This window comes from Plecotus auritus (genome assembly GCF_963455305.1).
Source record: "Plecotus auritus genome assembly, chromosome: 2".
NCBI classification, from domain to species: domain Eukaryota; kingdom Metazoa; phylum Chordata; class Mammalia; order Chiroptera; family Vespertilionidae; genus Plecotus; species Plecotus auritus.
The window spans coordinates 110,997,925-111,070,013 of record NC_137771.1 but is presented as its reverse complement, the minus strand read 5'-3'; the positions used below and the strand labels follow the sequence as shown (position 1 = coordinate 111,070,013).

General features: G+C 45.0%; 1 protein-coding gene and 3 pseudogenes across 4 annotated transcripts; 3 read left to right on the top strand and 1 right to left on the bottom strand.

Moving 5' to 3' along the window:
• Window positions 1-13,824: 13,824 nt before the first annotated feature.
• On the top strand, window positions 13,825-14,505 carry LOC308240831 (ubiquitin-conjugating enzyme E2 R1-like; annotated as a pseudogene). Its single transcript has one exon. The product of its transcript is annotated as a ubiquitin-conjugating enzyme E2 R1-like (transcript).
• Window positions 14,506-41,834: 27,329 nt separating this feature from the next.
• LOC308242914 (lanC-like protein 2) lies at window positions 41,835-44,122 on the top strand (annotated as a pseudogene). Its single transcript has one exon. The product of its transcript is annotated as a lanC-like protein 2 (transcript).
• A 3,198-nt stretch (window positions 44,123-47,320) lies between these two features.
• On the bottom strand, window positions 47,321-57,015 carry CHST2 (carbohydrate sulfotransferase 2). The gene is made up of 2 exons (XM_080655435.1): window positions 54,907-57,015; window positions 47,321-54,800 (listed from the first exon to the last, which is right to left on the bottom strand). Exon 2 carries the CDS (start codon window positions 54,613-54,615, stop codon window positions 53,023-53,025), a length of 1,593 nt encoding a protein of 530 aa, XP_080511561.1. The 5' UTR covers window positions 54,616-54,800; window positions 54,907-57,015; the 3' UTR covers window positions 47,321-53,022.
• LOC308241175 (nuclear prelamin A recognition factor-like) lies at window positions 55,594-61,950 on the top strand (annotated as a pseudogene). The gene is made up of 3 exons: window positions 55,594-55,958; window positions 59,147-60,468; window positions 61,876-61,950. The product of its transcript is annotated as a nuclear prelamin A recognition factor-like (transcript).
• The last annotated feature ends 10,139 nt before the right edge of the window (window positions 61,951-72,089 follow it).

Genomic DNA, 72,089 nt, shown 5'->3' with positions numbered 1-72,089 from the left:
TTGGTCAGGACGCCCTCACACAATGAATGAACAGCAGGCTGAGTGGGGCAACCAGTCTGGCAGGGGGGCAGTGAGGGGCAACCAAATGACTGAACAGCAGGCTGCGTGGGGCGACCAGGGTGGGGGGGACAGTGAGGCATGACAAACAACCAAACAGCAGGCTGCGTGGGGTGACCAGGCTGGCAGGGAGACAGTAAGGGGCAACCAGGCTGGCAGAGGGGGCGGTTGGGGGTGACCAGGCTGGCAGGGGGGGCAGTTGGGGCCCACCAGGCCGGCAGAGGGGGGCAGTTGGGGGAAACCAGACTGGCAGGAGGGGCAGTTAGGGGCAATCAGGCAGGCAGGCAGAGGCTGTTAGGGGTTATTAGGCAGGCAGGCAAGTGAGTGGTTAGGAGCCAGCTGTCCTGGATTGTGAGAGGGATGTCCGGTGGCCTAAACTGGCAGTCGGACATCCCCTGAGAGTTCCCAGATTGGAGAGGGTGCAGGCCGGGCTGAGGGGACCCCCCTCCCATGCACAAATTTCATGCACCAAGCCTCTAGTGTAAGTATATAACTGGGCACTTTTGAAAAAGTTTAAATGTTTGGTAAATGTTTCAATTCATAACTTGGAAACCTGAACCCTACAGGAGCAGAATTATCATAAACTCAAGCCTCCATTGAATACAGACAGCCTGGCATAGTGGTTTAACCCTTAGGCTGTCCAACCAAACTCCTGGATTGAATCCCAGCTCCCCCAATTTGGTAACTGTTTGGTCTGGTGTTATTTAATCTCCCTGTGCCACACTTCTCACCCTTCCCATATTTTAATGAAGATGATAATAATATTATATACTTCACAAAGTTGCTTGAGATTTGATGAGCTAAAAATTTATAAAATAGTAAATACTAGCTAAACTTTTGAAATGTAATATCTGACATAAATTATTTCAAACTCTCAGAAACAAAATGCTCTGAACCAGTATGATTGGTTGCCCTTATTCATCTAAGAACTGTCCTATTTTCAATGTGAAAAAAAGTAATTTAAGTTACAAATTAACAACAACAACATATTGACAGAAAAGTTATACACTATTCAGATGTAGAATAAGAGGTTGTTTCATTTTGGATATTTACAGAAAAATATCATACATGAACTACATACAATTTAGCCTAAATCCACCAAGTCTCCAGGCCTGGGAACATCAACATTTTGTGTAGACAAGTATATATGGATGTTTTTGTACATGCAAGGCAATAAAAATTTAATATTTTTCTATTTTTAATTGATGAATGGAAAAGATAGCTATTTATGTGTCATAAAGCAATAGTCAAATCAATGTTATGACCCTCTGTTAGCAAATAGATTTTCAGCATATGACTGTATTTAAAGTAGTTTGGGAAGTATGAATGATTATACATCAAACAACCCATGCTCTACTGCAGGACCCTTCTTCCTAGACCTCTCTCTGACCTGCATCTCTGTCCCCACTCTGCCCTGGTCTGCCTTTTCCTCCCACCAGCACACATGCCAGACTCTGCCTTAAAGTAATTCTTCCAGATGCCACAATCTCCTAAGCTAATTTAAACTTTCTTCACAATAATTTTCTGTCCTTAAAGACAAAATGAGTGACTGAAAACCATTTGAGTTCTCTCTACTTGGTTTGGGAAAAACTCTTTAAATCCCACAATTCCCAGCGAGGCTCAAGCTCTAAATGTTTGGTAAATGTTTCAATTTATAACATGGCCCATTATTGCTTGCTATTTCCAAAGTGAGCATGTGAGTTGTCCTTAGTTTGCTCCCTTTTCCTGGGTCCATCCTTGGCCCTGTCTGTACAGCTCTGAGCCCTGGGGGGCTGGCTCCATGGACTACACCAGCCAGTCTATACTGCCAGCTGGCTCTTGGGCAAGTTTGGCCAAGGGAGGCACTGCAAAGGGTGACAGGAGGAATGAGAAAAAAGGGCATTTCTTTTCTGCTCCCTCCCTGCTCCAGGCCATGTTTCTAGCAGCAGCTGTATCCCTCCCTGACTTCAGCTTGAACTGGACTAAAGTGCCCATGTAATGCCCATGTCTATTCAAGCCTAGGGCAGCACTGGCTCCTGCTGTGCAAGTCTCCAGGCACCTCACCATCTCTGCTTGCTCCCTCACCTGCTCACGCACTTGTAAGAAGAATCTTCTTTGCAGTTTCTTTTTTTTTTTTTTTTTTTATTGATTTTTTTTACAGAGAGGAAGGGAGAGGAATAGAGAGTTAGAAACATCGATGAGAGAGAAACATCGATCAGCTGCCTCCTGCACACCCCCTACTGGGGACGTGCCCGCAACCAAGGTACATGCCCTTGACCGGAATCGAACCTGGGACCTTTCAGTCCACAGGCCGCCGCTCTATCCACTGAGCCAAACCGGTTTCGGCCTTTGCAGTTTCTTGAACTGTGTGCATTGAATTCTAGTTTTTGCTAAGATCCAGACTGATTCAGAACCCTAGTAAAAAGCTAGTATGTTATGTAAATTATAATTATTAATGTGATTACTAAACAAAAATAGTATATTTACATATACCTCAGAAGTAAGAAAAAACAGTTCTTGTTTCTACTCAGTTCTACCATCCTGGTGAATGAGGGGTCCTCCTGCAGGGAGCTATGTCTACTGCAGGTATCATAATTCTTCCATGAGCTATAGGTAATATTCATGATTTCTAAATGAGTTAAAGTACTTTATACATAGTATACACTTACAATTAGAGAAAATATTAATAGCAAAAATTAAAATATTTTAAAATATATAATGTTCTCTCTCAAATATAGCTTATGTTGACATTTTTCATTTAGAATCTCACAAACTTAATTCATTTTAGTGAGCACCTTGGGTCCCTCAGCCTTGCTCCTTCCTCTACCTGGAATTCTCCGAAACTCTCCCTGGTCGACCTTTTCTTTCCATTTAAATCTCAGCTTAAAGGTGACCCACTCAGAAAGGCCTGTACGTAGCCACTCACCCTACCCTAGTATTCTAATTTAATCCTGTACATTTGATATTTTACTATTTAATATTTTTTCTGTTTATTTGTGGGCCTTCTTCTGCATTAGAACATAAGGTCCATAACAGCTGAGACCTTCAATATTTTATTCATTGATATATCCTCATCATTTAGCTCATAAGCTCAAAAAATATTGTTGAATAAATTAATAAATGAATTGGCATTTTACAAGAGAAAAAATGGAATAAAACACTGTTTTTGCTCTCAAGGGAGAAAGAATTGGGTTAAAGAACACACTTGGAAATTTATAGTAGAAGAAATTACTATAATAGAAAAATACGGAGTCCCACTTCCAGCAGTCTGTCTTATAACAGATCAATCACCCCACTGAACAAACTACAAATGTGTAATAAAATTAAATAAACACATCTCTTTGAATACATTGGAAACTTTCAAGCAAGTCAGACTTTGCAGGACTAGGAGCTCAATGAGAAGGAAACTCACTGCAGTAAGCCCAACATTTCATACCACTTAGCTCCTTCATTTGCTGATTCATACACAGCCTGTGTGGAAAGACCAGGATGCCAAGCAGAAAGCAACTGCTAAGACCAAAAAGCTGAGTAGAACTTTCATTTCACAGAGATATGGAGACAAAATTTGAAGTTCAAGGCCAGCAAAGCACCAGGAGTTGAAGTGCCAAGATTGAGGATAGGAGAGAAACAGAGAAAGGTGAACCCAAAAATCTGAGCAGGATTTCCCCTTGAGGCAGTTATAAGAAGCACCTATAGAGAGGCATATACCATGTTTCCCTGAAAATAAAATATCCTCCGAAAATAAGACCTACTTACAGGTTTCCTTCTGGGTGAAATATAATGCATCCCCCGAAAATAAGGCCCCCAGGCTCTGTCTCAGAATGAAAATTAATTTACCGTAAACTGGTCACTAGGGCTGCCCCGACTGGCGTCTAGCAACCAGTGACATTACATGGAGTCCTGACGTCACTGCTGTGTGGAGGCGGAGCGGAGGTCGGAGTGAGCAGTGAGCGCGGGGTGGGAGAGAGGAGGAGACTTTCACAGATGCATGTAGAAGAACAGGAGGATTAGAGTGGACGGGACGCGGCGAAGGTGGTGAGTGCTGGTCTGTCTCTGGTGACACTACCTGATGCTCGTGGCCGCCTTCATGATGACTGAAGGTTCTCAGTCAGTGGCAGACCCTGCTCCAGCCCAGATCCAGGCCCCAGCAAGCCCAGTGACAATCACCAGGCAGGCCCCAGGGGGTAAATGTCTGATAAAGGGGTAGGGGGGATGTCTGGTGAAGGTGTTCAGTGGCACAGGGGTGGGGGTAGGGGGATCACTTAAAATGACACAGGAGGATCAGAGGGGGCAATCAAAATGACACAGGAGGATCAAAAGGGGTTACTAAAATGGTAATCCCCCCTCTGATTCTCCTGTGCATTTTGATTCCCCCCTCTGATCCCCCCTGTGTCATTTTGAGTGATCCCCCTCCCCCCACCTTGATACCCCAATTCCTTTTTTTTACCCCTAGAAATGAGCGCAAAAAGAAAAGGCTACTCTGTGGAGTACAAGAAAGGAATCGTGGAAGACTCTTGGGGCCAAAATCTTACTGCTTTCCGCAAAGAGAAGATGTTGAGTATCCGATTGGTCCAAAAATGGCAAGCAGAGTATGGTAACCTCATTGAACAAGTGGACAAGGGAAATGCTAAAAAGCGCAAGTGTGGATCAAGTCGGCAACCATTATTTTCCGAGCTGGAAGACCTGATCTGTGAATGGGTTGTTGACAGGAGAGCAAAGGCTTTGGTTGTGAATAGGGCTCAGATTCAAGAATTTGCCCTTGCAATGGCACCACAGTTTGACATAGCCCCCGAAGACTTCAAAGCATCACAACACTGGCTGGATAATTTCCTTCAGCGAAGTGAACTGTCTTTAAGAAGATCTACAACATTGTTTAGGTTGGAACATACTCAAGTTATTAAGCGAGCACTTGCATTCAAGTCCTTTATTGATGATGCTGACTTCTCTAAATACAATCTTTCCAACATGATTGCTATGGATGAAACTGCAGTGTTTATGGGCCAATCATCTCAAACAACAATTGAACAGCAGGGTGCCTCCTTAGCGTACATTCCCTCCACTGCTTACGAAAGTGCACGTGTTTCCTGTATTTTGGCAATTCGAATGGATGGCACTAAAATCCCACCTTTAATCATTTCTAAGGGCAAGAAGGAAAAGATTGAACGTGTTTTGGGTGTTTTTATTCTTGAAACTGAAAAAGCCTGGGCCACACAAGCAGTTATAAGGAAGTGGGTCGATTGAATGCTGCCGCTTGTTATGCGAGGGAGCCAAAGAGGTCTGCTAGTCTGGGATGCAGCCAGCACTCACCGCGCTAAAGACATGAAGACATTTCTTCACGAAAGAAAAATAGATCAGATAATGATTCCCGCAGGAATGACAGCCTATCTCCAGACTCTTGATATTGCAATAAACAAGCCATTCAAAGACAATTTGCGCATGGAAATTAATGACTACATTGAAAATAGAATGGAGAGAAATCAGCGTGGAAACTTTGTGAAACCTAAACTGCAAGAAGTTGTGACTTGGGTGAAGAATTCATGGGAGAAAATCACTGACAGTTGCATTGCAAATGCACTGCGAGCAGGCTACCGTGACAAGAAGTACTCATTTAAAGACAGTGCTATTGCTAAACATGAGAGATTTGGTCCACTGATTCTGAAAGAAATGGAGTCACAAGAAATTCACCAGGAAATTCAGGAATTGGATTGTTATGATGATGTTCCGGAAGATGATGACATGATTGTCAATGAATAAATGAGTAAATTCTTGATACTGTAGGATTCACAGTTTGTCTGGTTTGTGTTGACAACTACCGTACTACCATACCGTATACAGGTAATAAATTTCCTTTATTTTCATTTAACAATAAATGTGTACCGTATTCTTCTTCATGGAAAAATAAGACATCCCCTAAAAATAAGACCTAGCATGTCTTTGGAGGCAAAAATTAATATAAGACACTGTCTTATTTTCGGGAAAACATGGTAGTGGCTTCTAAGACTATAAGAAGTTGGGCAGCAGTACCATCAATATCAAAGTACTGAAAGATTTTTAAAGTTCTCTCTGGAGCAAGAAAGTATCAACTATAATCACTGCAATTCAATAAAATGTTATGAGACATTCAAGAGGGAAAAAGAAAATAGAAACAAACCCTCCAGAGATGCAAGAAGTTATTTTTTTATTTTTTTTTTTTTGAGCTCTGCAAGTCTTTACTTTTTTTAATAAATCTTTATTGTTCAGATTATTACAGGTGTTCCTCTTTTTTTCCCCCATAGCTCCGCTCCACCTGATTCCCCACCCCACCCCACCCCATGCCCTTACCCCCCGCCACTGTCTTCATCCATAGGTGTAAGATTTTTTTCCAATCTCTTCCCACACCCCTCACACCCCCTTCCCCCTGAGAATTGTGAGTCCACTCCCTTTCTATGTCCCTGATTCTATTATATTCACCAGTCCATTCTGTTCATCAGATTTTTTACTCACCTGATTTTTAGATTCACTTGTTGGTAGGTATGTATTTGATGTCATTTTGTTGTTCATAATTTTTATCTTTATCTTTTTCTTCTTCTTCCTCTTCTTAAAGAATACCTTTCAGCATTTTATGTAATCCTGTTTGGTGGTGATGAACTCCTTTAGCTTTTTCTTGTCTGTGAAGTTCTTTATCTGACCTTCAACTCTGAATGATAGCTTTGCTGGGTAGAGTAATCTTGGTTGTAGGTTCTTGCTGTTCATCATTTGAATATTTCTTGCCACTCCCTTCTGGCCTGCATAGTTTCTGCCGAGAAATCATCTGACAGTCGTATGGGTGCTCCCTTGTAGGTAACTAACCATTTTTTCTCTTGCTGCTTTCAAGATTCTCTCTTTGTCTTTTGCCCTTGGCATTTTAATTGTGATGTGTCTTGGTGTGGTCCTCTTTGGATTCCTCTTGTATGGGGTTCTGTGCACTTCCTGAACTTGTAAGTGTATTTCTTTCACCAGGTAGGGAAAGTTTTCTGTCATTATTTCTTCTAATAGGTTTTCAATATTTTGCTCTCTGTCTTCTTCTGGCACCCCAAAAATTCGGATGTTGGTACGCTTGAAGTTGTCCCAGAGGCTCCTTACACTATCTTCATATTTTTGGATTCTTTTTTCTTTTTGTTTTTCTGGTTGGGTGTGTTTTGTTTTCTCAGATTTCAGATCTTTGGTTTGATTCTTGGGGTACGTTGATCTACAGTTGAATTTCTGTATATTCTTTACTTCAGACAGTGTATGCTTAATTTCTGACTGGTCCTTTCCCATTTTTTTGGCATTCTCATTAAGGTCCTTGAAGGTCTCACTAAGCTCCTTGGAGGTCTCATCGAGTTTCTCGGAGGTTTTTAGAAGATTCTTGAGTAACCTTATAAATGTGGTTCTGAACTCTATGTCGACGAGTAGTTTGCTTTCCTCCATTTCTTTCATTCGTGACATGTTTCTTTGTCTCCACATTTTGCTGCTTCCCTGTGTTGATGGAGTGGCTTTGTGTGGTAGGTGACCTATAGGCTCAGCCTCCCCAATCACCTGAGGTGGACGCCTTTGGTACACCCCTTTGTGGGCTGAGTGCAAAGTCTTGGTGTAGTTAAGCCTTGATTGCTGTTGGTACACTGGGAGGAATTGACCTCCAGGCCAAATGGCTGTGAGGACCCCGCTGTGTCTATAATGGAAGAACTGCTGCGCTGGAGACACGCTTATGGTGCAGGACTTGTTTCAGTGGGGCTTTGGTGCTCACTGAGTCTGCCTCTTGAATGTGTCACTTATGGATGTGAGGAGTTGAAATTTGGTGTCTCACACTGACCACTAGGTACACTGGCTTCTGGATCTCCAATGGGGTGCAGGTCAGCTACTGTCTGAGGCCACCCAGCAGGCGCTATAGCGAGAACTACAGTTTTCTCCTCTTTGCTTGGGGTTTGGAGGTTTTGGAGCTGTCTGACCCGGGCTGCAAGTTTGCTATGTTAAGCTGTGATAGGGCAGGCCATTCATATGCTAAAGCCGCTGCTTGGAGCTTGGGTGGGTTAAAGATGGCGGCGTAGGTAAACACCTAAACTGCTGCCTCGCACAACTATTTCAAAACTACAACTAAAAAACAAAACGTCTATCACCCAGGACCATGGGAAAGCTGGCTGAGTGGAAGTTCTACAACTAGAAGGAAAGAGAAAAGAGCATTGAGACATGCACAAGCGCTGAAAAGCTGAGGTATGGAGGCACGCATATCAGGCTGGCGATGGGCAACTGGGAGCGCTGCTTTTTTCAACCCAAAGGGAGACAAGCTCCTGATTACTCCAAACTCCAGTTTCTGGGGAGATGTGGGGGACCCAAACTCCTACGGGGACAAGCTGGACTGTCTGCCATCAGGTCGGAAAGTGAGAGTGGCTTGCTTGCAGGGCTGCTCGCAGGAATAATTGTTTACTGCACTGGGGCGGGAGACGCGGGGACGCGGTCAGAGACACAGAGCCGGCTTACTGGCAGCCATCGCTGTTTGCCACACCCTAGCCTAGTGACGCCCTGAGACCCCGCCCCACACAACCTACAAACCAAGAAATTATTTAAATACTTGAAGTCCCCTCTGATTTATACATTAATAAAAATAGATAAAAAGAGTGAGAATTTTACCAAAGATTTGGAATGTATAAAAAATAATCAAATAAAAATTCTAAAACTGATATCACAAATTGAGAACTCAATAAATAGACTTTTGCACTACTTTCCATCCTTTTTCTCTGTATTTCGCTCTGGATAATTTTCACTGTCTTATCCTTCCAACTGTGTCTAATCTTCTATTAGGTCTATTTTTTGAATTCTCAACATATGGAATTAGAGTCTCAAAGAGAAGAAGGGCACGAAAGGGGCTGAGTAAGATTTGAAGAAATAATTACCATGAATTTTACAAAGACATCAAGCCACACATTCAAGAAGATCTTCAAGCTTTAAATAAGATAAATACAAAGAAAAACATGTCAACCTACATCATAGAACTCTGTTAAAAAACCATATGCAAAGAGAAAAAACTTGGATAAATATACAATATGTTGTGGTTGCATAATAGAGAGAAGAATTTTGCTTCATAGGATCAGGTAAAGATTCACAAGGGAGGCAATAATTCATTTATTCATTCAACAAGAAGAATTCATTTAGCACTTAATATATATCCATCAATAAGTTGAATCTTTTTTAAAAAAAAAAAAAGATAAAAATGACACAGTCTCTGTTCACTAAGAGAGTATGATGTGCAAGACAGACAGAAATGTAGAAAACATCTCCATAAAGCCTTCTAAGAGGAATTATCTTTTTAAACCTTAAAGGAGAGTCATGCTTGGGACAGGGAGAGGAGACAGGCTAAAGGAAGTTGTAGGACATTAACATTTTGTCTTACTGAAGGCTCTAGTGGTGAAAACAATCCAAGCGAACACACACAGGGTGAAAGTGGGTATCTCATTGAGCAACAGTGAGCTGTCTCAGTGGGTTCAGTGTGGGGAGATGGGAGGGAGTTGAAAAAAAAATGAGGCTGAAGAGTTAAATTGGAAACAGATTCAATAAACAATGGGGGACCCACCACAAGGTTTTTCAAAGAAAAAGAAAGTGTCCTTCTTCAGGAAGAGCACCCCGAGGCAACATGAAGTATATATTTGAGAGGGAACCAATGGCAGCCCATGAGACCAATTAGACAATTATTATTTCCATGACTCAGGCAAGCAAAAAAGGGTGTTAAACTAAGACAGTGAAAATATAAATGGAAACCTGAGAGAGTATTCTTTAGACATTTCAAAGTCAGAATCAACAGGATTTGGCCACCATTGATTGTAGGAGACAGATTGTAGAAGTCAAAGTTGACTCAGGTATGTGGAGAATGCCAATGTTGTTAATGCAAATATTGCTTAGGAATAATACCATGAGGTCTCTTTTAGCTTGTTGAGTTAGAAATATCAATAGGACTTTTCTAAAATATTTATCAGGGAGCTAGAAAGTCCAATCTGGAGATCAGAAGCAAGATGAGGAGCTGACACCAAGCTGTGAGGGCCCAGAGGGGAGCCTAGCAGAAAAAAAAACTGAGTAAAGACCAATGAATGGCTCCAAAGTTCACATCTCAGTAAACATAGGTGACGCTAACAAAATACTCTTGTGTATCTCATTCTCAAATATGTGAAAACATATAAATTGAGAAAAATCATTAGGATGTTCATTGCATGGAAAAATGTTTAAGAAACAGATCTATTACCCTTCACATTTTATGTTTTCCTCAGCCTTTTACTAAGCTACCTCCCTTTTTTTTTTTTTTTTTTTTTTTTTTTTTTGGACAGCAGAAACACTAATTCTATGAGCTCTAGTAAAAAGTGCTTTCCAAGTCGCTGGCTGAAAGCTTCTATATGAATAATGCCAGAGGCGTTGTGAAGTGGGGTGGGGGGGGGTGCGGGGAGTTTTAAGGCTATGTGTGTGCTGTGTTTTTAAAATAATGCACATCAAATTAAGAAAAACACCACTTAAAACTGAGGTGACCTTTTCATAATATTAACCAACTAGGGGCCCAGTGCACAGTTCATCTTGAAAGGAACTGTGGGCTGCGAGGCTGCAGTGGGCACAGGGGTGAGTCTCGGCCCATCATCCGTGCCCCTGCCTGGCCCCTCCCACTGTGGCCCCTGGTCCCCTGTCTGCCGACAGGCAGCCCCTGTTCCCGCTGCCACCCACGTGCTGATGGCACTGGCCCCACTCACACCCACTGATGGCTCAGAGTGATTGGGGCCAGCACCAGCAACAGGTGTAAGCTGCAGCTGCTGCTCCGATTGCCCCTCAGGAGTAGGGGGAGGTGGAGAAGCCCTCAGGAGTGATCAGGACTGGAGCGGGGTGCTGGCAGTGGGTGCAAGTGGTGGGCAATGACAGCGACCGGTGCTCTTCCATGATCTGGTGCCCCTATTCACCTGCTCCACCATCTCACTGTGGCCAACACCCGCTATGTTCCACACTCTGCCACCTGCTGCCAATGCCCACCATTTTCTACATGCACCCCCTGGTGGTCAGCACACATCATAGCTACTGGTTGTTCGGTTGTTCAGTTGTTCAGTTGTTCCGTCATTCATTCTATTTGCATATTAGGGTTTTATATATATATTACTTTTATCTAAATATATATACATATACTGTCACTGGGAAATTTTTCACTATCAGTCAGTTGGTTCCTCTAATTTCAACTATGATTTATGGATAAGAATGCAACTCTGTCAGTGTGATTAAAAGCATCTCTGAAGCCCCCACATTATCACAAAAAATTAAAGTTGAGGTCAAGTATAAAAGACTTCCTTCTGCTACAGAAATTCTCTCACAGGGTCACACTGGATGTGATTTGAACTTGTGTGTTTTTCAGCTACTTGTGGTTTATTTCTTGAAAATTTTTGTTGGTCTGCTTCAAGTCCCCTGAGGACTAGCGAGAGGCAAACTCAGTTAATATTTGCACATTTGATCTTTAGAGATGACTCTGCCAAATTACTTTCCCACACCCCTAAAAACTATAGTATCTACTCCATAGTGGGTCTAATTAGAGAATAAAATAATTAATAATTACTCAGTTCTTCCTATGTATTCAACAAAGCTTCATGTGACAAGAAGCAAGGATGCAATGAAAGATATGAGCTTTGAAGCAAATGAAAGACAGAAGCTGTTAAAGAAACTAACTAAAAATAGCAAGATATTATAATCAAGAGCTTTTGCCGAATCAACTATTAAGTGCTGTAGGATCTTTCATAAAGGAGTGATGTATGTACACTATATGAATCTGAAAGACTCCATGGAGGAGGGATAATTTAATCCTGAAAACACTAGTGTGTCTCTGGCACTTTCTTTGATCTGGGTGTAACATTTGTGTTAAATTTTGCCAACCAACAAATGAAGGGTATAGTTATCACCAACCTGATATTTAGACCCTACTGAATCCATTAAAAATTCAAACCCTCTTCCTCACACATTGCAGTGGTCAAAACTACAACTTTTCCTACTCCCAAGCCCACGTTTGTGCTACCTACCCCCATCTTACATACACACACACACACATCTGAGCATGCATGCAGAGGTAAAGTAAGGAAAAGGACGTGAAGTTCCTCATAGGTTTATAGCCCTACTAGAGCCCCGGTGCATAAAATTCGTGCATGGGGGAGAGGGGACTGTCCCTCAGCCCAGCCTGCACCCTCTCCAATCTGGGACCCCTCAAGGGATATCCGACTGCCCGTTTAGGCCTGATCCTAGGATCAGGCCTAAACGGGCAGTCGGACATCCCTCTCACAATCCAGGACTGCTGGCTCCCAACTGCTCGCCTGCCTGCTTCCTGATTGCCCCTAACCGCTTCTGCCTGCCAGCCTGATCACCCCCTAACCACTCCCCTGCCAGCTTGATTGATGCCTAACTGCTCCCCTGCCAGCCTGATTGCCCCTAACTGCCCTCCTCTGCAGGCCTGGTTCCCCCCAACTGACCTTCCCTGCAGGTCTGGTCACCCCCAACTTCCTTCCTCTGCCGGCCTGGTCACCCCTAACTGCCCTCCCCTGCAGGCTTGATTGCCCCCAACTGCCCTCCCTTGCAGGCCTGGTCCCTCCCAACTGCCCTCCCCTGCTGGTCTGATCGCCCACAACTGCCCCCCCTTGCAGGCCTGGTCCCTCCCAACTGCCTCCCCTGCTGGCCATCTTGTGGCAGCCATCTTGTGTCCACATGGGGGCAACCATCTTTGACCACAGGGGGCAGCCATCTTGTGTGTTGGAATGATGGTCAATTTGCATATTACTCTTTTATTAGATAGGATAGAGGCCTGGTGCACAGGTGGGAGCCGGCTGGTTTGCCCTGAAGGGTATCCCGGATCAGGGTGGGGGTTCCCTTGGGGCATGGGGCGGCCTGGGTGAGGGGCCTGTGGTGGTTTTCAGGCTGGCCATGCCCCCCAGTGACCCAAGCGGAGGCCCTGGTATCTGGGATTTATTTATCTTCCAGAATTGAAACTTTGTAGCCTTGAGCAGAGGCCAGGGCAGGTCAGGGCGGGCAGAAAGCTTGATTTCCTCCATCGCCGGGAGCAACCCAAGCCTCCTGCTCTCTCCAGTTCTGTTGCCACCACCATATTTGTTGGGTTAATTTGCATACTCACTCCTGATTGGTTGGTGGGCATGGCTTGTAGGCGTAGTGGAGGTACAGTCAATTTTCATGTTTCTCTTTTATTAGATAGGATGGAGCAGGTATGTTGCAGCCTGATTCCAGGCCAATCCCAGGCAAAATGTCAGCTGGTCCACAGAGCCCCTCATTCCACACCTCTTCCAACAGCTCTCTTTTCACTCTCATTTAGCTTCTCTCTGCAGGTTTTATCCTACAGATTGAGGTCTCATGGGTTGTCATTCACCAAACATTTATTAAGCACCTACAAAGTACAAAGTACTCTACATAGAGTCATAGAATGTGTGTACCAATGAAGGGACTGCCAAGAAGTATATAGTCTATCAGGGTAGCAAGTAGAAAATTCAAGGCTGACAGGCAGTACTGTGTGCTAGAATTATACAGAAGCAAAGCTATAAGATGATGTAGATATTATAGACACGGGAATTTTTATAAAAATTTCTTGTTTACTAAGATCTGCGGAGGATGGGGGGGTGGGGGGAGGGAGGGAGAGGGAAGCCCAGGCAGGCTGTGCCACAGCAAGTGGAGCGCTGCGGGGGGGGGGGGGCGCCAAGGAGGAAGGCAGCTGCGGTCCCCATGGCACCCCCCCCCCCTGCACACCACCCAGCCCGCCCCGGCTCCTGGGCTCCTTCACGCCCCCCCATGGCCCAGCCACTAATACCCAGTTCACAAAAAGTGCTGTTGTTCCAGCTTAAGGGGCTGCAGGAGGAGCCGGTGGGGGGTTTCCGGGTGACCCTGCTGGACGAGGGCAATCTACACAACTGGGAGGTGGCCATTTTCGCACCCTCCCCAACACCTATTACGAGGGCGGCTACTTAGGGCACGCCTCAAGTTTCCCATCGACTTCCCTTACTCCCCACCAGCCTTTCGGTTCCTGACCAAGATGTGGCACCCCAATATCTATGAGACAGGGGCAAGTGTACATCTCCATTCTCCACGCCCCAGTCAATGACCCCCAGAGCGGCGAGCTGCCCTCGGAGCAGTGGAACCCCACCCACAATGTCATGACCGTCCCGAGCGTCATCTCCCTCCTTAAGGAACCCAACACCTTCTCCCAGGCTAACGTGGACGCCTCTGTGATGCACCGGAAGTGGGAAGAGAGCAAAGACAAGGACCGGGAGACAACATCCGCAAGCAGGTCTTGGGGACCATGGTAGACGCGGAGCGGGATGATGTAAGGTGATGAGTACTGCGTGAGACCAAGGACCTGCGCCCGATGAGGGCGAGGCTCTCTTCTGCGATGACTATGACGAGGATACAGAGGCCGAAGCTGATAGGGGCTTTGGGAACGATGAGGATGACTCTGGCAACGAGGAGTCCTGACACCATGTCCTGCGCCAAATAAACTCAGATTTTACCTCACCAGGCCCAGACTCTGTGGGCTCTCGGGCACCTCCTGATGCCGAGACTACCTCAGGGAGGTGGCTCTGCTCTTGCCTTGTCTCCTTAGTCTCGCTTTCCTTTCCCCATGATTGCTCTGGGTTTTCCTCTGCTTCAGAGAGGAGGGGCCCCATTAGTGTTGGGCACCTGGTGGGCCTCAGGGCAAAGGTGGCCTGAGGGCCGGGACTCCAGCACTGTCTACTGCCCCACTGGCTGGAGCCAGAGACTTGGGGCTCCCAGCCCATGAGTGGACAGGTTAACTTGTCGTCACCTCTTCTCTCCACTTTGGTTTGTTTGGAATCTAACTAAAACAACTTTACAAGAAGCCCGGAGACCAACTTTTCCTTGGTCTCCCCAAGGACTACAGGGTACAGTGGCGGGGCCTGATACCTGCAGCACCTAAGTGCGTGAAGGCCAGGGGCAGGCCTAGCACCTGGGGTGCATTCCTGAAGCTGAGGATGGGGGCCCAAGGTCCTGAGCCTTAGGCTGAAACAACCTGCAATCTCCAGTCCTCAGGTGACTCCACCCTGCTGCCTGCAGATACTACACCCAGTGTCACCCAAGCCTCTGATTTTATTTCTGTGTAACTGAAAAGCCTGGAGCAAGTTGGAGTCAGGGTCTGATGGTGGAGTCAGAACAAAGGCCCGAGTGAGCCCTGGCCTGACTGGTTACTGTGGCTAGAGCTTGTCTGACCCCCATGCAGGTGGTGGACAAGTGTACCCTAGAGCCCTGGCAGACCCCTAGAGCTTACACACCTGATCTGCTTCCTGCTCCACAAATGCACCACAGCCCCAGTGCCACAAGCACAGCTTTTATAGTTTTCCTCACAATTTTGTTTGTTTGTTAACATGAATGATTTTCCTACATTAAAATGTGCAAAGTTTAAAAAAAAAAAAAAAAAGATCTGCAGGGAAAGGAGGAGGGGAGTGTTCATCAGCCAGTTTTTTAGCATGTGAAGTTTATGAGGGAACCCCTCTGAGAATTGCCTTGTGGTCTGCAGAGGAAGGGGACCCAGATGACACTCGGGGGAAGGAGACCTCATTATACTCATTATGAGAGCGTAAACCTTAGAACTATTAAAATGGGGGAAGGGCAGTGCTGATGACATACTCTCATCCCAGTGTTTGTCCAATAAAATATTCATGAGCTGTCATTTTGCTAAAAACTTTTTACCTCTCTGTCTCTAACTCCTGATGTATAATGTCATCTTATCTAAGTAGGACTGGTTTCTGCATTAAGGATTATTAAGGGAGAGAGAAATCAAGTAGGAGGCTCAAAGAAGATTTTATGTATGAGGTGGCATCTGAACCCAGTCCAATAGATAGACTTTTTAAGGCAGTGATGGGGAGGAAAGCATGATGGGAATACATGGGAAAGTGAGCAGCGCATTCAAGAGGGTCTGTGAAATCCAGAAGAGCTGTAAGAGTGATATGTGCGATAGGATGGGAGAATTCAGAAGAGTCTAGACTAGAAGACTAATCTTGGAGCAGTTCATATGTGCCAGTCTAAACTGTTCAGACTTAATCACAGATTCCATCAGATAATCCCCCAAAGTCACTGACTAATATTACCTTAGGTGTTGTCTCCTGGAAATACTTATGTTTCAATTTAAAAAAAAAAAAAAAAAACTTCCTGAAGGCAATAAAAAAGTGTTTGCTAATCCAAAGAAATAGGTTTCAAATGAGAAAATATCTACAAGGGACGCATCTTGGGACAGGGCCTTCAACTACTCCTCAGACCAGTCCTTCAGCACCAGGATAGTATTTTTTGAGGATTAAAAAAAGATGTAGTCCAAAAGCTCCTTACCCTTTTTCCCCTGAGACACCCAGGACCGATAACAATCACTAATAGAACATACTTCCATGGGTGTACTCAGGCTTGCTTGAATGATCTGAATCAAACAGGGTTCGAACAGGAGACACCTTTGTTTTCCTACAGCCATTGCCTTCAGACCTGCCCTATCATATCTCCCTCTCTACTTCTCGACCACATTTGACAGATCCCAAACTTTCTAGTCACTGCCAGTTCTAAGAACAAACCTCATTGTGGTAATCAAGACTCATTCCCAGACCTGGTCCATTCTCAGTCAAAATATCAATACCATATAATTCCATGCTCAGTCTCTATAAACAACCTGATCCCCTTGCCTCTAGCTTAGCCCAGACCTGCATGGGAGCGGTCAGTGGTCCGTACTCCCACTGCCCTTTCACACCTCCTCCACCTCCACCCAACTCTCTTCCAGGGTTGGTTCAAGGAAAAGGGGGACCTGATTTGTACTTTTATGATCCGTGTTGGTGCCCTGAGGAAGCTCCACCCCAGGCTTGGAAGGAGGAGCCAAAGCCTTCTCCCCAGGCATGTGATCCATTTCCTTAATGCTCCCCCTTGAATTTCTAGACTTCTCTTTATCCAGGCTTGTTTGGCCATGCCACCACTTGGTAGGTGCTATAGGGTCATGATGTCTAACAGCAACTTCCTAGGAAATTATCATCCAGTGCCGGGAGCCATAAAAGAAGAATTTGGTCTTACTTCCTGGTCAGCCCTACTTCCTGATTGAGCAAGGACAAAGAGCAAGGACAAAGAAAGCCCGCGCGCCCAAGGGCCAGAAGAACCCCCCATATCAGAATAACCGATCAGCTAGGACAGATACCCAGTCCCCAACCAATCATCCCATGGCAACTCCTTAGCCTACCCCTCTCCTCTTGAGTGCTTATATACCGCAACACTCGAATAAAAAAACGAGGCTTGATCAGAACCTTGTCTTGCCTCCGTTCTTCGCGTTCCTTGTTTGTTTCATTCTCTTAGGTGGTTCCTGCGTGCCCTCGTTGCTGCCCCGCGGGCCGGGGCAATCCAGTCATTGTTGACTTTGGAGCTTCAGCTGAATTTTGTAAGACTGCAGGAATATCATCCAACATCTGATGTATATGTAACTTACCACTCATTAATTGTAACAAAACCTTTCTCTCCCATTCCTGACATTATATCAAATGCAAATCAATGAGCGTGAAATCATTATGTAGAAACTCCTGAATATACTCATTCATTTTTTTTTAAATACTAACAAATTTGGATGCTTGAAGCATGACCAATAACAAGTTTGTTTTGACACAGCTAATGTCTGATGTTTTGTAACTTAAATGAAACCCATCCTTTCCTAGGGCAACTATAATCTTATTCCAAGGTGAACAACTCAACAGGGAGAGGTCCACTTTGCAGGTTCATGTTAAGCATTACTTTGTATTACTAAATCACATATCATGTGGGCAAGTAAGAAATGCAACTTGCATCCCTGATTGAGGCAGGAAGGAAAGTAATGGAGGTGAAGAGAGTGAACAAGAGCCACAGCAGCAAGCGAGTGGCATGGAGCAGGTGCTGATGGCTTTGCACATACAGCCTCCACAGCATAATCTGTAGCATTTCCCAGCCACTAGGCTATGTATAACTGTGGTCTCTGTGGCCTAATATATGGTAAACCAGCACTAGAGGAACTGCTGAAAGCCTGACCTGAATGCACCAGTGCTTGAACACCAATACCTAGCCCCAGCCCTTGGTCTCTTGCAAATAAGGGCCTCAGTCTTCACATCAGTTTATTAAATCAGTGCAGTATGCATTGTTAACCTCTGCTTCTATGAGCAGGGATAGGTTGATAAAGGCAGCCAATTCTTGGCAATTTCCTAGTCTCTTCTCAGTTAGCAAAAATATTTAGAATCATAGGCCAATCAATAATTAACAAATATCTAAGAAGCACCCACTGGTGCAAGGCCCTGCAAGACCCCTGTTCTATGGAAAGTACAAGCCAGTTTGCCTCCAAGGCTAGAAAGACTGGACTCATCCAAAAACACTACAGCTCACAACATGTTCTCTCTAGGAATATGTGATGTGGGTCAGGATGGGAGGAAGAGAAGAAAAAGATCATCAACAGGTGGTAGAAAGACATTTCTAGCCCATGATCCTCAGCTGACAGAAAGTAGGGACTGTGAAGAGCTAGGATTTTTAAGAGAAGAGGGGTATAGTGATACAATCAGTTCTCAAATTAGGAACTATGCCTCTTGACCAAGTCACAATCATGTATTCCACAGATTGGGCTGAATGATTTCAAAGTCCTTGCTACTCAAAACACAGTTCATAGACCATCACCACTAGCAGCATCACCTTGGAATTTCTTAGAAATGCAGACTCTCAGGCTTCATCCTATAAATATAATGAATCAAAATCTGCATTTTAACAAGATCCCCAGGTGATTCGTAAGCATGTTAAAGTTTAAGAAGTATTGGTTTGGTTTCCAAGCATTGATTATACATACATCTACAAATGGAGACAGGAAATCTGCTTAAACAGACCATTCTGAGCTGCTGAAAATGACCCAGCCCAAAGCTTGTCCTCTGCACTTCAAAAGAATTCACCAGCAGCTGGTGCCTATCACCTGGCACTCCTTTTGTCAGTGGGAGCCACTGACTGCCACAGCTGCTTCAGAGTTCAAACCACTGAGACAGGAGCAGAGAAGCTGAATGAGAACTCAAAATGCATTTTCCCCATAGGACAGTGTTAATTATGTGTTGTTATGTGTTGGTATTATTTTCACTTCCAAATTACTTGATATAAATGATTCTACTTCCAAAAGAAGACCTGCAACAATGTGCATCAAAAGAAACATGTTCAATAAGGCTTCTCAAATGCAAAAGAAAAATTACATGGTATATCAGGTAGAAAAAAGAAGAAGCTAAAGAAAGTGCTTCAACCATCGGGTATCATGGTTATTTAGACTAAGCTACCGTGGAGCTGTAGGGTTACTGCAGGCAAACAAAAAGAGAGCCTGATGAGCCACAGAACTCTCAATTATCTGAATCATCCACTCAACAAAAATAGGGTCTAGATATCATTGTTAAGAGGAGAAAGTTAAGTATTTAGAGAAGGAAAAATTAAAAAAACAAGTCTGGCCTTAAAATCTTCAGAAATGAAAAAAACTTCAGATGGGTTTCAATAATAAATGTTTTGCATTTTACATACATCCTTCAAACTCTGTCTAAAACTCTCCAGGACAGGAAATATGTGTCCTAGTTCCTTTGTCCCCCTACCAGGGTACTGAATACAACCTGAAAGTTCAATACCAGGAAAAATATTTTTTCTTCTTTTCTTCTCCCTTACAAACTTCGAGTTTAAGACACTCAGGTTTTCAAAGCATTTTCAAGTGTTATACAGTAGCCTCTAATCTTCGGGATATGTTCCAAGGCCCCCAGTGAACCCTGCATAGACTGTTTTTCCTATACATCCACCTTTTTCCCTTACTGGAAGCACGTTAGGGCTTCTCTCTAGAATATCCAAATTGCCAGCTTGTTCTTTGGAGCCACTGTTAAGTAAAATAAGGGTGACTTAAACACAAGCACCATGATGAAACTACAGTTGATCTGATAACCCAGATGTCTACTAAGTGACTAATAGGAGTGACTAACAAGTGGGGAGTGTATCCAACATGGATATCCTGAACAAAGAATGATTCACATCCAGGACAGGATGGAATGGGATGTCAAAAGATTTCATCATGTTACTTAGAACGGTGCCCAATTAAAATCCTATAGATTGTTTATTTCTGGAATTTCCATTTAATATTTTCTGACCAAGGTTGATCATGGATAACAGAAATCTTGGAAAGTGAAACCATGGGTAAGGGGCATTCTATATCTTGCTAGACCTTCACAACCTTTCTAAGATTATTTCCTCCATTGCACTATGAGGAAAGCAGGCCCAGGAAAGTTACATTTCTTGTCTAACATCTGGATCCATTCCAGAAGTTAACCTGGAATCTACATACTCCAACACCCAGTCTGATGGGTTTGACACACAACAAGCTCCCATTTTTTCTTTTCTAATTTTTTCTTTTTTGAGAGAGAGGAAGGGAAAGAGGGAGAGAGAGAAAGAGAGAGACAGGGACAGGGACAGGGACAGGGAGAAATTGATCAGTTGTCTCTGGTACGCACCCGAGCAGGACTAAACCTGCAACCTGGGCCTGTGCGCTTGACCCGGTGTTGAACTGGCAACCTTTTGGTATGGGACAATGCTCAACCAACTGAGCCACATGCCAGGGCTGGAAGTCAAAATTTAATTCCAGTGATCAGTCTGAAAATCTCACTTCCAGCTACCAAATGACAGATTCTTAGGAAAAGTAACTCTTTAAGACAAGAGAAAGGAGGATGTGTAATATATTGCAAGACTAGTGACTGCCTGTACTTAGGAAACTCATTCTTAAAAGGGTCAATAGGAGAGGGCTTTCTGCCTAAAAAATGCCTGCATTTGATAGTTCCAGGTGAAAACCTAAGAGGAGATTTTAAAACTAAAAATAACTCAAGAAGGGGAAGGAAAAAAGTAAGCCTATCATGAGCAAAGAAAAACAGCCAAGACAAATGAAAGAGATGTCTGCTGGAGCGAGCCATTCAGCGACAAACTTGTCTTGCCAGAATACAACTCAAGGGAAGGTGTCAACATCAAAATTGAGAATGCAGAAAAACAGCGTGAGGATGAACTATGCAGTGGGCCAGCTGATCACACAAAGGATGACAGCAGAGACCAAATACTATCTCTGCTGCAGGGCCCAGCACCACTCACTTCCACAAGGAAACTCTCAGTGTCTCCCTGCCAGGAAAACTGAGCCAAAAGCAAAAACATCTCCAGTCCCTTCTCCCCTCATCACTAATCTGCCACTCAGGCAAACAAATTGGAAACCTGGAGCTCTGAATAACAGATAGCAGCCCAGGAAACTGCTTTGTAATAAAGTGAATCACTCTGTGGGCTTTTTAGTAACTGATTGTGTTTCCCTTTTTCTTGCTGAGGCTAAAAAGCTCAGAGCTGAACCTCTAGCCTCAAGGGTTCAAGACCAGCGATGTCTATTTCTTTGTGACTTTGGATTTACATTTATTTCCTACATCAGTGGCTGACATGTATTTTTAAAAGCCACATTAAATTAGCTTTGGAATGAGCTGGAATGAAGATGATAAATAAAGACAATGAAGGAAAAAAAGGAAGAACCATGAGTGTGTGTGTGTGTGTGTGTGTGTGTGTGTGTGTGTGTGTGTGTGTAAGAGAGAGAGAGAGAGGAAAGAGAGGCGTGAGGGCAGAGGGAGAATATCTGTGAGTTAAGGATTCAGGTGCACCACTGTGGGTAACAACAGGAATATCACATCATCTGTCAAGAGTGGCCAGCGAGTTCCACAGGACCCTGCAACGCAATGAAGAAGCCAACAGAGCAGGATCAAAATGAAAACCCCTGGTGGTGGTGTCCATGCTGGTCATGCCCATAGCCACCCTTCGTGAGAAGTTACCATGTACCATGCACTGTACTATGCTGCCCTTTCCCATTGAGGAATAATTTATATGCAGCAAAATATGCAGCATGCAAGTATTCGGCTCATTAAGTTTAGACAATTATATACACTTGGGTAATGATAAATTCAGAAAATATCAACACTATGTCCATCACCCCACAACATTGCTTTGTGCTATTTTCCAGTCCATTTCATCCCATAAAGACAGCCAACAATTTCTATCACTAAAGATGCATCTTGTCTGTCTTAGAATTTAGCATATATGGGATTATGCTGTATATTCTCTTTTGTGTCCCATTTCTTTCACTCAGCATGAGGTTCACACATGTTGCTATATATCAGCTATTTGTTCTTCTTCATTGATAAATAGTACTCAATTATATGGATATACATAATTTGCTTATCTTTTTACCTGCTGCTGAGCATGTAGGTTGTTTCTGGGTTCTAGATATTATGAACAATATTGCTATGAACATTCTTATGCAAATCTTTCAGTGGACATCTCTATAAATATCTATAAATGTAGAAGAAATAAATCAGGGGGAAAAAAGATTGCTGCCGAAGGGAAGGCAGACTGCAAGATACTGTGTGAGTGAGAAAACAAAGGGAGAGTGTGTGGTTGCATGGGGAGTGTTTGTTGGTGAGTTGAGGGATAGCTATACTCCAGGAGACTGGGGGAAACTGCTGGATGGGGCTCCCCTGACCAGGCAGCCACCACTGCTGCTGGGTTCCCTCCCGGAGCCACCAGCTCGAATGTGGAGACCGCGCCATCTTGAAGGGGAAAGTGGATGTTATCGGAAGCCTGAAAATCTACAAATACGGCACCCACCGAACAGCTGTGAACCCCAGAGCACCAGTCCCCAATTGGCGCAAACATGCGGATTCAGAGGAGCTCTACATTCCATCACAGAAAGGTCAGATTTCGCCTGGGATAAGGTGAGGTCTCTGGTCCCAGCAGGACAGAGAAATGTGCGCACTGCGGGAGCTGGAGGACCGGGGGAAGTCTGCACCTAGAAAAATCCGTGGCTGTTGGGACTGGCGTGATCCGTGAATGTGGAAGGGGGTCCTCAGAGCAGCTAACAGAGGGGATCTCTAAAAAGCAACCCATTTTGATCTGACACAGAAGGACAGCCTAAAAATTTTGGGAGTGTGCCGGCTGCTTGAACACAAAAGGGAAAAGGGGATTGCGCAGGCTTGCGCGCAGACCCGGAGTTCGCACACTTGCGCTTTCTCCTCTTTGAATCCTTGCTTCTGATTACTGAGCCCAATACATAGGATCACCCAGTTGGGGACATCCTAGGAGACTGCAGGGGAAAGTTGTTTTTCTGGGACCTAGGGATCAGAGCGAGGAATAGCCATCAGAGAACCAGCTCTGGGGCAGCCCACTCCCACAAACCGGTATTGAGTACCACAGGGAAAGCAGGATCTAAGCACAAGCTAGAGAGGACCTATGGACCGGAAGTCAACCCAGAAACACTGCCACCCAGGGGCTGAATCACAAATTGACTCTTGTGTAATCACAAATAAAGGAATACAAGAAAGTAAGACACACCGCCTGCTTAAAAATCAGGACTGGCTTAAAACACTGAGGAGCAGTGGAACACAGGGAACTGCAATACTGTCCTGACTGGGAAACAGGCGTGCCAAACAGAACAATAGAAAAAGTGAATGACCTTCACTACTGCACATTTTATATTTATTTATTTATTTATTTATTTATTTATTTATTTTTCTTTTTCATCTTTTACTTAAGTAACTAATTTTTTTCCTCATTTGATTTTACCTTTTTAATTATTACATTTTTATTTTCAATCATTATTATTACTACTACTATTTTACCTCTTTTTTAAAAAAGTGTCATTTTATTTTCTCCTTATTTGACTTTGAGATTAGTGTTCTACATGCTGTTTTCATCTTTACTTTAGCATCATTCTACTCTATCTCAACACTACCTTTATGCCATCACTCTCTTCCTAACTTTTCCTTTTTTGTTGTCCTGTTTCTCTTACCCTTCTCCTGCTTTAGATTTTCCCTATTCCTTCTTTTTACCCCCTGTTAAAATTTCACCCTACTTATATATCTAATATCCAATTCCATGCTCTGAGTCCAGAAACACCTCTCTCTTCTCTGTCTTCACTATCCAAAAAATAGTTTTTCTGTCTGTCCTTTTGTTGTTGTTTGCTTGATTGTTGATTATGTCAATTTTTTATGCTGGTTTGTGAGATTGTTTTGCTTATTCTTTTTTTTGTTTGTTTGTTTTTTGCTTCTGATTTCCCTTGCCTCACTTGATATTAGTTGTTGTTTGTAGTTTGTATTCATCTCCAGATACTTGTTGCTGGCATTTGTTGGGATTAGTGGCTGTTCTATTGGAGTTTTCTCCCCATATATATAGTTTGTTCCCCTCTTCTTTCTCATTCTCTTTCTTTCCTATCTTACTTTTTTTTGCTTTTACAAATTTCATTTTTGCACTCCTTTCTTTTTTTTTTTTCTCTTCCTTCTCTCCTATCCTCTAATTTGTCTTTCTCTGGTAGTCACCTTTATTGGGGGTTATTAGTACCGTGAATACATTTCTGTTCAATGCCTTGTGCTTTATACCTGGTTGTGTTGTATTTTGTGCCTTTAAATCAACGCAGGAGAGAGAGAACTACATAACCAGACACCCAGAGAAGAGAGACCATGGGGAGACAAAGGAACAGCCTGCATATGAAAGAAAAGCAGGCATCACCAGAAACGGAAGTAAATGAAATGGAGGTAATAAACCTGTCAGAGAAAGAATTCAGAGAAATGGTCATAAGGTGGCTAAAAAGAATTGAAGACAAATTCGACAATATGAGTAAGAGCCAAGAGGAAATGAAGAAGAACGAAGAAGAAATGAAAAATGACATCGCTGCTGTAAGAACTCAATAGAAGGCATCAAGAGTAGATTAGAAGAAGCAGAGGACCACATTAGTGAGCTAGAAGACAAGGCAGGAAAAAATACGCAAGTAGAGCAGCTTCTAGAAAAAAATAAATTAAAAAGCAGGAGGAGAGCCTAAGGGAACTTTGGGACAACACAAAACAAAACAAAATCCACATAATAAGGGTCCCAGAAGGAGAGGAAACTGAGCAAGGAATAGAAAACCTGTTTGAAGAAATAATGACAGAAAACTTCCCTGATATAGGGAAGAAAAAACTCACACAAATCCAAGAAGCTCACAGAGTCTCAAGCAAAATGAACCCCAAAAGACCGACTCCAAGGCACATTATAATCAAATTAGCAAACACCAATGACAAAGTAAGAACCTTAAAAGCGGCCAGAGAGAGACAGAAAGTTACCTACAAAGGAACCCCCATAAGACTAGCAACTGATTTCTCAACAGAAACTCATCAGGCCAGAAGGGAATGGAATAAAATGTACAAAGTCATGCAAAGGAAGGGTCTGAATCCAAGAATACTGTACCCAGCAAGGCTATCAATCAAAATTGAAGGTGAAATCAGGAGCTTCACAGACAAAAAAGGACTAAGGGAGTTTATTACCACCAAACCAGCAATGCAAGAAATGCTAAAGGGTCTGCTGTAAACAAAACAACAACAACAAAAGAAATAGGAAGCAAAGAAGGAACACAGGGGTAAAGAATAAAAATGGCAACAAATAACTACCTATCAATAATAACTTTAAATGTAAATGGATTAAATGCCCCAATCAAAAGACATAGGGTAACGGACTGGATAAGAAAACACAACCCAGGAGAGATCCAAGATGGCGATGTAGGTAAACACCTAAACTGCTGCCTCGCACAACAATTTCAAAACTACAACTAAAAGACAAAACGTCTATCACCCAGAACCACAGGAAAGCTGGCTGAGTGGAAATTCTACAACTAGAAGGAAAGAGCAAACAGCATTGAGGGGTGCACAAGCGCTGAAAAGCTGAGGTACGGAGACGCGCATATCGGGCTGGCGACGGGTGACTGGGAGCGCTGCTGTTTTCAACCTGAAGGGAGATAAGCTCCCGATTACTCCAAACTCCAGTTTCTGGGGAGACACGAGGGACCCAAACTCCTACAGGGAGAAGCTGGACTGTCTGCCGTGGGGTAGGAAAGTGAGGGAGGCTTGCTTGCAGGGCTGTGTGCAGGAACAATTGTTTATTGTGCTGGGGTGCGGGGACACGGTGGGAGACGCAGAGCCGCAGAGCCGGCTAACTGGCAGCCATCGCTGTTTGCCACGCCCTAACCTAGTCACGCCCTGAGACCCCGCCCTGCACAATCTACGAACCCACCCAAGCTCCAAGCAGCGGCTTTAGCATATGAATGGCCTGCCAAATCACAGCTTAACATAGCAAACTTGCAGCCAGGGTCAGACAGCTCCAAAACCTCCAAACCCCAAGCAAAGAGGAGAAAACTGTAGTTCTTGCTGTAGCTCCTGCTGGGTGGCCTCAGACAGTAGCTGACCTGCACTCCATTGAGATCCAGAAGCCAGTGTACCTAGTGGTCAGTGTGAGACACCAGATTTCAACTCCTCACATCCATAAGTGACACATTCAAGAGGCAGACTCAGTGGGCACCAAAGCCCCACTGAAACAAGTCCTACACCATAAGCATGTCTCCAGCGCAGCAGTTCTTCTATTATAGACACAGCGGGTCCTCACAGCTAATTGGCCTGGAGGTCAATTCCTCCCAGTGTACCAACAGCAGTCAAGGCTTAACTACACCAAGACTTTGCACTCAGCCCACAAGGGGTTGTAACAAAGGCATCCACCTCAGGTGATTGGGGAGGCTGAGCTACTGGCCCCTATAGGTCACCTACCACACAAAGCCACTCCATCAACACAAGGAAGCAGCAAAATGCGGAGACAAAGAAACATGTCACGAATGAGAGAAATGGAGGAAAGCAAACTAATGGACGACATAGGGTTCAGAATCACATTTATAAGGTTACTCAAGAATCTTCTAAAAACCTCCGAGAAACTTGATGAGACCTCCGAGGAGCTTAGTGAGACCTTCAAGGACCTTAATGAGAATGCCAAAAAAATGGAAAAGGACCAGTCAGAAATTAAGTATGCACTGTCTGAAATGAAGAATATACAGAAACTCAACTGTAGATCAACGTACCCCAAGAATAAAACCAAAGATCTGAAATATGAGGAAACAAAAAACACCCAACCAGAAAAACAAAAAGAAAAAATCCAAAAATATGAAGGTAGTGTAAGGAGCCTCTGGGACAACATTAAGCATACCAACATCCAAATTTTTGGGGTGCTAGAAGAAGAGAAAGAGCAAAATATTGAAAACCTATTAGAAGAAATAATGACAGAAAACTTTTCTTACCTGGTGAAAGAAATAGACTTACAAGTTCAGGAAGCACACAGAACCCCATACAAGAGGAATCCAAAGAGGACCACACCAAGAAACATCATAATTAAAATGCCAAGGGCAAAAGACAAAGAGAGAATCTTGAAAGCAGCAAGAGAAAAACGGTTAGTTACCTACAAGGGAGCACCCATACGACTGTCAGCTGATTTCTCGGCAGAAACTATGCAGGCCAGAAGGGAGTGGCAAGAAATATTCAAAGTGATGAACAGCAAGAACCTACAACCAAGATTACTCTACCCAGCAAAGCTATCATTCAGAGTTGAAGGTCAGATAAAGAGCTTCACAGACAAGAAAAAGCTAAAGAAGTTCATCACCACCAAACCAGGATTATGTGAAATGCTGAAGGGTATTCTTTAAGAAGAGGAAGAAGAAGAAAAAGATAAAGATAAAAATTATGAACAACAAAATGACATCAAATACATACCTACCAACAAGTGAATCTAAAAATCAAGTGAATAAAAAATCTGAAGAACAGAATGTACTGGTGAATACAATAGAATCAGGGACATAGAAAGGGAGTGGACTGACAATTCTCAGGGGGGAGTGAGTGTGAGGGGTGCGGGAAGAGATTAGACAAAAAGCTTACACCTGTGGATGAAGACAGTGGCGGGGGGTAAGGTCATAGGGTGGATTGGGGAATCAGGTGGAGGGGAGCTATGGGGGAAAAAAAGAGGAACACCTGTAATAATCTGAACAATAAAGATTTATTTAAAAAAAAAAAAGAAAACACAACCCATATATCTGCTGTCTACAAGAAACCCACCTTAGAAAAAAGATGCACACAGACTAAGGGTGAAGGCATGGAAAAAGGTTTTCCAGGTGAATGGGAATGAAAAAAAAAGCTGGGGTAGCAATACTTATATCTGACAAATTAGATCTCAAAGTGAAGGACATAACAAGAGATAAGAAGGCCACTTCATAATACTAAAGGAAGCAATCCAACAAGAAGAAATAACTCTGGTAAATGTATACGCACCCAATACAGGAGCACCCAAATACATAAAAAAACTCCTGGAGGATATCAAGGGAGAGATTGACAGCAATACAATCATAGTAGGAGACTTTAATACCCCACTATCACCATTGGACAAATCCTCTAAACAAAAAATCAGGAAAGAAATATCAATCTTGAATGACTCACTAGACAAGATGGAATTAATTGACATCTTCAGAACATTTCACCCCAAAGCCACAGAATATACATTCTTCTCAAGTGCACATGGGTCATTTTCAAAGATAGACCATATATTGGGTCATAGGCAGTCTCTTCAAATTCAAGGAGACAGAAATCATATAAAGCATCTTCTCAGATCACAGTGGCATAAAACTGGAAATAAACTACAATAAAAACAACCCCCAAAAATCAAACACATGGAGACTAAACAGCATGCTATTAAAAAATGACTGAGTTACCAGAGAGATCAAAGAAGAAATTTTAAAAAATCATGGAAACAAACGACAATGAAAACACAACAATCCAAAATCTATGGGACAGAGTGTAAGGAGTCTTGAGAGGGCAGTTCATAGCTCTACAAGCCTACTGCAAAAAAACAAGAAACAATGGTAATAAATTACCTAACCCTACAACTCAAAGAGTTAGAAAGAGAGCAACAAGAAAAGCCCACTGTAAGCAGAAGGAAGGAAATAATAAATATCAGAGTGGAGATAAACGACATTGAGACCAAAGAAACAATACAAAAGATCAACAAAACCAAGAGTTGGTTCTTTGAAGGATAAACAAGATTGATGAACCCCTCGCCAGGCTCAACAAGAAGCAAAAAGAGAGGACTCAAATAAAAAAAATCAGAAATGAAAGAGGCAAAATAACAACAGTCCACACAGAAATACAAAGGATTGTTAAAAAATACTATGAACAACTCTATTCCAACAAACTGGACAACCTGGAGGAAATGGACATATTCCTAGAAAAATACAACCTTCCAAAACTCGATCAGGAAGAATCTAAATATCTCAATAGGCCAGTAACTATGGAAGAAATTGAAGCAGTCATCAAAAAGCTCCCAGCAAACAAAATCCCAGGGCCAGACGGCTTCACATGGGGAGTTTTACCAAACATTCAAGGAAGAACTAAAACCTATCCTCCTCAGACTATTCCAAAAAATTCAAGAGGAAGGAACACGTTCAAGCTCCTTAGATGAAGCCAGCATCACCCTAATACCAAAACCTGATAAAGATAACACAATGAAAGAGAATTACAGTCCAATATCCCTCATGAACATAGATGCCAAAATCCTCAACAAAATTCTAGCAAATTGGATCCAGCAGTACATCAGAAAGATCATACACCATGACCAAGTAGGATTTATCCCGGGAATGCAAGGATGGTACAATATCCACAAATCAATAAACGTGATACATCACATAAAAAAATTGAAAGATAAAAATCACATAGTCATATCCACTGATGCAGAAAAAGCATTAGACAAAATCCAACACCCTTTCTTGATAAAAACTCTCTACAAAGTGGGAATAGAAGGATCATACCTCAACATAATAAAAGCCATATATGACAAACCCACAGCTAACATCATACTCAATGGGAAAAAACTAAAACCATTTCCCCAAGAACAGGAACAAGACAGGTATGCCCGCTTTCACCACTCCTGTTCGATATAGTACTGGAAGTATTAGCCATTGCAATTAGACAAGAAGAAGAAATAAAAGGCATCCAAATTGGAAAAGAAGAAGTAAAGCTGTCCTTATTTGCAGATGACATGATATAGAAAAAACCCGAAAGACTCCATCAGAAAACTAATAGACTTAATAAATGAATTCAGCAATGTAGCAGGATACAAAATTAACGCCATGAAATCTATGGCATTTCTATACACCAATAGTGAATTTACAGAAAGAGAAACTATAAAAGCAATCCCATTTACCATTGCACCAAAAAAATTAAGATACCTAGGATTAACTTAACTAAGGAGGTAAAAGACCTATATGCGGAAAACTACAGGACACTGAAAAAAGAGATAAAGGAAGATGTAAACAGATGGAAGAACATACCATATTCATGGATTGATAGAATCAACATCATTAAAATGTCCATACTACCCAAAGCATTCTATAGATTCAATGCACTCCCCATTAAAATACCAACAGCATATTTCACAGACCTAGAAAGAACTCTCCAAAAATTCATCTGGAATAAAAAAAGACCCCGAATAGCCACAGCAATCCTGAGAAAGAAGAACAAAGTAGGTGGGATCTCAATACCTGATTTCAAGCTGTATTACAAAGCCACTGTTCTCAAAACAGCCTGGTACTGGCACAAGAACAGACATATAGACCAATGGAATGGAATAGAGAAAACAGATATCGACCCAAACCACTATGCTCAATTAATATTTGACAAAGGAGACATGAACATACAATGGAGTCAAGACAGTCTCTTCAATAAATGGTATTGGGAAAATTGGACAGATACATGCAAAAAAAATGAAACTAGACCACCAACTTACACCATACACAAAAAGAAACTCAAAATGGATACAGGACTTAAACATAAGACGGGAAACCATAAAAATACTAGAGGAATCCACAGGCAGAGAAATCTCAGACATATGCCGAAGCAATTTCTTCACCGATACCGCTCCTAGGGCAATGGAAACTAAAGAGAAAATAAGCAAATGGGACTACATCAAAATAAAAAGCTTTTGTACAGCAAAAGAAACCATCAACAAAACAAGAAAGCCCACTGTATGGGAGAACATATTTGCAAATGTTATCACTGATAAAGGTTTAATCTCCAACATCTACAGGGAACTTATACAACTTAATAAAAGGAAGATAAATGATCCAATAAAAAAGTGGGCAACAGACCTAAATAGAATCTTTTTGAAAGAAGACAGAAGGAAGGCCAAGAGACATATGAAAACATGCTCAAAGTCACTAGTTACCTGAGAGATGGAAATCAAAACGACAATGCGGTACCATCTCACACCTGTCAGAATGGCAATCATCAACAAATCAACAAATGACAAGTGCTGGCGAGGATGCGGAGATAAAGGAACCCTCGTGCACTGCTGGTGGGAATGCAGACTGGTCAGCCACTGTGGAGAACAGTATGGAGCTTCCTCAAAAAACTAAAAATGGAACTCCCATTTGACCCAGTAATCCCACTTCTAGGAATATATCCCAAAAACTAGAAACACCAATCAGAAAGGATATATGCACCCCTATGTTCACAGCAGCACAATTCACCATAGCTAAGATTTGGAAACAGCCCAAATGGCCATGAGCAGATGAGTGGATTAGAAAACTATGATACACCTTACAGGGTCCTCAAACTACGGCCCGCGGGCCACATGCGGCCTACTGTGGATATTTATCCAGCCTGCCGGGTGCTGATGCCTGTCCTGCTTAGCAGCCAACTCGTCCCGGGCCCGCAGTGCGCATAGGAATTTGTTCATAGTTTTTTTTTAAAACTATAGTCCGGCCCTCCAACAGTCTGAGGGACAGTGAACTGGCCCCCTGTTTAAAAAGTTTGAGGACCCCTGATACACAATGGAATACTATGCTGCTATAAAAAAAGAAGGAATTCTTACCATTTGCAGCAGCATGGATGGACCTGGAGAGCATTATGTTAAATGAAATAAGCCAGGCAATGAAAGAAAAATACCACATGATCTCACTCATTTATGGAAAATAAAGAAAATTATCACCTGATAAACAAAAAGTTAAATACAGAGGCAGTAAAGCACCGAACAGACTGTCAAATTACAGTGGGAAAGCAGGGGAGTGTTGGGGAGGGGGGAAAAGAGATCAAACAAAGGACTTGCATGTATGCATATAAGCACAACAAATGGACACAAGACACTGGGGGAGATGGGATGAGGGCATGCAACAGGGGTTAGAGGAGGCTAGGGGAAGGTCAATGGGGGAAAAAAGAAGATATATGTACTACTACATGTAATACTTTAAACAATAAAAAAAATATTTAAAAAAAAAGAAAGCAGGACCTATATATATGCTGTCTACAAGAGACTCATCTCAAATTGAAAGATACACACAAACTAAAAGTAAAAGGATATAAAAAGATATTTTATATAAGTAGAAATGAAAATACTCTGTGGTATCAATACTTATATCTGACAAAATAGACTTTAAAGCAAAGGCCATAATAAGAGACAAAGAAGGAAACTACATAATTACAAAGGGATCAATCCAACAAGAGGATATAACCCTTGTAAACATATATGCACCCAACACTGAAGCACCCAAATGTATAAATCAAATCTCGATGGACATAAAGGGACAGTAATATAGTCATGGTAGGGGATTTTAACACCCCATTGGCATCAACGTATAGATCTTTCAGACACAATATCGATAAGGAAAGAGTGCCATTAATAACACACTAAATTAGATGGATTTAACTGATATTTTCAGGGCTTTCACCACAAAACAGAAGAATATACATTTATTTCAAGTGCACATGGAACATTTTCTAGAATAGGCCACATGTTATAACACTAAACAAGTCTTAATAAATTTAAGAAGATTGATTTCATATCAAGCATATTCTCTAGTGGTATAAAACTAGAAATCAATCACAAGAAAAAAAACTAAAAAACATGCAAAAATATATAGGCTAAATAACATGTTACTAAACAATAAATAGGCTAACAATAATATTAAGGAAGAAATCTAAAGTGACCTTGAAACAAATGAAAATTAGAATACAACACAAAACCTATGGAACACAGCAATAGCAATCCTAAGTGGAAAATTCATAGCATTGCAGGCCTACTTCAAGAAACAAGAAAAAGCTCAAATAAACAATTTAACTCTATACCTTAAGGAACCAAACATCAACAACAAAAACAAAGCCCAGAGTGAGTAGAAGAACGAAAATAATAAAGATCAGAGCAGAAATAAACAAAATAAAGTCTGAAACATCCCTACAAAACATCAATGAAGTTAAGAGCTGGTTCTTGGGAAAGAAAAACATGATTGACAAACCTTTAATCAGACACGTCAAAAAAAAAAAAAAAATGACATAGGACTCAAATAAATAAAATCAGAAATGAAAGAGTAGAAGTAACAACTGACACCAAAGAAATACAAAGGATTATAAGAAAATATTATGAACAATTATATGCCAACAAATTGGGCAATATGGGCAAAGGGGATAAATTCCTAGAAATATACAATCTTCCAAAACTGAATCAAGAAAAAATGGAAAATTTGAATATACAGATTACAACTACTAAAATTAAAGTAGTAATAAAAAATGTCCCAGCAAACAAAAGTCCTGGACAAGATGCCTCAACAAGTGAATTTTACCAAACATTCAAAGAGGAACTAACACCTATTTTCAAACTATTCGAAAAAATTCAAGAGGAGAAAAGACTCCCAAGCTCATCTTATGAGACCAGCATTATCCTAATTCCAAAACCAGATAAAGACACTACAAAGAAAGAAAATTATAGGCTAATGTCCCTGATGAACACAGATGCTAAAATCCTCAACAAAATATTATCAAACCAGATTCAGCAATATCCTATCTAATAAAAGAATAATATGCAAAATAACCATACCTCCACTACACCCACAAGCCATGCCCACCAGCCAATCAGGAGGGAATATGCAAATAAACCCAACCAAGATGGTTGCAGCCACAGAGAGCAGGAGGTAGGCTTGGGTCTCTCTGGCAATGGAGGAAGCCAAGCTTTCCACCTGCCCTTGCCAGCCCAGGCCTCCACTCAATGCTACAAAGTTTCAATTATAGAAGATAAATAAAGCCCAACAGAAATAGCGGCAGCCACAGAGCTGGAAGATCAGGAGGCTAGGGTTGCCCACGGCGATGGAAGAAGCCAAGCGTCTGCAGCCCTGGCCTGCTTTGGCCTCCGCTTAAGGCTACAAAGTTTCAATTATAGAAGATACATAAATCCCAACAGAAATGGCTGCTGCCACGGAGCGAGCAGAAGGCTTGGCTACACTCCAGGCTACAAAGTTTCAATTGTAGAAGATAAATAAACCCCAGATACCAGGGCCTCTGCTTGGGTCGCTGGGGGGGCGTGGCCGGCCTGCAAACCACCACAGGCCCCTCGCCCAGGCCGCCCCACGCCCCAAGGGAACCCCCACCCTGATCCAGGACACCCTTCAGGGCAAACCAGCTGGCCCCCACCCATGCACCAGGCCTCTATCCTATCTAATAAAAGAGTAATATGCAGATTGACCATCACTCCAACACACAAGATGGCTGCCCCCATGTGGTCAAAGATCCTGCTCCCATGTGGACACAAGATGGCCAGCAGGGGAGGGCAGTTGGGAGGAACCAGGCCTGCAAGGCAGGGCAGTTGGGGGTGATGAAGCCTGCTGGGGAGGGCAGTTAGGGGTGACCCGGCTGGCAGAGGAGGGAAGTTGGGGGTGACTGGGTCTGTAGGGAAGGGCAGTTGGGGGGACCCAGGCCTGCAGGGGAGAGCAGTTGGGGGTACCAGGCCTGCAGGGGAGGGCAGTTAGGGGTGACCAGGCCTGCAGGGGAGGGCAGTTAGGGGTGACCAGGCCTGCAGGGGAGGGCAGTTAGGGGCAAACAGGCTGGCAGGGGAGTGGTTAGGGGGTGATCAGGCTGGCAGGCAGAAGCAGTTAGGGGCAATCAGAAAGGCAAGCAGGTGAGCAGTTGGGAGCCAGCAGTCCTGGATTGTGAGAGGGCCTAAATGGGCAGTTGGACATCCCTCAAGGGGTCCCAGATTGCAGAGGGTGCAGGCTGGGCTGAGGGATACCCCCCTGTGCATGAATTTCATTCACCGGGCCTCTAGTATTAAAATATTCATGCACCATGACCAAGTGGGACTTATTCCAGGGATGCAAGGCTAGTACAAAATCCACAAATCAATAAATGTGAAATACCACATTAAAAAAATTGAGGATAAAAACCACATGATCACAATATATGCAGAAAAAGCATTTGATAAAATCCAGCAAGCATTTGTGATAAAAACTCTCAACAAAGTGGGAATACAGAGAACATACCTCAATGTCATAAAGGCCATGTATGAAAAACCCACAGCCAACATCAGACTCAATGGGCAAAAACTACAAGTTGTTTCCTTTAAGATCAAGAACAAGATGAAATTTAGAGAACCAAGATGGTGGTATAGGTAAATACCAGTACTCGCCACCTCCCACAACCACATTGAAATTACAACTAAAATATAAAACAACCATTATTCAGAACCGCCTGAAATCTGGCTGAATGGAAGTCCTACAACTAGAGAAGTAAAGAAGAAAGCACATCAAAATAGGAGGAGCAAAGGCACAGAACGAGCTGGTCTGACACCCACATGAGGCATTTTTTTAATCAGGAGGGATATCTCTGCTGTGGAGGCCTCCCTTGAGAAGGTAGGGGTCCCAGCCCCACATCAAAACCCTAGCCCAAGGTTCCAGAGCTGGGAAGAAAAATCCCTGTAACGTCGGGCTATAAAAACCAGTGGGGATTGTGGCTGAGTGACTCAGAGGCTGCTAGAGGCCCAGGCAGTTCCTCTTAAAGGGCTGGCACATGAGCTTACCTGGACTTGCTCCCTTTGGGCTCCAGCACTGGGATGGCAGCTTTGGGAGATCCAGGACATGCAGAAAGGAACTGGATCATCTGGCATAGGGGAAGGAACTCAGGGGCAGCTTTTTCCCAGACAGGGATGCTCACAGGTTCCTGTGCGGGGACTTCCCTTATCACAGAGCTGAATGGCAGTCATTTCTGAGTTTCCATCAGCATGGCTCACACTGTTTCCTCTGCCTTGGTGATTCCCTGAGACCCCGCCCCATCTAATTTTTAGCCCCACCTAAGCTGTTTGCAGCAGCTTTTCCATATGCATGGCTTGTCCTGGCTCAGGCTTCAGACTTGCCTAAAATCTCCCACACAAGCAGCAGTGGGCATCAGCATGCTCCATACCTATCAATAGGAGGCCCAAGACCCAGCACTAGCACCAGCCTGCCTTGCTTCAGAACTTGGCCTCACCTGGGCATTTCCAAGCCCCATACAAGTAGCAGCCATCTGCAGATCACTCTGTAGCTCCTGCTGAGTGGCCCCAGTCAGTGGCTGACTTTACACCTCCCAGGAGGTCCCAGAGCCAGTGCACCTGTTGGCAGCTTCAGACAGTACCAGATTACAACCCTACACATCCACAAACAACACACTCAAGGGGCAGCAACATTGAGCATCAAAGCCCCTCTGAAGCAAGTCCTGCTCCATAGGGGTGTCTCCTGCACAGCAGCTCTTCCACTGTAGCCATAGCTAGTCCTCACAGCCAACTGACCTGGAAGTCAATTTCTCCCAGTGATACCAACAGCAATCAAGGCTCAACTACAACAACACTCCACACAGCCCACACAGGGGCACACCTGGAGTGCTCAGCTCAAGTGACTGTGGAGGCTCAGCCACTGGGCCCTACAGGACACCTACTACACAAGGCCACTTTACCAACTCCAGGAGACATAGCAGCTCTACCTAATAAAAACACAGGGAAATAGGCAAAATGCAGAGACAAAGAAAGATGTCACAAATGTAAGAATAGAAGAAATCTCCAGAAAAAGAACAGAATGAAATGGAAGCAAGCAAACTACTAGATACAGATTTAAAAACAACCGTTACAAGGCAGCTCAGGGATCTTAATGAGAGTTTCAAGGGATTTAATGACACTTTCAAGGATCTTAGTGAGAATTTCAAAGACATGAAAAAGAACCAGTCAGAAATTAAGCTTACATTAACTGAAATAAAGAAAAGTTTACAGGGATTCAACAGTAGAGTAGAGGATTCTGAGAATAAAATTAATGATATGGAATATGAGGAAGCAAAAAAACACCCACTCGGAAGAGCAAAAAGAAAAAATAATCCAAAATATGAAAATATTGTAAGGAGCCTCTGGGACAACTTTAAGTGTACCAATATTTGCATTAGGAGGGTGCCAGAAGGAGAAGAGAGAAAGATATTGAAAACCTATTTGAAGAAATAATGACAGAAAACTTCCTCTACCTGGTGAAAGAAATAGACTTACAAGTCCAGGAAGCACAGAGAGTTACAAACAATAGGAACCCAAAGAGGCCAACACCAATACACATCATAATTAAAATTCCAAGGGATAAAGAGAAAGAGAGAATCTTAAAAGCAACAATAGAAAAGCAGTTAGTTACCTACAAGGGAGTACTCATGAGAGACTGTGAGATTATTTCTCAACAGAAACTTTGCAGGCCAGAAGGGAGTGGCAACAAATATTTAAAGTGATGAATAGCAAGGACCTACAACCAAGATTACTCTATCCAGCAAAGCTATAATTTAGAATTGAAGGTCAGATAAAGACCTTCAGAGACAAGGAAAAGCTAAAGGAGTTCATTGCCACCAAACCAGTATTACATGAAATGTTGACAGGTATTCTTTAAGAAATGGAGGAGGAGGAGGAGGAGGAGGAGGAGGAGGAGGAGGAGGAGGAGGAGGAGGAGGAGGAGAGGGGGGAGGAGGAACAATAACATGGCAATAAATACATAGCTATCAACAATTGAATCTAAAAATCAAAATAAACAAACAAGAAATCTAGTGAACAAAATAAACTGATGAATAAAATAGAACCAGAGGCATGGAAACATGGAACAGACTGATAAATTTGAGGGAAGGGGGGAACGGGAGATGGGAAGATATTAACCAATGATCTTATATGTATAATATGCATTACCTATAGACACATACAATAGGGTGGTAAAGGCCTGGGGCAGGGCAGAAACTGGGTTGAGGGGGGCTTTAGGGGGAAAATACTCTCAACAATAAAGATTTTTTTTAAAAGATCAAGAACAAGACAGGGATGCCTGTTTTCACCACTCGTATTCAGTGGACTACTGGAGGTTCTAGCCACAGTGATCAGACAAGATGAAGAAATAATGGTATCCAAATTAAAAAAGAAGTAAAACTGTCATTACTTGCAGATGACATAATAATGCATATAGAAAGCCCTAAAGTTGCCACCAAAAAACTACTATACCTGATAAATGAATTTAGTTAAGTAGCAGGATACAAAGTAAATATCCAGAAATCAGTTACATTTTTATATATCAACTAGTGACCTGGTGCATGAAATTCGTGCACATTAAAAGAGAATTAATTAGAGGAAATATTTTAATATTGCTATTTGCCCTTTCTCTATGATAGAAGTGTCCGGCCAGGCCCACCCCCATTGGGTGACACTAAGACCCAGCCAGCCCCATCCCCGTCAAGACCCGCCAGGCAGGGGATGCAGTCTCATGTCCTGGCGCCGGGGCAGGGGGCACAGCCTCAGGTCCCCCGTCCCTGGCCCGTGCCACACAGCCTCACCCAGACCCACCGTGCCATGAGACCCCAGACCCATCACACCAGGGAACCCATCAATGCACCTCCTGGTGACCAGTCAATTGGTCATTACAGATGAAAATAAAGTCATGCACTTAAGCATGCACATTCATTTTCAATGCCTGATTTGTCTACATTCTCTAAATTGCAAAATAAATAAGATCTTCAGCCATATAGCATCATAATGCCAAGTTCTTTATATGACACATACCATTCTTTCCACTCAGTATGCTCCATTTGAATGGATTAAATGTATGTGACTCATATGAAAGGCACTGCTGCTTGCTCTTAGTAGAGGAAGCATTAGGTCATTACCTAATGCATAAAGTGGTTTAAATGGCATATACTGACTTGAAGAACAGAAGGAAAAATAACAAAACAAAAAAAAAACAATGTTCAGTGCTGTGGATGGCAGAATCCTCTCCCTTTCCCTTTGTTTTTTTCTGCTTTTCCCATGAACCTATTTGTGCTCTGCTTCAAAATCAAAACAGAAGACAAAATCAGATGCTGTAATCTGCATTTTATAGTGCCATTTGAGTACAACGCAGTGTTTTTCAATCTTTACCCCCCCCCCCTTTTTTTATCAATGCAGCTCAAACTTCCTTCCAACGTTCAGGAGCCAGGTCAACATGGCTGTGTGGACACACCTTTGCTAGGTGCTGTCAGGCTTCAGGGCTGGGGCAGGGAACATGCCAGGTGTTGCTGGAAATGAATCAGCTCTCCTCTCTACATAGGAGGAGTCTTTTCATTATAAAATGCAAAACAGCAGCTGTTTTCCATTACCCCCATGCCCAGCCCTCCTCGCCCGGGGTCATAGGAAGGGGCTGGGAGGATATTTGCTCACGGCTCTTTGATTTCTCTTATTTAACTGAGCCCAGTGACAACTGCTTCTCTGAGCGCAACGCCAGCCAGCTCAGGGCTAGCCGCACCTGGAAGGCAAGCAGCAGAGCTGACCAGGGGCTTTGACCAAGCCCAAGCACACGGGTCACAGCAACCTCGGCAGGCAGACTGCTCCTGAAGACTCTAGGCCCCTCCCAGCTCCGCACCCCAGCTCCCTGCTTGTAGAGGTGTTCTCTCTTTTCCGCCTCCAGCACGGAAAAGGAGGAGCTGAGTGGAGGAGCTGGGGATTAAGAAATAAAAGAAAGAAAGAGACCAGATAGAAAGATAGAAACAAAGCTGGGAGCCAGGTGGGACGCCATCCTCTCTGATGGAGAGGCAGGGACCCCGGAGCCCACGCAGCACATTTATTTTATACCCCCAAATACCAGGAAGTATCACCAAAACTTAGGATCAAAGGACCTTATTTGCATTCTTGAGTAGGCCCTAGTATTCCTGGTGCTTGCCTGGATTTACATATCAAAGCCTGCTCCCTGGCACCTGGACAAAGGTAAAAGGTCAGTACTGATAACGCCCCCCACCTTCTTGGGGAGGGCGTAACCGAGACGCGGCTCTGCCAGTCGCCTCGGGCTCAGCTGACAACAATTTAAAGAAATGCCCATGTGCCTTCCCAGGAAGCCCTCTACACCTGCTCTCTCCCTTTCACCCACAGGCACCACCAGCGTGGTGTGCCCCAAGGCTTGATGTGCAGATGCCAGAGTTGCAGGTTCAAGACAGTCTGCCTCCTCCTGGCACTTTGAGCCATAAGCGCCGGCAGGGACCTTTCCACTCGGTCTTGGTCTTTGGTCACTGCTGAGGTTTTCTGGACTCTCTAGGCCAGGGACAGCCAGGACCTTTGCCTCTGACCAACGCTGTGCCTGCAGCCTGCCTGAGGTACCTCAGCCCCAGGAAAGTGTGGGGACATGGCCAGCCTGGGTAAGGGGCCGTGGCGGGGTGGAGGGTTGGCTAGCCACCCCACCCTCAATTCTGGGGGGAGAGGCTGATCAAGGGTGGGGCCAGGGGAGGGGCTGGGAAGGGCAGCCATCTTGTGATGGTGTTACAGTGTGAGGGTCAATTTGCATATTACCTCTTTATTATATATCAATAATGAACTATGAGAAAGAGAAATAAAGAAAACAATCCCATTTACAATTGCATAAAAAAATACCTAGGAAGCCCAGCCAGCATGGCTCAGTAGTTGAGCATCAACCTATGAACCTGGAGGTCATGGTTCGATTTCTGGTCAGGGCACATATCCAGGTTGTGGGCTTGATCACCAGTGTGGGGTGTGCAGGAGGCAGCCTATCAGTGATTCTCATCATTGATGCCTGCCTCTCTCTCTCTCTCTCTCTCTCTCTCTCCTCCCTTCCTCTCTGAAATCAATAAAAAAGAATCTATATTTTAAAAAATACCTAGGAATATATTTAACCAAGAATGTAAAATACTTGTACTTAGAAAATTATAAGACACCAAGGAAAGAAACTGAAGAAGTTACAAATAAGTGGAAGCATATACTATGTTCAGGGATAGAAAGCAATCTTTAGATTCAACAAAATTCCTATCAAGATACCAATGGCATATTTTACAGAACTAAAACAAATATTCCAAAAATTTATATGGAGCCACAAAGACCCCAAATAGCCTCAGCAATCTTAAGAACAAAATTGGAGGAACCAGCTACCTGATATCAACTATACTACAAGGCTATAGTAATCAAAACAGCATGGTATGGCATAAAAGCAGACATATAGGTTAATGGAACAAAATAAAGAGTCCAGAAATAAACCCACACCTATATGCTCAATTAATAATTGAAAGGCGGTATTTTCTTAGAGGCGATATTTTTCCTGAATCGGAACAAAGAGCTGCTCCCTGCCGGCGGGCCGCCCGGTGGGAGAAAATACAGGGGGGTGACGGCGCGCCCGGGGACAGCGGGCGCTTTGGATGACGGCGAATCCGCTCCAGGTTTCCCTGCGGGAACGTGCCCCTCGCGGCCGCCCGCTTCTCTCGAGAATCGTGGGAAGGGCTCGGCCGCGGGAGGCGCTTCCAGCCGGGGGCTCGCGGGCCGGGCGGTTGCCGAAGGGACTGGGCCGGCGGCCGTGACCGGGCTCGGAGCCGCCCAGCGCTCCCCGCGGGGCCCCGCTGCCCGGACAGCGTCGGGCCCGGCGGGCACCACTTGGGGCGCGCCAGCTGTGGCCAGATGTGTCGGCCCGCGGCCCCGCGGAGAGGCTCCGCGCGCTCCCCCGCCGAGCCCGCCCCCGCGGCCCGCCGCCCTCCTAAAGGAAGCCCGGCCCCCGCGGGGTCCCCGAGCGGTCCCCGGGCGAACGCCGCGCCGCAGGTTTGTCCCCGCGCGCGCACCGTCCCGCGCGGCCCCGGCGCTGGGCCCGGCGCGCGGCTATGGGCGAGACCATGTCCAAGCGGCTCAGGTTGCACCTGGGCGCCGAGGCGAAGATGGAGGAGCGCACGTTCCCCAACCCCTTCCGGACTACAAGGCCGCCGCCTCCGCCGCCGCCGATGACACGGACGATGCTTGTCCCGCGCCCGCCCCCGACGAGCTCGGCCTCGCGTTTCACTACGACGGGAAGATCATTCACACTTTCACAAGGCGGATCCAGACCAAAATCAAAGATCTGCTACAGCAAATGGAAGAAGGGCTGAAGACGGCTGACCCACATGACTGCTCTGCTTATACTGGCTGGACAGGCATAGCCCTGCTGTACCAGCAGTTGTACCGGGTGACGTGTGACCAGACCCACCTGCTGCGGTCCCTGGATTATGTCAAGAGGACTCTTCGGAATCTGAATGGCCGCAGGGTCACGTTCCTCTGCGGAGACGCTGGGCCGCTGGCCGTGGGAGCGGTGGTATACCACAAACTCAGAAGTGATGGAGAGTCCCAGGAGTGCATCGCAAAACTTTTGCAGCTCCAGAGATCCATTGTCTGCCAAGATTCGGACCTTCCCGACGAACTGCTTTATGGCTGGGCAGGGTATCTGTATGCCCTCCTCTACCTGAACATGGAGATCCGGCCAGGCACCGTGTGTGAGTCAGCTGTTAGAGAGGTCGTCACTGCTATTATTGAGTCAGGCAAGGCTCTGTCCAGGGAGGAGAGGAAGGCTGAGTGCTGCCCCCCTGCTGTACCAGTGGCACAGGAAGCAGTATGTGGGGGCCGCCCAAGGCATGGCCGGCATTTACTACATGCTGATGAAGCCAGCAGCAAAAGTGGACCAGGAAACCTTGGCCAAGATGGTGAAGCCTAACATTGATTATGCCCGCCACAAGCGCTTCCGCTCCAGGAATTACCCGTCGTCTCTAAGCAACGAAACAGACCGACTGGTCCACTGATGCCACGGAGCCTCGGGGGTCATCCACATGCTGATGCAAGCATACAAGGTGTTCAGGGAGGAGAAGTACCTGAAGGACGCCATGGAGTGCAACGTGATCTGGCAGCGAGGCCTGCTGCGCAAAGACTACTGGCTCTGCCACAGCAATAGCTACTCCTTCCTGTCCCTGTACCACCTCACCCAGGACAGGAAGTACCTCTACCGCACTTGCAAGTTTGCAGAGTGGTGTCTGGGCTATGGTGCCCACCCACGAGTGCCGCATCCCCGACACCTATTCACTCTTTGAAGGCATGGCTGGTGCGATCCACTTTCTCTCCAACGTCCTGGCACCTGAGACATCCCGGTTTCTAGCGTTTGAACTTAGCTCTTCGCAGATGAATAAAAAGATGTAAAAAGACTCCTAAGAGCCCCATTTGGACCAAAAGCCACAAGAATGCTCGGTGCCTGACGGGGTACCAGCTGCGAATCCTGAGGGGGAAGGTGGAGAGCAGACACGCTAGGCCCTGTGTGCAGTGACCCCGGACCTGGAGCCCGAGTGGCAGTTCCCGTCACGCCTGTCACAGCTCCCCGCGGCCACGCCCGTTCTCACACCCAGTTCTCGCAGCTTTTGCATGTCTCTTGGTGTTTGTTGTTGGTAGGTATCAGCTGTGCTAAGCAGAAAGCCCTCTGTGCCCTCGAGCGGAGCTGGCCCGCAGGACACACAGCAGACCCTTCTCTGTAAATCACTTCATGGCGGGAGCATCTGGCAGAGGCCCGGTGACACCCAGTGCTTGCACCTGCGCCGCATTGCTGCACCTCGAGCGGCAGGAGGGAAGGGCTCCAAGACCCAGAAGCTGAGCCAATGAGTTTGGCTGGAGTGGTTGAGGCTCAGCCTTCCCACTACGGTTTAGTACTCACCTCGGTGTTGTTTGTTGTCGTTGTTTTTTAATTTCCTTTACATCCTGACCCGAGGATCTGTTTTACTGGTTTTAGAGAGGAAAGGAGAGAGAGTGCCTCCCACACGTGCTCTGATGGGGACTCAAACCCACAGCCTTTGGGTGTACAGGGATGACGCTCCAACCACTGTGCCACCGGCCGGGACTCGCCCTGGTGGTTTGAGAATCCGGCGCCTCTCGCTCTCTGGCCCGTCTCAGCAGAGTGGCCTCGGGTCTTGGGCGGCTCCAGATGAACCTCCAGTGACAGCTGTGCGTCAGGACCCCGGGCGTCTGCCGTCCTAGGCTCCCCTGTCCATCCCCGTTAAGTGTGTGGCTTTAAGTTCAGTGAGTAAAGTTCCAGAAGGCGACCGGCAGGCAGGTCTCTGTCCCGTGTCCCTGCGATTAAACTATGTCAAACTTGGTCCGTTATCAAGGCATCCGCTCGGGGGGAAAAAAATAAATAATTGAAAGGCAAAAACATACAATGTGGTAAAGACAGTATTTAATATAAGGTGTTGGGAAGATCAGATAGCTACCGGCAAAAAAAAAAAAAAAAAAAAAAAATGAAACTAGACCACCATATACAAAATGAAATTCAAAATGGATAAACGGCTTACATGTAAAACTCAAAATCATAAAAATCTTATAAGAAAATATAGGTAGCAAAATCTCAGACATCTCTCTTAGCAATATTTTTTCTGATATAGCTCCTCAGGCAAGGAAAACAAAGGAAAAAAATAAATGGGACTGTGTCAAACTAAAAAGTTTTTGCACAGCAAGGGAAACCATCAACAAAATGAAAAGACAACCTACTGAATAGGAGAACATATTCACCAATGATACATCTGATAAGAGGTTAATATCCAAAATTTATAAAGAACTTACAAAACTCAACACCAAAAATCAAACAATCCAATTGAAAATGGGCAAAAGACCTGAATATACATTTATCCAAAGAGGACATACAGATGGCCAATAGACATGAAAAGATGCTCAATGTCATTAATCATCAGAGAGATGCAAATTAAAACCACAATGAGATATCACCTCACACCTGTCAGAATGGCTATCATCAAAAAATCAACAGAGTGTTGTCAAGGATGTAGAGAAAAGGGAACCTTGGACACCATTTGAAATTCAGACTGGTGCAGCCACTATTAAAAACAGTATGAAGTTTCCTCAAAAAATTAAAAATGGAACTGCCTTATGACCCAACGATTCCACTTCTGGCAATACTAGTATATTCAAAGAAACCAGAAACACCAGAAACAGGAACATATGCACCCCTATGTTCACTGTAGCCAAGATTTGGAAGCAGCCAAGTGCCCATCAGCTGTATAAAAGAAGGAGTTCTTACCCTTTGTGACAGCATAGATAGACCTGGAGGGAATTATGCTAAGTAAAATAAGCCAGTCAGAGAAAGAAAAGTAACATATGATTTCACTTATATTGTGGAATCTTATGAACAAAATAAACTAACAACCAAAATAGAAAGACTTACAGAGAACAGATTGACAGTTGTCAGAGGGGAGAGAGTTGTGAGGCTGGGTGAAATAAGTGAATGGATTAAGCGGGGGGGGGGGGGGGGGGACCTCAGACAATAATCTGATGATTACCAAAAAGAAGGGGATGGGGAGAAGTAGAAGATGGTATGCGGGGGATAAATGTTGATGGAAGGGGACTTGGGGTGGTGAACACACAACACAATATACAGATGAGGTATAGAATTGTACTCCTGAAACCTATGTAATTGTATTTACCAATGTCATTCCAATAAATTCAATAATGAAATAAAACTATGTGCATATGTGAAAACAATTTTAAATGTATCTCTAAAGGTACTCAAACCACCTGGCTGAAAGCATAATGCCTCAAACATCCAGGATGCATTTCTCAGAAAGCATTTGGCGGGGGTGGGGGGAAGGGGGAGAGGATTTCCTATTTTGTTAATATCCCTTAAGTGGAAACCATGTGACCTCTTATGTTCAAAGGAAAAAGAAATAGGCTTCCTCACTTACTAGCTGTTTGACCTTAGGAAAATTACTACTAACTGTGGTAATTAGAAAAATTACCCATCTAAATCTATATTTCCTTTCTATAAAATAGAGGCAATAATAATACTGATTCTATAGGATTGTTATGAGAATGAAATAGAATTATGCCCATAAAATGCTTTGCACAGTGACTGGCACATAATGAATGTCCTACAAAGGGTAAATGATGGCATGATTATTACCATCACCATCATGAGAATCGCTACTCCGGGCATTTTAAAATGAATTAAGATGGCCCTGACTGGTTTGGCTCAGTGGATAGAGCATCGGCCTGCAGACTCAGGGGTCCCAGGTTCGATTCCGGTCGAGGGCATGTACCTTGGTTGCAGGCACATCCCTAGTAGGAGGTGTGCAAGAGGCAGCTGATCAATGTTTCTCTCTCATCGATGTTTCTAGCTCTCTCTCCCTTCCTCTCTGTAAAAAGTCAATAAAATATATTTTAAAAAAATAAATAAATAAAATGAATTAAGATGGTGATAGAAAGTTACAAAGAGCACAATACGTTGAGAAGTCATTCGGGAAATGCAGAAATATAAATGGAAGAACATGTACAGCAAAGAGTGAATCTAAGTAAAGTGCACTCAGAACTCATGTCTGGTTAAATAACAGGCCCAAAAACCATAAATCTGAATGCCATTATTTCAGAAAGAAAAAGAACATAATATACCTTTTTTCATCTAAAGATACTGAGCATCAAGTATTTTAATTCCTCCCAGGAACCAGTACTAGAGAGAATAGAGCTTATCAGAGTAACTGGGACATATGAAAATGGAAATGTAATCTTTAGACCTTCCAATTGTTTCCTGAAGTTTTTTCCTAAACTATCACCTTGGCAGTGAGCTCCACATGGCAAAAACCAGTACACAGCCTCAGCCTGTGCTGCAGTAATATATCTCTCTACTGGGCCCTTTAAAAAATTGTATCATTTCTGTTTAACTGTAATTTAGTTGTTACCTTCCTTTGGGGGGACTCTAATTATTTCTCTGTTTCAAACATTAAAAGACCACATTTGAGGCCTTCGGCAGGCATTACTTGGTATTCTTTTCATCCATAGGGATTTGCCTTCTTTTTAGCTTGTCTGCCACACACATGAAGTTCAGGACATCATGGACTGCTGCAAACTAGCTCTACAGACTCTTTGACAAAGTGTCTGCCCCTCAATCCAGTCTGCTCTGCCTTCTTGGATTATATCTCTTACTTAGCACTCACTTCATAAAGACCTACAAATGAGGTGTGGCCCCAGTACTGAGAAGATACACACACAAATAAGGCCTGTTCTTTCCTTCCTGGAGAAAAAGTTGGCTACAAATAATCCTAGTCTGCAGTCACTACCACCAGGAGACTTATGGATGAGGCAGCAGTGGGAGTAGGGAGCAGAAAGGCAGTCTGTGTCTTGGAGCAGGGCTGATAAATAAAAGCTTCAAAAATATCCAGGATCCTTTCACAAAGTAGAGAAGAAATGGGAGACAGAAGAGGTGTAGAAAGGATGAAGAACTGTTACCCAGAGGAAAGTGGGGCATATCACATCTATAATAAAAGCCAATTTAGCTGACCTCACTTAGCACATTGAGGAGGCATGCCAGTTGGCTTAAGCACATCTTGAACCTTTATTCCTTCAGTTTATTGTGACTTGCATTTTGCTTCTCCATATACAGACTTTCTCTATATATTATACACAATGCAAATAGAGTCTTACAGTAGTTCTAAAAGGGAGAGAACATTATCATTAGCAGGCCTTGCCAGCATCCACACACTGAGGACAAGGAGGTCATCCTCACAGAAGATGTCTGACCTGTTCTGAGATGGATTCCACAAAAGCATAGACTGTCTGGGACCTGAATAGGACCAGACCCATTGATGACTCAGAGGACATTGTCCATCATTTGCTGCAATCGCCAGGGACTTAGTCCTGTGTGCACTCACTGAATTCCATCATACAAAGTGCACTTGTCTCGCTAGGATTTTTTCTGTAATTATAGTTACACACAGTAATTCATAACTTTACACCCACTTTCCAGGAGCGTATAAGGCCACCCTTATTTACTCTTTCTGTACTTTCAATTATTTACTCTGTGGTCAGGCTTTTCAAAATCTGCATCTGGATGCAGTTTGTGGGCCTCACACTCAGAAGGGCCTCGCTTCCTTGCTGTTTGCCAAATTGAAATGTTTAATAATTTTCAGCAAGGGGTTCCACATTTTCATTTTGCACTGAGCCCCAAAAATTACATAGTTGGTCCTGTCTAAGGACTAACTGCTTCAAGGTGAATTTCCATCAAGCCCTGTCTCTGGACCTGGGATTAGAACCATTACTGAATGGTTCTGAGTAGTTTTTGGTTATAGTGATCAATTTCACATTCATTCCCTTGGCAGGTGACTGTCACAAACGGAAAATTCAAGCAGTCCAAAAACACTTTGCCCTCTGATTGCAAACAACTGGTTCAACCAAAAGTTAAGTTTTGGCCTTGGCCACCTGACAAGTGTACAGACAGGATCCTGCCCCTTCAAGCCTCCTTCAAGTTTATAAACAGTACCATCCCCAAACACCGGTTCATAAAGTTTCCTGTTCTGCAAACTTGATATTATTCAGCATTTGACAATTTCTTTAGCATTGTTTGATTAAGGGTGTGTGGAATTGCATCAGATGTAATAAAAGTCAAGCCCTGTAATTTCAATTATTAAACACTTGTACCAGAGCCTGTAGTCAAGAGGCTAAGTGGCTCTACCTGAACTGCAGAAGTAGCAGCTAGGGTGCCCAGAAAGGAGGGAGACTGTGAAATTATGTTCTCAGCCACGACAGATTTGAAAGGACCCTCCTCAAGGTGAGTGACTAAAGGGCTCTGTAAACTATGCATTTACCTGGGGACATCTCATCACACACTTATTTTCTACCTGTTCACAGTAGGTCCTGACACAGAACTGTTATACGGCCCTGGCCGGTTTGGCTCAGTGGATAGAGCATCGGCCTGCAGACTGAAAGGTCCCAGGTTCGATTCCGGTCGGGGGCATGTGCCTTGGTTGTGGGCACATCCCCAGTGGGAGGTGTGTGGGCATATCCCCAGTGGGAGGTGTGCAGGAGGCAGCTGATCGATGTTTCTAACTCTCTATCCCTCTCCCTTCCTCTCTGTAAAAAATCAATAAAATATATTTAAAAAAAAAAAAGAACTGTTATACGGTTGGAAAGAATCATTGGCCACTCGCTCTCTGGAGGCCAGAGATCAAGTGTCCCTCTCCACATGCTCATTAGCTGGCATGAACATATTCTCTCCTCCAGACCTAAAGACCATTCAGACACTCCATTGTATGCACAGGTGCGCAGGAGCACAGAGAAAGAAGAAAGTTGGGGAGTGGTGAGGTATGCCTCATCCTTATTCATGACTATGAAGAACACATGCCTTTTTGTTTCCCTCCTGGTCTTTCAGAAATCATCTTTAGAGACTGAGTTTCAAATGTGATCTTTATTTCATTGCCTAGAACCAGAGAATATTAATTTATTGCCTCACTCAAATTCACATTAATTTCAAACTGACAGCATAATCCAGCCACACTGCAGTGTGTACAACAGAAATCCCAGCCAGAACAGGGCGGGACTGGGCAGGGATGCATGGAAACAGGCAGGCATGGTCTCATTCAGCATCCACATTAGCACAAATTCTTGAAAGTAGCTACTCCTATGTCTGGGTGAAATCCCCCTCACAGTCCTTTGAACTGCTCATTCACAGCACTTAAAACTATAAATATATGCCACATGGTTTCTGCAATAATAAACAACTTTCTAGCCCTCCCTTAGGCACTAAGGCAGCCTTCATTTTGCAGGTATATGATCCCTAACTTGAACTTGCTCTTGGGAAAACGAAGAGTATAAATCAAATTTCTCATTTGGAAACTTACCTCTCCACATTCAGAAATTCTGAATTTTTGTTTCTAATTCATCGGTGAGAAATATTAGTCTATGCAAGCTCATTCTGGAAATCTTAAAGATGTTTTTATTGCCCACTCCCCACATCTAGACAGAACCTAAGGCCCACTTCCTTCAGTAATCTTTGGTGAATTGCCTAGCACTCTCTCCAAAGAAGTAACACATTCTTCCTCTTTCCCTTCTGAGGACTTTCAAAATTTGATAGTTACATATTCCATTCACTTACATAATAAATACTCATCAAGCACTCACACTGTGATAGACACTGAAGGAAAACAGGATTTGCCCCAGTCCCTGCCTGCAAGGTACCCAGGGTCAGATTGAATGAGGCCTTTGAGACTCTCTGAGCTCTTGAAACTCAAGCTCCAGCCTGTGCTGCTGCCTTGTTCCAAACACATATTGTTGACTAAATGCAATGGGGTCATTTTATAAATAGGACTATCTCATTGATAAAGGCATTCCAAAGTCAAAGGGGTAAGTCAGGCATGCTATCCTCTGAGCTGTGGCTGGGGAGAGGTCAATGGGGATAAAAGGAGACATATGTAATACTTTAAACAATAAATAATTTAAATTTAATTAATTAATTAGTTAATTAATTAATTAAAAATCACTCTTATAACCTACTCTGAAAAATATTTCCTCCTGCTGATGGATATATTGCCAAGATGGGAAATGTGAACCTCTTTCATTTTGCTGCCTCAGAAATGGCCACAGGCTCTGTTGTAATTTGTTGAGGCACAGGTCTTCTTGCACCAAGGGCTTGACAGAGCTTATTAATGCCAAAAAACACTGTTTTCCTTCTTCAGCCTGTGGGAGCTGAATGTCACTGATAGGACTATCTGGGCTGTTAGGGGGAACTGCACCTGTCTCACTTTCCTAGAATGCAGCTAGGTACAAATCTCTAGGAGCAACAATTCATCTTTTCAAATTACAGAGCCCAAGGAGTGGGAGTGGAGAGAATGCAGCTGCTACAAAACAAGAGAATCATAGCTGAAAACCTGATTTGAACACAGCAAGGGAGAATTGTTGGTGTTTAGCTTAAAATTTCATCTGAGCAGAGGCCACAGATACTCAGCAGGCTGCAAGGGCTCTATGCAGCATCTAATATATTGTTAAATCAAGGTCACAGAACATTGTAATTCCACTATAATGCAATCAAAGTGCTTCAATATACTGAGAAAAGAATGAATTCAACTGCTTAAAAATCCTTCACTGAGAAACTAAGCATGAATTTTACTGTGATTAAGTGAGAAGAGCTGAATGCCATATGAAAGTTCTTTTTAAATGGTTATTTTATTCTGAGTAGTTGCTTCTTAATTATGCTGTCTTAATTTCCTCATAAATCTGTTCCATCATACTCACCCAACATTAATATTTATTTTGTTCATTTAATTTTAAAGTATTCTTAAATTAAAGCCATTACAAATATTCTGTTGCTGAAGATAATTCAGCATAAGCACTACCATGAAGCTATCATTGAAAACATGAACAATGTTATAGCTGTAATAGGGCTTATGAAACACAATATTATAAACTATTTTAGTAAATTAAAAGTAAGTCATTCTAGAATTCGTTATAAAATCCACTGCTAAATACATCTTGTTTAAACCTCCGTGCTTGCTTACCTTGGAATTCTTAACAGTATAGATTTCACATAATGAAAATTATACTTAAGAATCATCCTATGTCAAAATATTTCCCATACAAATATTTCCCATGCCATACATATTTTTTAACATTCTTTCCTTAAAATAAAATCCTCAGCATTTAACCTATACAAGTTGGCCTGTAGAGATCTCACAATACATGTAACAGTCATTATATTGAACTTGTATCCCATTTAATGTAATATGTAATTACACTGTCTCTCGTTTCATTTTAGGTTTCGTAGCATTGTAATATGCCATTCTGCAAAATGCTCCCACACAATGGGCTCATTGCAGCAGCAACGCCACTGAGGAAAATTGCAATGGGTTCCCCCCCTGGAAAACACCAAATCTCAAAATTCAACACACTAGCTCATAGTTCATTTTCATATCTAAAAGAAGCTTTCAGCTGAAACCTTATACGGTCAGCACATGTTATAGTTTCTCTGCACTTTTACTTTTAGGAACTATGATAAAGAAAAGCAGCATACCCCAGGGGCATCCGATATAAACCATTATAAATTCACATTCTCTTTTGTACTAATTTGGATCAAAAGCAAGGAAAAGCCTGTGAGTGCCCTTACACTCCTCAGGTGAAACTTCCTTTTCATATGCCTCCCTGTGTCAGAAGCAGAAAGACATGCCATACACATATATTTCTCTTACTTTTCTAACCCAAGAAGTTGCTACCATTGTCACAATATGAACACACTAACATTTGAGGTCTGTGTTCTAATAATCAGAAATACTGTTTAATTACATACTTTTCTTTCTTTTTTTTTTTTCTTTTTTTTAATTTTTTTTCTGGACTGAAACGTTCTCTACTTCAGGATTCCCCAGTCTAAACTCATTAACACCGAATGCTTTTTCCTTTCTGTGCTCCTGGCTTGGTTTTGAATTTGAAGATTTGTCCCCATTCCTTGGCACCTAACAGACTACGATTTACATGTAAGAAAACAACTCCCAGGGAGTAAGAAGCTGCTCCTACCCATCTTAACTGTTCTCTAGGAAAAAGACTGGAAATGGGAGTTCGGGGATGGGAAGCAGATTCCATCTGAAGCTACACGGATCAATACAAGTAAATCCAAAGTAATGGAGGCAAGTATAAAAATTAGTATTATTTATTATCTTCTTTATTAATACTCACATATAACCTTTGCTTTTACAGAAAAGTTACTTTAAATGAATGCCTCCTTGGTTTATTATTCGCAATGGGGCTTTCTGCTCCTGGGCCACTTCCCCTTTTTTTATCCCCTCACCCCACATCCATGTTCTACATGTTCACAGATACCACATGTTCACAGATACCACAAAAACTTTGTAAACAAGATTTGGGTTACTGGATCTTGATTTCATCAGTATCCCACTTCAAAATGCAGGGCAGGTAGGAGAGAGGGTAAGACCTGGGAGAAAGGGAAAGGGAGAAAAGGCAGCGAGACAGGAAGGCAGCTAGTCAGAACTTTCAAGTCTCTCCTTTTCTGAGATGTGTGTGCATTGTGACTCTTCTTGAAATGCAAGACTCGGAACATTGACAGCAAGTGTCTGTGTGGTTATTTATATTACACATCTATAATAGAATATGTGGGCTTCCTCGGCTTGGGTCTGGACTGTTTCTGTTTAAACACACCCCAGTACCCTGTGCGTAGGTTGTCTCCCACCTCAACAGTCTTCCTGTGTGTGTCTCCCACCTCCAGTCAGGCCTCCCAGGAAACCCTCAGAGCCGGGACTTTAGGAGCAGGGTTTTGCTGAGGTCTTTGACTTCCTCGGGGCTATTCACCCTCTGATAGCCCAGCACAGCCATGGGCTGATAGCAAAATTCCTCCACTTGTTTGATCTGCTGAAAGGTGAGGGCAGTCCGCCATGCGTTGGCTGCCTGTGTGGCGTTGCGGGCAGACACCACAAAAGGCTTGGAGGAGGAACCCGAACCACTGGTCATGTTCAAGGCAAATTGCTCCATTTCAGGGCTCACCAGCAGTCCCACAAAGTCGTACACCCTCCGTAGGGTCTTGACGGGGTCTCCCACGAGGTCCTCGTACCGCACCACTAGGTAGTGGCCTTGTAGCCAGTCAGGGGGCTGCAGGGCTGTCTGCAGTGTCTTGGCCATGCTGTTGCAGATGACCTCCATAGCGCCAAGTGCATGGTAGTCTGCCGGGCCACCCACACCCTCCTTCTTGGCACCCAGCTTGTGGCCAGCAGCCTCCAGGAATGGCATGCGATGGGCTCTCGGGTCCCGGCTGCGTACCACCTGCAGGCTCTCACGGATGAGACCGTGGCGCGAGCGGATGCGTGAGCTAGCCACAGCACGAGGATCACGCACCAAGTGGATGACCTTGAGGTCCAGGGCCGGGTCACGAAGTAGCGGCGCCAACACGGCCACATCGAAGACGCGCACACCCTTGATGACCAGCGTGTGGTACTTGTGGCACTCTTCCTCGAAGCGCGCCAAGCGTTGTGGTGGACACTTCTTGCACACACGATCGTCCACCAGCCCCACGACCTCTTTGCGATAGGCAGGGCAGAGCGGCGAAGAGCACACGACCTTATTGGTGGCAGCGCCAAAAATGCCCAGTGTGGTGAGGTTGCGCCCCCCGCTGCCAGCGGGGCTGTACAGCTGGAAGACTGAGAGGTCACAGCGATAGAGAGCGCTCAGCATGTCCCGCGCTGCCCCTTGCAGAGACACAGCGTCCCCCGGGTACAGTTTTTGCCACACGTGCCACACTGGCTCGTATAGGAAGAATACCTCGGGATTCTGGTTAAAGAGCTCCCCGAAGAAGGACGAGCCCGAGCGCCATGTGGTAAACACGTACACCAACTGCCGTTTGATCTCACTGCCCCTAGCGCTGCGAGTGCTATTGCCGGAAGAGGCTACGGCCCGGGCCCCCGCCTCGGCTGCTGGTGCCGCCCCTAGGACAGCGGCAGCGGGGTAGTGGTACGGGGTGCGGGGGTCCAAGCGGGTGTGTGCCCGACGCGACACAGCTGGAGGAGGTCTCGGGTGCCCCCAGCCGTCCCCAGCCACCCCTGCCGCAGCACCTAGCTGTCCGTCGGGACTGCACTGCTGTAGCGGCTCCTTGTGCCACTTGTAGTCCAGGAGGTTGAGCATGGTGAGCACAAGCAGCAGCGCATAGCCCGCGCACAGCACTAGAGCCTTCCTACGGAACACCTTCATTCCGAGGGGCGACGCGGGCCAGCGGCGGCCCGGGCGCCGGGACCTGGGCGGGAGCAAGGCGCGTGCTGCGGCGGCAGGCGCGGCCGGGAGCAACCTTGGGGGCGCGCCCGGGGACAGGGCTCCCAGGGGGCTGCGGCTCATCACAGGCACACTCGGGGTCCACGGCGTGGCGGAGGCGGCCCTGCAGCCCGGGAGGGGGACGCAGTGGGCCGGCTTCGGGCGCGAGTACTGGGGCCGCGGCTCCTAGGCGGGCGCGGCTGCAGCAGCGGCAGCTGGTCCTCGGCGCCCAGGACTGGCTGTCCCATGGCAGCGGCTCCCAGAAAGACCTGCGAGGGTTAAGCGGAGTAAACTGGTGCGCCTCAATCCTTCTCCCAGCCGCCGCCTCTGCCTAAGTACCAACCACCCTCCAGTCTGCCTGGCTCCCCAGCTCACCTGGAGCCGCGAGCGCGACCTGGAGCGGCCTGGGATCGCGGCCCGGAGGTCTGTCCTGCTGTTGTTATTCGTTCCTCGATTTCTCGCGCGCTGTCTTCCACTGGGGGTGCCTCGGAGCGGGCCACGGGGTTCTGAAGCCCAAGCCCTGGGCAGTTTCCGGGAAGCGGGTGCCCTGCGACTGGGGAAGGGAAACTTTCACCAGGCCTGGAGCTCTGCTCCGCGCTCCTCTGAGCCCAGTGCGCCCGGCTCCTGCTACGTATCCTCTGACTTCTCTGGACAGCAGCTTCCTTCCGGGCTCCGATGCCCACTGGGGGAGGTTGAGGGGAGGGGGCTTAAACGAGACCCAGCTCTGGGCAAAGCGGCTCCACCTCTCTCGTTCTTGGCCTCCGCACCCCGACTCTACCCATCTCTCTGGCGTCAGTGGATGGGGCGCACCACGACCCTGCAGCAGTGGCGGCGGCTTCTTCCATTACGTAGAGGATGCTCCGGCGGGCATAGTCGGCACCCGCCGCTCCTCAGCCTCCGACCGGCCCGGAAGGATCCTGTACACAGAGCTCTCCGCTAAAAAGCGCGGGCCGCAGCTTTCACTTGCCCGCTCCGATCCTGGCACTAGCCGCTTCAGGCCCACAAGTTGTCCGGGTAGAGGAACCCCCCAACCGCTGCCGCCACCGACACGCGAAAGGGAGGATGCTATCAGATGCCCCTACACGGAGCGCCTGCAACACGCCCAGGCCAGCCTCGGCGCCGCACCCGCCAGGCGTGCAGGGTTGGTGCGCGCCGCTGTCTGTCGCTGCGGCTCCTCCCCTTCGCTGCGCTGCCCTCCGCCGCGGGTCCTGCGCCCGCCCCCTCCCGCCGCACCGCTCTGAGGTCTGGAGACGTGGGCCAAGATTTACTGCGGGGCTACTCTGGTGGCCATTGCGCGAGGGAGGCCGCAAACACGCGTGCGCAGAACTCCGGAGCGCGGACTGGAGGTTCGCAGCGCTGGGCTCGGCTCTGGGTAATTTGGATTCTGCGTGCAGCTGTCGGGCTCATCTGCACATTTTTGCTTTCTGGTAAAGTAGAAATCTCCCAGCGGCCGCCCACTCTGTTCTTCTTTAGGGGTCAGAACCGCCCGACCCCTCCGGAAACCCAGGACGCGCCCGCGGGCCGAAGTGCTCCTAGGCCGCAAAGCGCCGCCCGCAGGCTTTCTGCTCGGTGCTCCCGGGTTCTGCTGGCGTGAGTTTTCTCCCTCACCGAGGAAGTAATAAATCTTTTTGACACCGGGATCAAAGAAGACGTCTTCCAGGGACTGTACCAGCGGTGTCTTCTTCAGGCTTTCCCCCACCTATGGATAGGGATTCTTCGGGTTTATTAAGCTCCAGCAGATGCTTTCCCCAACTCAGCTTTGAATGCTGCGACCACTGTGACTGACGTCCTCGGGAACGGGGGTGCAGGGAGATGACTCTTTGTTTTAATTTACAATAAAATACTTGTCTTGCTTCTTGGTCTCAAAGATGAGATCAAACGATTTGGCCCTAAAGGAAACACCGTTTTTGAAGTAGATCATTTTTTAGTTACATTAATATAAAGATGAGAAAATCCTCCTCTCTCTCTCTCTCTCTCTCCCAAAGAAGACCAAGCCATACCTCAATTTCATCTGTAAAAGAGGGACAATTGCAATAGCCTTTAGTAACTGAAGGTGATGGGGTGCTCAGTGCCCAGTTGATTAGACCCCAGTTGAGGCGTTGGCAGAATCATGAGGAATCCAGAAGCTTGTGGGCCAGTAAATGCTGCAGATCTGGAGGTATTTTGTTTGCCTCCTGTCCTAAGAAGTTTTTAGAAATTTGAAAAAGTTAACAAAAATTTATTTTTGTGTATTTTGGACAGCCTCTCTCAACCAGAGGATAAAATGTTGCTGTTTGTGTTGAAACCGGTTTGGCTCAATGGATAGAACGTCAGCCTGCGGACTGAAAGGTCCCAGGTTCGATTCCGGTCAAGGGCATGTACCTTGGTTGCGGGCACGTCCCCAGTAGGGGGTGTGCAGGAGGCAGCTGATCGATGTTTCTCTCTCATCGATGTTTCTAACTCTCTATCCCTCTCCCTTCCTCTCTGTAAAAAATCAATAAAATATGTTTTAAAAAAATGTTGCTGTTTGCAACATTATTCTTCTGTTAGTCCTATAGAATACTAGAGGCCCGGTGCACGAAACTCGTGCACAGTGGTGGTGGGGGGGGTGTCCCTCAGCCCAACATGCACCCTCTCCAATCTGGGACCCCTCAAGGGATATCCGACTGCCCATTTAGGCCCAATCCCGGTAGGATCAGGCCTGAACGGGCAGTCAGACATCCCTCTCACAATCCAGGACTGCTGGCTCCCAACTGCTCGCCTGCCTGCCTTCCTGATTGCCCCTAACCACTTCTGCCTGCCAGCTGATCACCCCCTAACCACTCCCCTGCCAGCCTGATTGATGCCTAACTGCTCCCCTGCCAGCCTGTTTGCACCTAACTGCCCTCCCCTGCAGGCCTCGTCACCCCTATCTGCCCTCCCCTGCAGGCTTGATCGCCCCCAATTGCCCTCCCTTGCAGGCCTGGTCCCTCCCAACTGCCCTCCCCTGCTGGCCATTTTATGGCGGCCATCTTCTGTTCACATGGGGGCAGTCTTCTTTGACCACATGGGGGCAGCCATCTTATATGTTGGAGTGATGGTCAATCTGCATATTACTCTTTTATTAGATAGGATAGAGACCTGGTGCATGGGTGGGGGCCAGCTGGTTTGCCCTGAATGGTGACCCGGATCAGGGTGGGGGTTCCCTTGGGGTGTGGGGCGGCCTGGGCCAGGGGCCTGTGGTGGTTTGAGGCCGGCCATGCCCCCTGGCGACCCAAGCGGAGGCCCTGGTATCTGGGATTTATTTATCTTCTATAATTGAAACTTTGTAGCCTTGAGCAGAGCCAAGCCTCCTGCTTGCTCTGTGGCCACAGCCATTTTTGTTGGGATTTATTTACCTTCTATAATTTAAACTTTGTAGCCTTGAGCAGAGGCCAAGGCAGGCCAGGGCTGCGGGAGCTTGGCTTCCTCCATCGCCGGGGGCAACTCAAGCCTCCTGTTCTCTCCAGCTCCGTGGCTGCTGCCATTTCTGTTGGGATTTATTTATCTTCTATAATTGAAACTTTGTAGCCTTGAGTGGAGGCCTGGGCTGGCAAGGGCAGGTGGAAAGCTTGGCTTCCTCCATTGCTGGGGAAACCCAAGCCTCCTGCTTGCTCTGTGGCCACAGCCATCTTGGTTGGGTTAATTTGCATATTCGCTCCTGATTGGCTGGTGGGCGTGGCTTGTGGGTGTAGCAGTGATGGTTAATTTGCATATTGCTCTTTTATTAGATAGGATTCTAAGTGCAAGGGCTTGAAAAAGTGACTTAACTCATATGGGTGTTCAGGGTAGAAAAACGTTCAAAGAACTTGACTTAACCCCGTTTTCCAGAAAAATTCATAATGCCACCTGCTGGAGGCTAATTCCAGCAGGGTCTAATAAATGCAGAAAGTCCTCAAAAGGTTGAATGGACTCTTTCAGCAGGGTTGAAAATCTGCGTATATTATTGCCTGCTGCCAGACAGCTGAGGGCAGTTCCCCCAACCTGAAATCTTTAACTGTTTACCAAACCTTACCTTTGATATGTATATCTGCTTTGCTATAGGGTAAAATCCTAATATATAAAAACCCAGGGTCCATAATGACCGAACAGATAACCGGTCCATACCCTGGCCCTTAGGCTCCATTGATCATGGGATGGCTAACGGTGGAACCAGGTCCCTCAGACTCCAATGAATCCATGGCAGCAGCAACTGGTGAGTGGGCAGAAGGCAGACCGCTTGGTCTCTCCCCCAGTCCACAGGCTGCCATTGATCAGGGGATGGCTGACAGGGAACCAGATTGAGTGGCGTGGCGGGGACTGGCAAGCAGCTGGAAGGCAGGCCTCTTGATCCCTCCTCCCAGCCCTCAGACTCCAATCAATCGGTGGCAGAGGCGGGGATGAACTGGGGACTGGCTCCCTTAGTAGTCCTGCAGGTACAATCTCCAGAGGACAGGCCAGGCACCAACAGACCAGCGCTGCCGTCACGATCCTGACAGTGCTGCCGGCCTCCTAGAACTCGGCCTCGGGCACCGTGGCCGCTTTCCCTCCCTAGATGCTCCACAAGGAAGAAAGCATACTTCCAGCAGCGTCAGGGGCAACCAGTGGTGACTGACTGCTCTCCCTGTGTTTCCTCCAGGTCACTCGGCTGGCCCCCACCTGCCCCACTCCAGATGAAGTGTGATCACTGCACACGGAAGGAATGTAGTAAAAAAACAAAAACCGATGACCAAGAGAATGCCACAGTCAACGTCCAGAGTCCAGCTCAGGAGAATGGAGAGAAGGGAGAATTCCAAACCTGGCCGATGCCAAGATATTTCTGAGTGACTGCCTGGCGTGTGACAGTTGTGTGACCGCAAAGGAAGGAGTCCAGATTTCTCAACAGAACACCAAGGACTTCTTCCGTGTTCTGAACCTTAATAAGAAATGTGATACCTCACAGCACAAGGTGCTGGCAGTGTCTGTGTGTCCTCAGTCTCTGCCTTATTTTGCTGCTAAATTCAGCCTCAGTGTCACTGATGCATCCAGAAGACTCCGCGGCTTTCTCAAAAGCCTTGGGCACACTATCTTTGACATGAGATAGCTGTGGACTTCAGCATCCTGGAGAGTCAGAAGGAATTTGTGCATCGGTACTGCCAGCACCGTGAGGAAGAGCCATGGCTACCAATGCTGACCTTTGCCTGCCCCGGCTGGGACCAATATGCAGAGCGTTTGCTGAGTCACCCCATCACCCCCACCTCTGCACAGCCAAGTCTCCCCAAAAGATCATGGGCTCTCTGATGAAGGATTTCTTTGCCAGATGGCAGAACCTGTCCCCAGAAAAGATTTTCCATGTCATTGTGGCCCTGTGTTATGACAAGAAACTAGAGGCCCTTTGAGAAGATGTTCCCACAGCTCTACATAGTTCCCAGGGTGCTGACTGCATGTTAACCTCAAGTGAAATTGTCCAGATAATGGAGCAAAGTGACCTCGCCTAGAATGACACTGCCGTGGACACTCTATTTGGAGACATGAAGGAGAAGGAGGTGAGGCTCCACGAGGGTGCCAGCTCTGATGGGTACCTGGCATGCATCTTCAGGCACATAGCCAAGGAGGTGTTCAATGAGGATGTGGGAGTGCTCACTTGCCACACCCTGAGGAACAAAGACTTCCAGGAAAGGGACAGAGAGGTTCTGCTACGCTTTGAGGCTGCTTACAGCTTTTGAAACATCTAGAAGTGGTCCTGAAGCTGTAGAGGGGCAAGTTCCCCTGCCACTTCGTGGAGGTCCTGGCCTGCACCGGAGATGCCTAAGCAGCAAGGGCCAGGCCCAAGCAGAGGAAAGGCGTGCAGACAGGGTACTGCTGCGGCAGATGGAAGGCATCTACGCTGCCATGCCGGTGTGGCCCCCGGAGACCCACGCCCATGTGCAGAAGCTGTACCAGGAGTGGCTGGGATGGGGGGGAGACTCCCCCTGGGCCCAGGCAACCCTGCACACCACCCTGCAGGGCCCAGGGCAGCCTGCCAGGACATCAAGTGGTAAAGGTCCAGCAGACACCCGGCCTGCAGGCTGCCTGAGGAGGGGTGTCAGATGAGTGAAGGAAAGGAATAGCATCTCTGTCATCGCTTTGGTTTTCAAAATTCCCTGCGCCCCATCTGTCAGCTCCCTCCCTCTGAGGGGCACTGTCATCATCACTTGGGTGTAACTGGAATATTGTATCTCAAGGATTGCCCCAATGTACGTATCCTTTAATCTGACGATTAAAAAATCCCACAGAACAAGAATGGAGACAGACTACTGTCCGTTAGGCAAAAAACAAAACAAACAAACAAAAAACAACAACAAAAAAAAAAAAAACAGAAATGTCCTGCAAAGAGCTGAGATTTGATTCTGCCCATTCGCCTCAGAGAGATTGGTTGAGGAAATGGCCCCGTTTGGCCCTGACTTTACCCACTTATGTTACTCTTGAAGGTGTCTTTGCCACATATGAATAAACTGCCACCTTTTGGAATAGGGTCTCATAGGAAAGTGTGCATTCCCAATGTTTCTTGAAACAGATCTATGTTCTGCAGCTGTGGCCACCATCCTGAGATCAGGTCCTGATTCCGCTGGGAATCAGGGGGCACTGGAGTGGAGGCTCCCCCCACCCCCATGCCCTTTTACATTCAGGGATTGAGCTGAACTCACTTTGGGGGAGGCCTGGTAAGGGTGATAGGTGTCACAGATAGAAGGATAGAGAATGGAGAGGTGGACACCCTGCTCAGTCCCTCCCTGGGTGGGGTCAGGCAGATGAAGGCCAGCCAGCCCACCCCACAATTGGGTGAAATAGCATCCTCTGTGTCCACCTCTCACCCCATGGGCCTGGCCACTCCCCTCAGCTCTGGGCAGCCCTCTGCATTCCACGACAGCACGCTCTGCCCTCACATGCTGCTCGCCCTAAGTGAGAAGGAAGAGAGCAGTTGGCCCACAGACAGCTACACAGAAAGATATGGCTCACGGCTGGTGAGTGCAGTGGAAGTAGTGGGAGCCTCTCCTGCCTCCGTGGCAGCACTAAGGAGCAGTGAGCTGAATGGTAAGGAGCAGTGAGCAGGCGGGTGGTAAGGAGTGAGGGGTCCTGGACTGCAAGAGGGATTTCCACCTGCTGGCAGACGGACATCCCCTGAGGGGTCCTGGACTGCAAGAGGGTGCAGGCCAGGCTGAGGGATCCCCGTACCCCCAGTGCACAAATTTCATGCACCGGGCCTCTAGTGTGTTAATAAAAAGCTAGGGGTCCAGAGATTCAGGGAACTTAGCTACTATAGCTAAGACTTCCCTGGCTCCCCAAAAGAATGCCTCCCAAATTTATATTTTATGTCTAGTTTATTTAATTTACTTGCAACCCCTTCTCCAGATTCCTGAACAGAAACACCCAGGCAGCCACCAGCAGAGTTCATATAATTTCCTCGCTGTGGTCCTGATAAAGTGAAAGGATGAGGCTTCCTATGACAGACTTTATGCAGATAGAGGGAGTCTAGTAGAGCTGGAATTTTATATGCAGCTTTCTCAAGTAGTCCATCATTCCCCCCTGGGAGCCCATCAGGACAGGCAGATGTTTTTAATCCCTATTTACAGATGAAGATGGTAGAGTTTAATTGAGTGACTTCCATCTTAAATTTCTGGATACACCTGCCTCCATTCACAGTATTGTCTCAAATGTCCCTATCCTGTCTTCCCTCTACTCTTTCTCCACAGAAACTAAAGTGGTTTAGTTTGTGGAGTTGGTGCATTAAAAGACAGATCCCACCCTAGACAGACTGGCTCAGTGGATGAAGTGTTGACCTGCCTACCAAAGGTTTCAGGATTTGATTCTGGTCGAGGGCATGTATCTTGGTTACAGGCTCTCCCCGGCCTAGGCCCTGGTCGGGGCTCATGCAGGAGGCAACCAATCCATGTGTTTCTCTCAGATCGATGTTTCTCTCTGTCTTTCCCTCTCTCTCTTACTCTCCCTAAAAATCTATGGAAAAATATCTTTGGGTGAGGATTTTAAAAAAAGGGGGGATATTGATGAAAGAGAGAGAATTGAGGAGGAAAGAGCACCTCAATCTTAGTATTCAGCATGATTCCAAGCAAAATTATTTCTAATACTTCTAAGTTAGTCTCCAGCTTTGTGATTGCTTGAAAAGCACATGAATTGCAATTGTTTGATGTAAGAGCCCTTTTTAAACAATTGTTTGCATAGAAGCAATTCTGTAATACTTTATTACAGTTGGAAAAATAGTAAATCCATTTGCCAAATACCCCACAATGAATGCTCAGCTGACATCAATTTATAGGTTCCTAAATCTCCACCCTCTCCTTACTAGCAAACTTTTCACCATTTTTGTTCAGAAATTCCTTTCTTTTTAATGCACTTATCCTTGTAGCATGGTGATGACCTAGACATATATTAAGTCCCATAATAATTTCATTGGCAGAGGAGCGTCATGCCACAGGGCTGTTTTTAATTCAGCTCTATTTCAGGATGCTTCTTCACTCTCCTCTGGTGTCTGGAAACTACTGTTGGAAAAGTTATATGGCTTTTTCCTAACCCTTGACAAATAGGGGGCTCATATTGGGAGTGCTATAGGCCCAGCACCCAACCTGTGGAATACAGCAGAGAGATCTTTCAAGACCTTCATAGTCTGAATTGGGAGAAGATGTAAGACTGAGCCCAGCTGGAATGGCTCACTGGTTGAATGTTGACCTATGAATCAGGAGGTCATAGTTGATTCCCAGTCAAGACACATGCCTGGGGTTGCAGGCTTGATCCCCAGTGTAGGGCATGCAGGAGGTAGCCAATCAATGATTCTCATCACTGATGTTTCTATCTCTCTCTCCCTCTCCCTTCCGCTCAATAAAAAATATTATTTTTAAAAAGATATAAGACTGAGGGAGAAACCAAGATGGCGGCATGGGTAAATACCTAAACTGCTGCCTCGCGCAACAATTTCAAAACTACAACTAAAAGACAAAACGGACATCATTCAGAAGCACAGGAAGGCTGGCTGAGTGGAAATTCTACAACTAGAAGGAAAGAGGAAAGCACACTGAGACTCAGAGGAGCTGTGGAGGAAAAGGCAGAGGTACAGAGGCACGCTCGGAGAGGGCTGGCAACTGAGTATGTGGCTGCCTTTTGAATCGGGAGGGAGACAAAAGCTCCCAACTGCTCTGAACTCCAGTTCTGGGTGAGACTCTGGGGACCCAGACTCATTCGGGGAGAAACTGGACTGTCTGGAAGTGGGCAAAACTCGAGGACGGCTTTCTCTCAGAGGTGCTTGCAGTGATTACCACGGGACACTGAGACACAGGGGCCTCTTAGGGCAGGGCTGATGGGAAGCCATCGATGTTTGCTCCGCCCTGAGACAACACCCCATCCAAGCTGAGCACAGAGGCTTTTGCAAGTCTTGTCTCATAAGGGTATCTCCAGCACAAAAGTTCTCCCAGCGTAGACACAGCTGATCCTCACAGCCAATTGGCTTGGAGGTCAATTCCTCCCAGTGATACCAACAACAATCAAGGCTTAACTACAATAAGACTGTGCACACAGCCCACAATGGGGTGCATCAAGAGTGTCTACCTCAAGTAACTGGGGAGGCTGAGCCACTGGGCCCTATAGGACACCTAGCACACAAAACCACTCTATCAACTCAGGGAAGCAGCTAAAATGTGGAAACAAAGAAACAGGTCACAAATGAAAGAAATGGAGGAAAGCAAACAACTGGATATAGAGTTCAAAACCACGGTTATAAGGTTTTTCAAGAATTTCCTAGAAAAGGCCAATAAATTTAACGAGACCCTCGAGGATATGAAAAAGACCAACTAGAAATTAAACATACACTGACTGAAATAAAAAATATTATAGAGATCCAACAGCAGACTAGAGAATCGCAAGAATCAAGTCAAAGATTTGAAATACAAAGAAGTAAAAAACACCCAACCGGAAAAGCAAAAAGAATCCAAAAATATCAAGATAGTGTAAGGAGCCTCTGGGACAACTTCAAGCGTACCAACATCCAAATTATGGGGGTGCCAGAAGAAGAGAGAGAGCAAGATAATGAAAACCTATTTGAAGAAATAATGACTGAAAACTTCCCCCACCTGGTGAAAGAAATAGACTTACAAGTCCAGGAAGCGCAGAGAACCCCAAATAAGAGGAATCCAAACAGGACCACACCAAGACACATCATAATTAAAATGCCAAGAGCAAAAGACAAAGAGAGAATATTAAAAGCAGCAAGAGAAAAACAGTTAGTTACCTACAAGGGAGCACCCATACGATTGTCAGCTGATTTCTCAACAGAAACTATACAGGCCAGATGGGAGTGGCAAGGAATATTCAAAGTGATAAATAGCAAGAACCTACAACCAAGATTACTCTACCCAGCAAAGCTATCATTCAGAATTGAAGGTCAGATAAAGAGCTTCACAGATAAGAAAAAGCTAAAGGAGTTCATCACCGCCAAACCAGTATTATATGAAATGCTAAAAGGTATTCTTTAAGAAGAGGAAGAAGAAAAAGGTAAAGATAAAAATTATGAACAACAAATACATATCTATCAACAAGTGAATCTAAAAATCAAGTGAATAAAAAATCTGATGAACAGAATAAACTGGTGAATATAATAGAATCAGGGGCATAGAAAGGAAGTGGATTGACAACTCTCAGGGGGAAAAGGGTGTGGGGGTGCGGGAAGAGACTGGACAAAAATCGTACACCTATGGATGAGGACAGTGAGGTGGTGGTAAGGGCAGAGGGTGGGGTGGGAACTGGGTGGAGGGGAGCTTTGGGGGAAAAAAAGAGGAATAATTGTAATAATCTGAACAATAAAGATTTATTTAAAAAAATAAATAAAATTCTGAGGCAAAAAAAAAAAAAGATATAAGACTGAGTTGACTGGACAGTTTTCATTGAGGCTTGTCTGTGTTACTGGAGATCTGCAAGATTCACCTTTGGGGAGTATCTGCCCCTGGGCACCAAGATGGATTCAGTCAGTCATATTTTCAGCAAATACTGCATTTTCAAAGGAAACTGAATACACCAAATTGGATTAATCATAATCCTTGATTTATCATACACTGTCATCATTAGGCCTGTGGTGGACCTTTTACATTTTACATTATTTTAAATAATAATTTGAATACATCAATCCATCATAGAACACAAAAACTCCAGGTATAACTACTATACTTAATTTTGTTCAAAAATTTAAATGAAATGGTCAAGTTCCAAGGGTGGGGGAGGACTTTCCTTACCTACCAAAAAAAGAAAAGAAAAGGAAAGAAAAGAAAAGAAAAAGCCTGAATAGTCTTACAATTATTAAGAAAATGGAGCAGTCATGCAAAGTCTACCCATAAGAAAAACAACAGGCCCAAAGGGCTTTAGAGAGAGTTCTGCCAGCCTCAGGGTTAAATAATTTCTATTTTATACAAACTCTTCCAGAGAATAGAAAACAAGGAATGCTTCCCCAACTCATAATAACTAAACAAATAATAACCAGAGGGGGATTTCAGAGTAGGAAATAGGTCCTTTTCACTGGTTAATATATACATAAAACTCCTAAATAAAATATCAGCAAAACAAATCTAATTGAGTGTGGGAATAAAGACAACACTATAACTAAGTTGAGTTTATTCTAGGAATGAAGGATAACTTAATACTGATGAATATTTATTGAGCACCTACAAGGTGCCAGCTGCTGATCTAACTCTTCAGGATGCAGAAGTGAAACAAACAAGCCTGGTCCCTACTCTCATGGAATCTACACTTTAATGTAGGAGACATTCAGTAAACACACACATTTAAACAGGTAAGATTATTTTAGAGAACAGTAAGTGCTACGGAGGAAATACTATAAATCACTTCGCAGAGAGTGACTGGAAGCATCTATAAATTGGGGATGTGACCCTTGTATAGAATGAGGAGGCAGCCTGGTGAAAACATGGAGGAGTATGCCATGCAGATGATACAGCAAGTGCAGAAGCCCTGAGCTGGGGATGAGATTGCCATCCTATATAATAAAGAGCTAATATGCAAATGGTCATCATGCCCTCATGCCTTAACTCTGTAAGGGCTCAGACACTCAACACTGCGGAGAGGAATGGGGACCAGCCAGGCACAAATGAGCTCGCGAGAGAGGAATGGGGACCAGCCAGGCTGCGGCCTGTGAGAGGGACAAGCAGCCCGCCCTGTGGTCCCAGGCGCCAGTGGCTGTGCCTGCACCTGCAGCCTAGGAGAGGGACAATCCTCACACCCCACGGTCCCCGGCACCAATGGCTGCTCCTGCGGCCTAGGAGAGGGACAAGCCACCCGCCCCATGGTCCCGGGCACCAATGGCTGCTCCTGCAGCCCAGAAGAGGGACAAGCCACCCGCCCCATGGTTCTGGGAGCCAGTGGCTGCGACCCAGGCAAAGCCACTCACCCACGGTCCCCTGTGGCTGCGGCCGGCCCGGGTGAAGCCAGCCTGGGTCCTGAGTGCCTGCGGCTGGCCAGAGGGAGGGAAGCCCGGGTCCCGGGTACCTGCGGCCAGCCGGAGGAGGGAATCCTTGGTCCTGGGTGTGGGGCGAGGCAGAGGTGGTTAGAGGTGATCAGGCAGGCAGAGGTGGTTAGGGGCAATCAGGCAGGCAGGCAGAGGGATAGGGGCGATCAGGCAGGCAGTCCCAGATTGCAAGAGGCAGCTGAACATCCCCCAAGGGGTCCTGGATTGGATAGGGTGCAGGCTGGGCTGAGGGACCACCTCCCCCCATGCACGAATTTCATGGACCAGGCCTCTAGTATTTAAAGAATAGAAGGGGGTAAGTTGGGTTGAGCCCAAGGAGAAAGATGACTATGACCACCTAACCAAGATGTGTCCTGGTTTGCAATACCTGAAGGGGTATCCTTAACTTTAGATTTTAAAAAGCAATTTGCTAATATTCAGAAAAAAGGATATTATGGGAGAAGTGTGCTCTCAGGAAGTAGGCTTATTTCAAGAACTTAAGTAGCTATTATCAAATGTGTCACCCTGGTGTTATCCTTATTTGAGCCCCACTCTCCTCTCCAGACTCACCTAAACATGCTCCACCTTTCAGCACCTTCACCTCTTTTTAGAGCTAGTTAAGCTGTCTACTTCCTGGGTCTCACCCAAGCCAGGAAGGTTGGCATGCTTCTTTCTGAAGTTTTCCTTCTAGAAATTAATAGATGTCTAGAGCTATGCAACCAGATGTTCCCCCACCGTGACTGGAGACACCACTTTCTCTAATCCACCAGCCATTTCTTTGCTGCCTGTAGCAGGCAATTCTGGGGTTCTGCTTGCCCCCCATCTATTCTCCACAGAGTCTGAACCACCCTACCCTATTGTATGTGGCTTTGGTGAGACCTTCCCCTCCTCACAGGGGTCATATATGTGATCCAGGCTAGCAAATTAGATGTTCTCTCCATGAAAGTTCCATCCATTCCTTCCTTCATTCAATCTATGTATTGAGCTCCTACTGTGTGCCAGTCAATGTGAATCTTCATAAGAAAGACCAAAAGATGGAAAACAGTTGCTGCCCTCTCATTCCAACAGTGGAACCCTAGAGAGATGTCCTTTTTTTTTTTTTTTTCCCAGAGGGAACCCTGTCCCTTGCAAACCTATTATGTGCTTTTTCTTTAGATTCTGTGAGCTGCTCCAAATGCATCCATAAATTTCTCCCTTCTCCCCATTAAATTCTTCAGAGTAGGTTTCTGTTACTTACAACCAAAAATTCCTAGTTGGCATAGTGGCTTACTGCCTAATTATAGATTTGGTTTCATCCATGCTTTGTCTTTGTACCTAATTTTCCATCCACCTGTAAAGCAGTGCTTTCACTTTTGAGTTCCCACCTTTAAATTCTAGTATCTAGCCAGCCGGCAATCCTAAGGAACTTCAGCCTGGTCCCCACATCAGCATCAGTGACCTCACCACTCATACCTTGGCCTGGTCCTATTAATCACCAACAATGGCTGGGCTGCTCACATTTGTTTTTATTTGTTTGTTTGTTTTCTATTTTTCTAAGAGTTCTTTTTTTTGTTCTTTTTGTTGACACATTTAACCACTGACCCCATTAGCCACACAGCCAGGACTGCTCTCACACTAATTAGTATTCCTTTTTAGTCAGATTTATTTCCACGTCTAATTAGAGACCACATCTAATTATTTTTTTTTCTTTCTTTTTTTTAAAATTTCTTTATTGATTAAGGTATTACATATGTGTCCTTATTCCCCCATTACCCCCCACATCCCATTCATGCCCCCACCCCCTGTTGTCTGTGTCCATTGATTAGGCTTATATGCATGTATATAAGTCCTTTGGTTGATCTCTCCCCCTTACCCCCACTGTCCCCTACCTTCCCTGAGGTTTGACGTTCTGATTGAAGTTTTCTTGAGTTACTTCAAGCCTTTCAGCATGGTAAGCATATGGTATAGCACATGCTGTTGACATCCTTTTTAGAGATTAAATTGTGGTTGCTAGCTTTCTGCATGCCCCTCAATGTTTCAACTCTCTGAGAAGCCTTCTATCCCATCTTTATCTCAAAAGCAGTAGCACATGATACTTGTTGGGGGGCACTTTTTCAAATGTGTGGAAACATTTTGGCCTGTGGACGATTCTTGGGGAATCTATTAAGGATGAGCCAATAAACCAAACTAACACTTTAAAATTTTTTATGGCTGTGTAACATTCATTCATAAAAATTCATGAATCTGACATTTAAATTCTATCTAAATACACATCGTTTTTCTGCTCTTCTTCTCTCTAGCTCCCCTTCACACTGTCTTGTTCTCTTCCCCCACTAACTTTCCCCTCTCCACCATGAGAAATCTGCTTCCATCTTCCCAAACAGTAGTGTATAGAATATAAAACAAACTACACAAGATAGGTTATGGGTTGATTCCTAGTCAGGCCATGTGCCCCGGTTGTAGGCTTGATTCTAATCATTAATATCTCCTAACTTCTGGTCCCAAGGACCGGCTGGGTTCTTTTATTATTATTTAATAATAGCCCCTCTTTGATATATATATATATATATATATATATATATATATATATATATATATATAAAATGTGAGGTGGCCCACAAAAATAAATACAAAAAAATTAATCAAAGGAAAAATAACATGAAGCCAGGGGTATATAACAATTCATTCCATGGGTCCTGTGTAATTGCTAAAGGTGAGTCCAAAACAGAAGCTCTGAGCCTCCTAGTAGCAAGAGTGAAAAAGGAAAGTTGCTTAGGGGATTGACAGCTTCGCCTATAGAGAACTAAGAAAAAATTTTATCCTCTATTATAAGCTTGATTCATGTGATTTCTTTGTTAACTACTTTATTCACAATACTAGCATAGTATCTGACATATAAGTACTCAATAAATCTTTTGGCTGACTTTCTATGGGTCCTTATAAAAAGAATTATTTAGTATAGAAAGTAGAATATGTCCTTAAATATGTCTCTACAATTTATAATGAAAATTACTATAGAGTTAGGGCAGAAGGTACTGGTTTTTATAAGCCAAATCAATGCAATCTAATGACATAATGTCAATATTCAGTTGACTAAAAGAACTCCATCCACCGTTCTGATGGTTTGGCCTGCTGGCTCATCCCAGCAGACTGCATGCAGCTTTTTATCATGTCAAAGTGCATAGGAATGAATAACTTCTAGGGAAAGGCTTCTTGGAGAAACAATCGCCAGAAAATAAAAACCCAGCTTCTGTCATCTATTTCCACATCTCATGCAATAAAATAATCTCCCAATGGCAGTAAAAGCTGTCTTGTGCTATTCTCAGCTAGAAAGTAGTCTTAAAGCATTTTGAGAATCCTTTCACTTCCCCTGGCTTGCACCTCATTGTCCCAGCTCTCATGAGTTATGAACACAGGAAAATGGGGTTGAAGCTGGGAGCATGCAGGACCTTGCTCTGACCACTGCCCCTCATCCCCAGGCTGGAGCTTCAACTTGCAGGAATTCCTCCTTGGAGTAAACCAGTTCTCTCCATGGAGGACCTGTCCCTGGCAGTCAGGTGCTTAGAAGCCATTCCTTCCTGTATTCACTGAAAGATGCCCAGCCCACTGCCTGTCAACCCTCTGGGCCCATCCCTCACCGAGGACTAGTCAGTCAAGAGAGACAACCCTCACTGTATTTTGAAACACTGCATTTGAAAATGTGGAGATGCATTGATACTGAGGTTTTGGTCCATGATAAAAAATGCTTTTTTTAAAAAAATCAACGAGTCACTAAGTCAACTGTCATGAAGAAGTAGAGATGACATCACATTAGCAGAAACTCTCTGAGCCATCCACATGGCTCTGCAGTAATCCAAGTCTGTTTAAACAGATAAGGAACTATAGTATAATACCCCATGCCTTCAGTGTGACTTCTACCTCATTACCACAGCAGCTATCTGATAAAAGGCTGTCAGCTGCATGAGATGAGGAAACAGATGACAGAAACTGGGTTTTTTGTTTCCTGGCAATTGTTTCTCCAAGAAGCCTTTCCCTAGAAGTTATTCATTCCTATGCACTTTGACATGATAAAAAGATGCATGCAGTCTGCTGGGATGAGCCAGCAGGCCAGACCATGAGAATGGTGGATGGAGTTGCTTTTAGTCAACTGAATATCGACATTATGTCTATTGACAGAAGGAATTAAGATCCTTGAGATTTAGAAACAGATATAGTGGCTTATCCACAGAATTTGGAATCAGCCCTGGATTCAAGTTCCTATAAGTTTACTCACTAGTTCTATGTTCTTGGACAAGATATGTAATCTCTTGAGCCTCAGTTTCCCATCTGTAATAGAGGGGTTACAGTGGCTGTGTCATGGAATGGCTAGAAAATTACTATAGAGTTAGGGCAGAGGTACTGGTTTTTATAAGCCAAATCAATGCAAGCTGGGAGAGTAAAGCACACAGCATGGCATGGAGTGGTTAGTAAGTAATAATTCCTACTCCCACATTAGCTGAATGGCCTCTTCTCCTTGGGGAGGAATGAAGCAAGTTAAAGGAACTCAGGGTCCACAAGAAAAAAAGGATACTATATCCCTTTCTTTACCCCCTTTTTATGAGGGACCTGTGGTGATTTAGTTTGGTGAGGAGTTTTATTCAGGGTAAGGATGGTTCTGGTTGAGATTTGTAGGGGCAGAAAGATGGGGAAAAGTGTTCAGCTGTCAATAGGGAGAATGGGGCTCATCACAGTGGGGGTTCATTGACCTTGTCGTCCACTGGGCCTTGTTTGTCAAAGTGCGATCAGTGGACCAGCTGCATGAAGATCTCCTAAGAGCTTGCTAGAAACACAGAATTTCAGGCCTCAGACCTCTTGCATCAGAATCTGCACTGTATAAAACCAAATTAAATCAGCAATTACCCACAGAGTTCTTTCCTTTGAATAATTAGCCAGGTGTTATAGGAATAACAATAAATAAGAGAAATTCAAGATGTAGAACCTGGCCTCTAGGTGCTTACTTGTGGAGGCAGAGAGAGACAAAAAGAATACAACGAAGTTAATCTTTTAACTCTCAAACTCAAGACAGTCATAGAAATAGAACTTCAAGCCCTAACTGGTTTGGCTCAGTGGATAGAGCATCGGCCCGCGGACT

Excerpts from the sequence above, each read along its gene's own strand:
- CHST2 (XM_080655435.1), bottom strand. The coding sequence starts at position 54,615 with ATGAGCCGCAGCCCCCTGGGAGCCCTGTCCCCGGGCGCGCCCCCAAGG.